Source organism: Harpia harpyja, chromosome 2, assembly GCF_026419915.1.
Source record: "Harpia harpyja isolate bHarHar1 chromosome 2, bHarHar1 primary haplotype, whole genome shotgun sequence".
Lineage (NCBI taxonomy): Eukaryota > Metazoa > Chordata > Aves > Accipitriformes > Accipitridae > Harpia > Harpia harpyja.
The window spans coordinates 4,528,431-4,599,996 of NC_068941.1; the positions used below are offsets into that span (position 1 = coordinate 4,528,431).

The 71,566-nt window shown below is 42.3% G+C and overlaps 1 protein-coding gene across 3 annotated transcripts; it reads left to right on the forward strand.

Annotated features, from left to right (window-relative positions):
• Positions 1-6,407: 6,407 nt before the first annotated feature.
• UGT8 (UDP glycosyltransferase 8) lies at positions 6,408-56,140 on the forward strand. 3 transcript variants are annotated; one of them, XM_052813935.1, is made up of 6 exons: positions 6,408-6,500; positions 26,922-27,745; positions 47,545-47,687; positions 50,318-50,394; positions 51,875-52,094; positions 53,756-56,140. In XM_052813935.1, exons 2-6 carry the CDS (start codon positions 26,924-26,926, stop codon positions 54,117-54,119), a joined length of 1,626 nt encoding a protein of 541 aa, XP_052669895.1. In that variant the 5' UTR covers positions 6,408-6,500; positions 26,922-26,923; the 3' UTR covers positions 54,120-56,140. The 3 variants fall into 3 exon arrangements, with proteins under 3 accessions (XP_052669895.1, XP_052669889.1, XP_052669904.1); XM_052813929.1 differs by having other exon boundaries at positions 6,442-6,943; XM_052813944.1 differs by lacking the exon at positions 6,408-6,500 and adding an exon at positions 7,366-7,480.
• Positions 56,141-71,566: the final 15,426 nt, after the last annotated feature.

Genomic DNA, 71,566 nt, shown 5'->3' on the forward strand with positions numbered 1-71,566 from the left:
TGAAAAAGCAACTTGCATTGGTTGGGTATAAAATTAGTACTAGCTCCAAGCTTTGCTAAGTATTTAAAAGATCTTTCTTTTTTCCTTCTAAAAGGAGACTTTATTGTAGTAGCATTCTGTAATTGCTTCCTCATGTCTAACAAACTACACAGATTAAGCAGTCCCCATCAGGTAATAGACTTTGAGTACCTTTTGATAGTTCAAAATGACAAAAGACTATTGCCAACATCTGCTACATGTTGTCTTCCTCAAGCTTAGAGAGATAAAATTGTAGCCCTTATTTTCTTTTAAGAGGGATAAGGATGGCTATAAATGGCATTATTTGCATGTGGTTTAGAAACCTGCAAAATACCCAATTACATTGAACCTTCGTCTGAATGACACCAATGGCTTTTCAATTTTCAGCTCTAGTTTCAACTCCCAAAGAATTAAAGAAAACATCATAACTGAAAAGAGAAGTTTACGGATAGAAACAATAATAATAAATAAAACCTTGTGCATGATTTTTCATGTGCAGATTTTTTAATATTAACTAATTTCTTCTGAAATTGAGTTTAAAACAAACAATTTTGTCAAAATGGGAACACAAAGATCTATCTTGCTATTTCTATGTTTCTTTTAAAAAGCACGATCAGGAAGTGGTTATTACACAATTCAAGAAACGACTGAGTGTGCAATGTCATAATAGTAGTATTAGAATATGGCAACAATACAGAGAGTTGCACAGGTTTTGAACTGAATTTAGTGAATCAGAGCTAAACATAAAACAAACAAGTGAACAAAAGTCACCAGAATAGGTAACAAACAAAACACTGCTCGATCAACAAATATCTACACCACACCTAGCACTTCTCACCCGCTTACTACATGTCAACCTAACATCTATACTACCTTAAGATTTTAAAATGCTCAGACATAAACATAGCTTAATCTTCCAGAACCAAATTTTGTAAAAACACAGTCACCTCCATTTACTAACAAGAAGAAAACCAAAAAGAGTCTTTAGTTTTCCAACTACAATTTCATATACAAAACTGTGTTTAAATCAGTACAAAACTAACAAACCCCAACTCATTTCACAAGTTTGTATGCTCTCTAGTTGAGAGTTCTCAACACAAAAAATACCACATGGGTGAACAAGGCTCCTCTAGGCCACTGTGGAATTTCTGACAGGGGGAAAAGAAACTACCCTTCAGAAACAGCACAACCACTTCCTATAATTAATTCCTCTATTACTACCCCAGGATGTTCACTTACTGTATTTGGACAGTTACAGGGTAAACCCCTTCCTTCAGTGATTGTTTATAGACTTAGAGCCCATGAAGCCACTTATTCCCTTTCGGAACCTGCTGAAACAACCAACCTCCATAACTTCCTGTGGTAATGAAAAAAAAACCAAGGCCAGCCACTTTTCCAGAAGAGGTTCCTTTCATTTCTTAATCTGTTTTGATACTTGCTGCAGTTAGCGTCACCTGGTTCTTGGATTACAGGATCTAGTGAATAACAGCTGTGTAACTATCGTCTCTACTCCTTTCACAGTTTTGCAAATCTTGACCATACCCTCCCTTAGCTTTTTCCTTTCCACACAGCTGCTTTAGTCTCTACTCATAGGGCAGCTGCTCAATCTCCTTAAACACTTTAAGCACTTCTCCCTGTACCTTCTCTAAACACAGTATGTCCTTTATAACAAAGCACGGTGAAGTGGGATTAATGGTTTTAACACTTTTCTACATTAAAGTGTTCCGACCCTGTGGTCAACAAACACTCAGGACAAAAACCTCCTCAGAAAATTACAGTCCTGCCAGACAAGGAATAATAAGTGATGAGATGTCACTTGAATTTGTTCATAAATGATTCCTTCTTCCTTTGTTAAAATTTCTGCTCAAGGCTGTAGAACATTATGTTTTGTAAACATGCAGGCTGCACTGAGCCAACAACTGCAGGTGAATCACAGGTTTCTCCTATAAGAGAAAAACTGATTGAGATGCCTCAAGTTCTGCTGCTACCCAAATATATATCAGTTAATTAGAAATTACCATTTCACACTTACAAGATCGACAAAACATACTGCGATCACACAGTAATATTCTGTTGGGAACCACCATTCATAACTGTAATATACACTTATGAGAGTCACCTATACAGGTAGAATAAATGTCACTTTTGTGTTAGTGTCAATTACGTGAGATGATAAGGCCAACAGTTGCCTACAGCAAAGGCAGACTTTTGTACACCTTTACTGTGTTTATGGGGATCTGTGAACAAGGTCACAAGACGTAGCAAGCAGATCTAGAAGAAATAGTTGTCTAGTAACACTGCAGTTAAATTAGGTAATACACATTTCAGATTATTATTTCCATCTGGCAAATTGGTAAGGCAATAAACCTAAAAACCTTATTTAAATAAATTAGTTTGGCTGCTTGTGATCTCATACCAATTAAGCAAAATTAGCTAACGCTATCTTAGATGAGTTACAAGGAAGGTTATACTTCTACTTTGCTCTGTCGAAACTCTTGAAGTATGTGCATGTGTAGTCAAAACAATCACAGCACTAGGAAAAAAAAACCCCACTTAAAGACCTGTATGTGAATCACCATGATCCAGAAATCTACTGAAGAAATTACTCTCTCTTTTGCCACCAAACCAGTGCAAATCAGGAGAAAAGCACAAAAGACATAATCTTCAATTTAACTTACGTACATTGTGCAGTCCAATTAACCAGATTTGAAGAAACAGAAATCTGGAATTAACACTGTAATATTTCTTTATGAGTACGATAAAAACTCTAGTGGGAAGAAAATGCAACAGGAAACTGCTCTGCAGCTGCTGCACTCTTGCCTTCACCCAACAGAATCAAATTCTAAATCTCTCAAAGAAACATTTCATGTCAAGATGTATTTCTTGTTCCTCACTTAGTAAAAATAACTTTGATGACATTGGTGTCTGACTTAAAAGCAAATGAAATAAATTCCTCTCTTGAAAAATAGTATGAAGGTGTTCCTTTGCACAACAATAGAAGGTTATTCAAAAACACTTCTGAAGTGTTTATTAGCCCTGTAAAACTTTAATGAAAGTTAAAAATGCTTCATATTTATAGCACTTTGTGACTTTTCATTGTTTTATTTGACTCTGATTTCCTTATCACAATTTGGAGTTCCAAGATTCCAAAATTTTGCAACACAGAATTTCCGTGTTACGTTCTGGAATTTACTGGAGAACAAAAATTTCATGTTGCAGTATGGGGCTGTACACCTTATATACCTTACATTTATAATAACAGCTTAATTAATACCTTATATTTACTGTCTCTGCAGCTGGGTTGCTATAAGTATGCAGCAAGTAACAAATACAACAAACAGTTATGCACAGAAACCCCCAAATACTTTGCATTATGCACGCTTTTTATTCTGAAAACAATCTACACTTCACTTGCATCTCTAATCATAAAAGAAGTATATGAACATCACTATATTGTTTATCAAAATAACAAGTCAGGCAATAAAAGATTGGGGCTATCATGTACAAGACACCAATATTCCAGAGGAAAATACTACTTTATCTGCCAAGACCCCATAATTTGAGTCTCCGGGAGTGCCCAGTATTTCCAAGAGATATTAAACTGTGACAAGATGAAACTTGGTATTACATATTAATAATTGTATCACACAAGTTACTAATTCTGGTTTCAATGACTTTGGAAAATTATTGTCATATGGAACTTTAGAAGGTTTCACCCCAAAGTGCACGGTATCTCCGTACTTAAAACATACACTGAAGGCAAGAGTATCAACATTTAGTACATGCGGAGTCTTCTATACCAGGAAAGCATTGAAAAGAGATCCAACTACAGTCACTATTTGAAGCTGCTTTTCCTGGACTAGTCAAAGAAAAAAAATTCATTACAGGGTTAGCTGCCTAAAAAACAGTAAACTGAGATTATCCTGAGTGTTCAGGTTTGAAGATACACTTCCAATCCAAAAGTCAGTCTCTCTGAGAGGAGGTGCTATTGCAACACAAGGTACCATATATTTCAGTGCTTCCCTCAAATGAAAAAAGATCATCTTTGAAAGAAATACTAAACTATATGCATATCTGGAGTTTGAAATAAAAACAATTTTGCTTTGCAATAGCATGTAACCATAACAGGCAAAGACAGGACAAGCCCATGTACTTGGAGTTGAAATACTTGCACCAAAGTAAGATCACTACGTCACGTTACAATAAACGTACAATACTATGAGGAAATCATTAATGCTGAACACATTAATTTTTGATAAAATGTTTTATCTGACCTATGCTAGTCTGCTGAAGATAGGAAACTGGGAAGGCAGAACATTGATACAATCAAGCAACTCTGACTTGCTGACAGGAAAGGTAGAAGGTGCGTGGATGAATAAAAAAGCTCCTAGAAGTAACATTCTCTCCTCAATTAGTATTAAATAGTATGCAGTAATTAAATTCAAAATACTGCCATCACTGTGATACATTTTTAGTACAACATTCCATGACAAGACCCTTAATATTTTTACAAGGTCAGGTAAGTAATTTTAATCAAATTCCGCAGGTAATTGCACCACCTGCTACTTTTCAGCATTGCTACTTCCACGGCAAGAACAGCTTTATTAAAGCTGCTACTCAAGAAACAAAAAGAATACTGATAAACGTGCAGGAGATACTAACATATCTCAGGGAAGTCTGAACAAAATTTACACTTGGTTCAAGTCTAGACTTAAGACCACTGTTAACCTAAGAATGGTTCTGTGTTATCTGGATTTTACCAAATCAGTTACCACTGGAATAAGAAGGTAGTTTAGATATGCAGAGGAGCTGAATTTATTCAACTATTACCTATTGTCTTCAACGGGCATTACAGTTTGAAATTTATTTTGCCTGGAAGCAACCAAAACTTTCAACATGATAGTGGTTCCGTATGCTTGATTCTCGGACATTTAACTTCAAAACCTCATTTTTAGAAGCTCAGAACTTACCTCAAAGCCAAAGGCCACTACTAGCTTGCAGGATTTGAGCATCACCCGCTAAGGCCTAACAGCTGATTTAATGTTAACTAGATGTCAAATGGAACACAAGATTTGAGAAACTGTAATAATTTGTTTTATAGGTGAGAAACAGAAGAGCTTTTAACAGGCTCTATAATTATTATCATGAGAAGTTCTATGCCCCAAATAAACTGGATTAATTTGAATGAAAGTAAAGTTTCATTTTCTTTTGCAAGGCATCTTTACTAGAGTGGAGGTAAATATGGTCAAAGTTTATGGTCAGTTTTCTTATCAGGCATTTCATTACTTATCATTCAAATTTCATTAACTTTCTTGCTTTGTCTGATGAAAGTTAAACCTTCACTTTTATTAAAGGAGTAACTTGATTTGTCAAATCAGAAAGACTGTCTGAAACTTTTTTTCCTTTAAAGTTCATTGCAAACATTTCAATGAAAGATGCATTTACCTTGGTGGGTCCATAAAACACTTTTGTACTTACAACTCAAAGCAAGCAGGAGAAAAGTGTGGATTTTGAAAAGTATGTGCCAGGAGGGTGACAAATCTTGCTCTTTGAAAGAACTTTGTTGTCTGGCAGCCGTGAAATTACACCTTTATTATATAATAAGTGAATAACATAAAAACAAACCCAACACACCCCGCACCCCCCCCACCCCCGGAAAAAAAACCAACCAAACAAAAAACCCTAATTGGAGAATTACCATTAGTACTTAAACTTTGTCAAGTGAGGGCTTAGAAGGCTATCGGCAGGTCTTTCCTAGGATGATGGTGAGCAGGAGGTAACAGAAGCTTCATCCTCCCTTTTAGTCAGTCTTTCCCAAGCAGGGACCAAACCAGCAGGGAGTTGAGCACCCTTTCCTGCAGAAAGAGGAAATAAAGGACCCTGTATCACTTCAGGAGCCAGGATCGGTTAGGCAGCTGCCCTTAGCTCTAATGAAGGGGGTGTGGGGTGGGGGCAAAAATGGCTCAGGAGTTTTTGAGCGCTTGTGTGTTTCGTTTTTAACCAAAGCCAGCTGGCAACGAAAAAGGAGGACCGACGTTAAAGCACGGGTTCGTCGAAATACCCCTCAGGGTTTCGACAGGTAGAGATTAAGATCCCCACAGGGGTGCCGGCTTGTGCCCCGTAAATCCCCCGCGCTTCGCAGCGCGCCCTTCAACGCGTGAACGGCAGCCTGCTCGGCTGTCAGCGAGCGTAAGGGGAGCCCGCGAAGCTCCGAGGAAACAGGACAGCGGTGGGGCCCACCTCGGCCGCCCCGGGGGAGGCAGGGCCTTCCTGCCGCCGCGGGCGGGCCCGGCGGTGCCTCCCGCGGCCTCGCCGCCGCCGCGCCCGGACTGATTGGCGGATGGGCGGCCCCGGTCCCACCCGCCAGAGGCGGGCACAGGGGACCTGCCCCGCCGGGAGCTTCCCCGCTGTCCTGGGAGCCGGGGCAGTTGCATGGGGCGGGGATCCGGACGCCTGCTCTCCGCGCCGGCGAGGGGGAAGGGGTGAGGGGAGCCGGTGCCAGCATCTCCGCGGGGGTCGACGGCAGCGCCCGGTGTATGCGTCCGGCGGGCGGTGGGTTGCCGGGGCGGCAGCGCGGCGGAGCGGAGCGAGGGCAGAGGAAAGTGATGAGAAGTTGAGGGAGGACGGAGCGAGGGTGCCCTCTCCTCTTCTCGGCCCGCGCCGCAGGGGGCAGCCCAGCCCCGCTAGCAGGTGCAGCAGAGCCTGGGCGGAGGGGACAGGCGGGCCTGGCGCTCCCGGCGCCGCAGCGGAGGGGCTCCGGCGGGAGCAGGGCCTGAGGCCGGGCCGGACGGAGCCGCGCAGCCCCCGCGCCCGCTCGACTAAAGAAAAAAGAGCGGCTAAGCGGAGCTCCGAGCCGCGGCTCGCTCCGGTCTTCGGCTCGTTACCAGAAGCAGCGACGCGGAGAAACGGCCCTGAAGGGAGAGCGGTGAGGGAGCTCGGCAATACCCCCCGGGGGGGGCAGCGGGAGGGGGGTCGGGGAGGAGGGCGAGGCGGTCCCGGCTCCGGCGTCCCCCTCTGAGGCGGCGACGCGGGCGGGGGGCGGAGGGTCCCTGCCCGGGCGCCACCGGCGGCGAGGTGGGCGAGGAGGAGGGAGGCTCTCGTTTCACCTTGCCGTTTTTTTTTTTTTCGTTTCCCTCCCCTTAGTCCTGCGTTCTTGCCTTCTTCCTTCCCTCCATCCGGTAACGCAAGGGAAAGCCCCTGGGCGCCTTGCATCGCCCCGCGGCGGAGGGTCTGGAGGGGAAGAGAGCGCGATGGCGGGGGGAGCCGCGGGCTGACTGGAAAGAAACCGCAGGGGAACGGGAGGCCGTGGCGATGCGGTGTCCCTGAGCAAGGGGAGCGGCGCGGAGGGGACGGTGTGACCTGGGAGCGGGGGCGGGAGGAGCGCCGTGTCCTTGCGGGGGTGCTGAGGGGCGTCATTTGTGGGCGAAAAAAGGGACACCTCCCTACCCGCCCTTACCCTGAGGTGAGCTCGGGCTGCTGCTGTGGGGAGAGGGGGGGTGTTGAGGGCGGCAGGGAGCGCGACCGTCCCCGAGGAGAGGGTTTTTGCGCGCCGGGCACGGCACCTGTGTGGCACGGCCTCTCCGGCCGGTCGGCCTCCCTCCCTCCGGCTCCGCCGCAGCGGTGAGTGCGGGGAGAGGCGGCGGGAGGGTGCCGGCTCACCCGGCAGGTGCCCGCGCTGCGCCTTGAGGAAGTTGAGCGGTGTGAGGGACGAGGAGGAGGGGGCCGGGGCCGCAGCGCTGCCGACGCTGAGGCGAACACTTACTCGCGCTGTTCCTCAGCGGAGGGGCAGGCGCTCCGGGGAAGTTGTGAGGATGAAGTAAAGCTGCGACAGTACGTGACGGGGGGGGGGGGGGTGCCCGCGGCGGGGCGCGCGCCTCGACCGTTGGCGGCGACCGTTGGCGCGGCCGCCGCGCGCGTTACCTGGTGATCGACAGCCGGTGTGTGTGTGGGGGGGGCGGGCGGGAAGGCGCTGCCGCAGGTCCCGGCGACGGAGGATGGAGGGGGGGTCCCGCTGTGTTTCGGACACCGACTTTGGCTCAGTTCAGCCATGCGTTTGGCTTTGCCCCATCTACGGTAACTAATTGGAGCGGTTACCGGGCCGTCGGCGTGGCCGTGAGGGGCTGTCACCTCAACCGTCCCGAAGTTACGTAAGTCGGGCAGCCACGCTTGCTCGTGGGTGCCAAGTGGATGTTTTACTGCCCCGCTGCAAACTTGAAGACGTAATGTGAGGGACCTCGGTGTGAGTATTCGGCCTGGGATGCGTCTCCGGCGTGAACGTTAACCGAGTTTTGATCAAAACCGCTTTGCCTTTGAAGGAAGAACGTTGCATAATTGCTGCTGTGCCTCCCCTGTGGTTTAAAAAGAAGGAAAACGGTTAAGCATAAACTTTTAAGGGAATATGTCAATAAAGTTGTGGTATTTAAAGAGATACTAAATGGTATCTTGTCTTTTATGACTTGTTTACATATGCGTTTTAGTGGTGACTATGGAACAATGGGAAATCATTAAAAAATACGCAGCCCGTTTTGCATGCTCAGCAGAGTTGCCTGGGGATGAACAGCAGCGGGTAACTTTAATAGTAGAGATCCTTGAAGGTCTCCCCCCGACCCAAAGCAAACACCTTGAAAGTAGTATTTTTGCTTTTCATGCTGTGACTAGGTGACTTAGTTTTAGGAATAATTCATGTGATATCACTTGTTTCGAGGCACTTATTCTAAAAGTTGCCTTGGTTACATTTCCTATCCAAAGCTGCCTGCCTGCTTTTCCAAGCAATTATCACACAAGGTCACTTACATATTTTAGCTGAGCTGGTTTTATAGCACCAACACAACATAGTATGCAATTAACCTTTACTTCACATTTCCTTGTTTTTCTTCTTTTGTTTCGGTCATTGATCAGGCTGAACACTGGATACTGCAGTGGCTGTTTTTTCAAAACTACTAACCAGTTCATGTTAGTCTTACACTCTTTCAGGTGGCTTTCATGCTATTGTGAAAATACTTTTGTTGAAATACAAGGAAACGAGTACTTGGCCTGAAGTGCTTGCATATTATGTTTGATTTTGCACAACATTTTCCATCAACAGAAGGTCTTTGCAGGAAGCAAGAGAAAAAAATGGTTTACTTGTCATATGTGTCTCTTGACTATATAGACTCTAAGGTGAGAATCATGTTAGAGTACTTGGTAAGCTCCCCTTACATTTTATACTCTTATAGTGCTCTAAGCAGTTGGGTGGTTCTGAAGCAGGAGTTGGATGGAGAAACCTATGGGACTAACTAGGGCTTGAGGAGAGGGCATCTGAGACAATCCCTGTGTCCTCATTCTGCGCAGGGTGGTGTCACCTGAGCTCTCCGAGTCCTCTCCTCGCCTGTGTGAGTGGAGTGGAGGGCAGTTGACTCTTAAGGAAGTGGTAACGAAGCAGCGTATTGGTTTTTATATGCTGGTGGCAACTTCAACTTAGCGAAAGGCTACTAGCTGTTGTAGTTCATTGGCAGTCATTTCAGCTACAGTTTGGGTTTGGCCTGCGATCAAGGCAGGACACTGTCATAAGTCCAGATTGGTACCCTGTGATAAACTTGGCTATTTTACTTATTGTTTAGAGAAATTGAAGGTAGTTAGAACTACCATGTTCATGAAATTTCAATGCCATGTTTATCATATCTAAAACACTTCGGAGGTGGTTATCCAAATCAATCCTTTGGAATGACAACTGTGTTAGTTGGTTCACGTGGAGGAATTGTATTGGGTTAGTGACTGAATGCCGGGGGTGCTATGGATCATGACAACGCGGTCCAATCAGTTTGTGGGGAAAAAAAAAAAAAAAAGAACCTGCCATAATTCTCTGCTGTATACAGTTTGCTACAGGTTGACTTGGTTGATTTCGAGCAATATGTTTTATTTCCAGGACTGGAAAAAAATCAAATTTATCAAAGTTTCCTCTGTGTGGTAGGTGTGTTACTACATGTGCAGACATTGGGTGAGAAGGTACTGCGGTAAGCCTTGTCATCCGTAAAACAGTGCCACTGAGTGTAGCTTCGTGTATGTCCTTTTCTGTACCTGTTGAGACTTGTACAGAGGATGTGTTTTGCTGCAACATTCCTCCTACCACTTCAAAAATGTTCTGCACTTAATTGTACTAATAACTGTAACAACAATGCCTATCCTATTATTTCTGATTTTAACTGCTGAGTATTTTATTGCCCACGCCTACTTACCTTTATGTTTTCCACTTTGGGCTCTTTAAAGTGCTTCCTTCCACATCACTGTTTTAGTCAGGTTGCTTCCTTTAGAATAGTGCCAAGAACTCCTCTCAGTTTACTAGTACCATCTTGATTGAGTCCCTTGCCAGTTACTTACTAGAAAAATCACGCTACAATATTAAAAGCTATTGAGATGTTTGTTGTAAGATCATATTCAGGAGTATTCAAGAGATGCTCACTAAATGAAATACCTTTTCTCTCCAGATCCTAACTTTTAAAAGAAATGCTTTTATTTCTGTTTTAGTATTATAGAGTGATATTTAAGAAGAGAATAGGATCGTGTTTGAGAAGTGCTGATGCATTAGAAGTGTTTGAAATCATTCACTTTCTTTTGTTGGGATTTTTATTCTTAAAAAAATTTTCAGCATGGTTTTACCTTTTTTTTGTTGTTGTTGCTTTAGAAAGTATCTTTGGACTGAGAACTGACATTCTGGTACACCTCAAAGTATTTGTGAATAGGCATTGTAGTGGGCTCTCCTCCCTGTTTTCCAGGAAGTAAAATACACAAGAACTGTTTAATATAATTCTCTGTCCTGAAATGTGTGGTGTTTTTTCCATTTTTTTCCCCAGGACAACTGTGCTTGGATTGAATTTCCAAGTTTTGTGACATAAGGTTTCTTGAACCCTTTGACAAAATATTTCTGGTGTTTTATGACACTTGGGATGTATACATCTTAAATGTTCGGGGTGTGAGGTCCTGTTAACACTCCTTGTAGGGAAGAAGTCCTTAAATTGTCTGTAGCTTTGTAAAGAAAACCTCTTAGGAATTGACTACCACTATTTTTTCATTGCAAGTCCATTAAAATACTTTTCTTCATAATGTTGTATCATCTAATCAGAGAAATTTTTCAGCTCTCCTTTTGCTGTTAGATAATTGCACCATGCTATTTTTGAATTATTTTTTTATTTTGCTAATTACATGAAAGATTTTGTGCCGCAGTTCTTGACTTGGGGCCAGTGTGTTGCAGTAGCAGTGAGTCCTTTCTTTTGGAAGCCTCTGAAATTTTTGGTTTTTAACATAGAGTTTTGTGTGTGTTATTAATTCCTAAATATGGGAAGAGTTGACAACACTACCTGTGGTTTTATGGAATAACTTAATTGTTTAGCTGTTAGAAGCAGTCCACCTACTTGACTATACCTGGGACTAAGGGACACTTACTGTATCCTTGCTAAGTCTCGAGCTCTTTGATCAGTAGATCGTTTTGTAGAAAAAGAATAGCTACTAGGCCAGTTCAAAAAGGTGTTTTTAATATGCGAAGAAGTGATGGTAAATGGAAAAAATAGCAGCAAACTTTGGATTTTTACAAACTGTAAACGTAACAGTTATGATTTAAGGGGTGTGAAAGACAACGTAGATAACTTTTCTAAATGATACAGTTCAGAGTTGCAAAAAGTAGTTATAATCTGATTTGTTATGACAGTTTCTCTTAAGTAGCACAGTTGTCAGGCACATAATTTTACTTGTATAGGGGAACAAGTATAGCTTTCTTCTTTGTTCTATGCTGTTCTTTCCTCCTATGAATGGATGGTTCAGCTTCCTGAGAAATAAGTGACTTAAGACAATTTTCCCTTCTTACTCAATAACTGAAGGGAGAGTTAATGGGAAATCTTGGGTGAGCTTCAGATTCTGAACCAAGTTAGAAATGAGCCTTGATGCCCTGGTGAAACATGATGCTTTTTAAAAAATCAAACCAAAAAATTATGAAGGCTGTCTCTCAGTGTATTTAAGGGGAGGTAGCAGTGTGAACATAAAAGGTGGAGGACTTCGAGTTCCTTAAACTAACACACTGTCTTCCATCAGAGAAATTGTTTTTATCCATACATTAACACCAGTCTTTAAAAAGTTATTTCATACATTTGTTACACATGAGGATTGAGTGCATAGCTGTAGCACAACCTTCGGACATCAAATTCTGAAATTAAAGGCCTCAATTGTGAAGATTTTTGATTAAAATGCAGTTACGTATGCTGAATTCGATGGTTTTTCTCTGCCCTGCCCCCAAGTTGGAAGTTATTTGACTTAAGTCAAACAAATAAGGCTTTGTAATTTAATGCCAAGAACACCAATTCATAAAATAAAGGTATTTAAAAAAGAATTGTAAAAACTCCCAACTAAAGTAAAGTACTAGTGTTTTAAAAAAAAAAAAAAAGACCAGTACTCATGTGTTGTTACTTACTTGCCATTAACTTCCTTTTCAGGACATCATTGTCCTCCCAATTTAATGTTTAAAACGAGAAATTTTCAAATTCAGAGAAAAGTCAGGTATTTCCTAGCTTACAGTATGAATGGGATCAGAGAGGCATATCTCTCTGGATTAAATCTGGGTTAGGAACAGGAATTTTGGCCAGAATACTACTTTAAACATGAGCATAATATAAATGATGTGTAGATGCAAAGCTCGCTTTCGAGGTGAAGTGGGATGTATGACTGAGGAGCCCGCTGCAGCTGTCAAACCCAGCAGCATAGCGAGATGCGCTTTCTGCAACATGCAGTGCCTGGAGGGAGAATCTACTTTTCTGAATGCAGTTGTACGTCTCTCCTCTCAGCTACACCTGTGCTTGAACTGATAGAGGATGCAGATTTAGTTACTAATTTGAATCTCTTTTGTTTCATGGAGAATAATGTTCTCCTTCTCTCCCCCCACCACAGTCTGATTAAATATTTTTGTCTAAGATGAAACATGGGAAATAGACATAGCAGTAAGAATGCAAACATAGGAGATGTTGTGCCAAACGCGTAAACGTTTCGTACTGCTGGAAATTCTATAATGAAATCTTCTTTCAAGTGAGCACTTAATTTGGTTTCTCCCTTCTCACTCACTTTAAAAGCTGTTACTGAGCTGTGGTAGTAGTTTACATTGCATATGTTTCAGATTAATAAGACTTAGTGCTTTTTAAACAAGATAGTTGTTAGAGAATGTAGATGCTGTATGCAAGTAGTTAAGTGTTTATTTTGTAAGTTTGCTTGGGGAAGCCAGTTCTGCCAATTTATCATAATGCAAACAGGTGCTGAAAAGTACTGGGTTTTTTTTGTTTTTTTTTAATAGCATGGATGTGCTGAGACGTTAAACTTGGACCTTGGTAGCAGTATCTTTCTCAAGCATTCTTGACTAGAAGGTTGCTGCCAGTGAAGAGCTTGCAGATGAGCTTTGGCATTGGCAGTACTCAGTATGTGCTGCAGGCAGCACTGCCTCTGCAGGAATTACCCTTGGGGGGAAAGGAAGGGTTAACCAGCTCTGGTGCCTACAGAGTCAGTAGGTGAGAAATGTTGGCTAGAAGGCCCTCTGGAAGGTCTTGTACAAATTTTCACTCAATACAGAATTGTCAGCAAACATAAGATCAGGTCAGCCATGGCTTTTTTTCTTCCGAGTCCTGAATACCTGCAAGGTTGGAGGTGCCTCATCCTCTCTGGTAACCTTTTCCAGCAGCCCAGCACTCTTCCAAAGGAAAAGATTTTTCTAGTGCCAGTCTGAACTTTCTAAGCTGCAATTACTGTTCCCTCCAGTAATGGCAAACTGATAGCTAAGGAATTTGGCTATGAAGCTAAATGGGAAGATCTGACAAGGTGGATTGGCTAAGCTGGAAACGAATGTGTACTCTGATCGCTCCCATTTTTTTTTTGAAAACTGTTGTTTCTATCAGGTTGTTGCCTGGTTGCCAAATCAGGCTTGTGTCTGTTCCTGATGGTCCTCGGGCACCATCTGAAATTGTGTTAATAGCTTGTAGACCATAGGTAGTGCTGGCTGCAAATGTTCTTGCGGTGTAAGATGTAGGTCAGTTTTTCATCAGGGAGGCCTGCCGTGCTGGTACCCTCTGAAGTGAGCTACAGGCTGTGGGAATCTTGCTGCTGCTCCATACCTTGCTGGCAAAAAGATCTCAAGCTCTTCTGCTTTCTTCTAGGGTTCTCTTCCACTAAAGCCTCTTATGCCTGAGTGAGCTTGGAGGAGACTGTCACAGTCGTCTAAATAAAACTTGTGCACCAGTGTACTATAAATACTGAGAAAGATTTGCTGGAGATTTAGACCCTTGCTTAAGCCTTGCTGGTCCTTGAAAGAATGTTATTTCCTGTCCCTGGCCTCAAAGAAACTGAACTTTGAGAGGGGTGTGTTGATATGTACGGTGTTTGGTCCCTGGGCACAGAAGTCTCTCCTAAGAAATCGAGCATAAAATGCTTGTGGGAAGGTTTGTTTACACACATTTGTCTTCACAGCACTCTAAAGTGGAAAATTTCAGGTGTTTTTTAGTAACATGAATAGATAGGCCAGTCTAGTGTTTGGGGTATCCATTGCTTGTGGGGGCTGAAAGTCTATAAATGTGAGCTGTTGGTGTAAATCCTGTGACGACTTGCGTGGAAACTCGCCCGAGAACAGCTGATGACTATCCGAATTTTTCTTTCAAAGTTGAGAATCTTGTAAAATAGATCAGAGTCTGGTGTACAGTGTGTCAAATTTAAGAGTGTAATCTAAAGCTGCCATGTTTCTTTAACCTTTCATAGTGATGAATCTTCAGTTACTCCGCTTTGTGATACTTTGGTAGTTGTTTTGCTTATTTATCAATTAGCTTTATCTTCGTGAAAGTACACTCAAGAAGATTGGAGTATCCTAAAATTAATTTAATCTCAGACTACACTTTTTATTAAACAATCAATCTTGCATTAAACTATTTACTAGTAAAATAACTTGATAGCCTATAGCAGGGCTGTAGTTAGGAGAACATGTTTCTGTTATAAACACCCATCAGATATTTGTTTCTATATAGTGATAGTGTTCAAAAAGTCTTAGTTACTTTTCAGAAGTGGAGGAACATCTTCTCATCTCCCAGAAAGTGCAATTTCAGGGAGTAGGAACAGACACGTGTGCATGTAGAAGCACTTGATGCACATCTGGGTGGTTTGTTGTTGATTTGTTTTGGTTTTACACCCAGATCATCCTCTGCGAATCTTAGTCTTAGAGCTGTCAATCATCTTTGTCTTGACCCTCCGCAACCTTTGGATCTATGTTTCCTTTTTTTCCTTTGTAAATTAACAGGTTGTACTTAAGTCTGATTGTCTTTGAACATCTACAAACCTTATCTTTAGACCCTTTCCTTTCTGAAGTTATAATCCAGTCTTAGTCAACTACTGATACTAGAAATTGGCAGGAAGTTTCTGTCTATTTAAAAATCTTTATACAGCTACTGCAGAAAAACCTGAGTATTTTCTTACCCCTTACTGGAGTGTAGTCTGCACCTTTTAGAAGGTGCCTGAGTTGATTTCTGTCCCCTGTCACTCTGGCAAGTGATGCGGTCTTGCTCTTAAAATCAGAGTCTGAGGATTAAACTACATAGAGAGAAAAACAGTTACATACAGTACTTTTATCCTTATTCTAACAACTGAATTCTCCTAGGAGGTGGTTCAAAGCAGACACTATAAAAGACAAATCTGAAAGCAAAAGACAATAATTTGCTTTAAAAAACCCTACCCGTAAATTTCAAAACAGAACCTAATGATGAACAGACTGAACAAGCTGAATGTTGTCAGAGTGTGTGTTGTTGCTGCATACAGTCTTGAGCAATTAAATTATTTTAGTTGAGCTGAATAAGAGCAAAACATTATTAAATCAAGTATTTTAACTTTGATTAAAGTTCTATTTCCCACTGCAGAGACAAACCTGCTATAGTTTCCTTTGTGATTCTGTTTGTATGGCTTATTAAAATGTAGTTATTTGCTATAGGATGAAGTCAGATACTGAACAAAGAAATTCATTCAGTGCTTCTAGGTGTCATGTGATGGCGTGACCAGGGAGAGCTTGTACCAAGCTGAAGCTAGCTGTAGTGAAAAATGAAGCATCCCCCCAAACAATTATTTAAGTTAAAATACAATCCCAGTAAAATGTGTTTAAGTTAAAACCTAATGTTTCAGATCCTGAGACTCGTTCATGATGCAAAATTCATGCTTGCGTGATGGTAGCATGTAACTATAGGCTGTGTTTGTTGCACCAACAGATTAAGCTTACTACGGAGTTGTGCTCTGCAATTTCTTCCAGCCGCTTCTTTGGAGAGTCATTTTAATCCAAGGAGACTCTCTCACTGATTAAAGTGTTTAAAATTAGGCAGAGTTGGGTTTTTAATTTTTTCCTTCTTTCTTTCTCTCTTTGATACTTCATTCAGCCAGTATTTCAACCTGTCTTTTGATGCCAGTGTTAAAGAGAAGGCTTCTTGGGCAGCTTTGACCCCTCTGGAGAGGCATCTTTGTCTCCATCAGCTGCTGTGGCACTCATGGCCCCCGCTTTCTGCAGGTGGAAGGTTTTCTTCTTTTCTTTTTGCAGTTATTCCTGTAGCTCTTGACTGTGCGGCAGGAAACATGTTGCGGTAAGTTACTGTGTTACTGGGCTCTTCTGGGCAGCGCAGTGTCACACAGCAGGAGCAGGGCCAGCAGTTTGTGAGCCAGTAAATAATGTCTTAAACAGCACTGGTGTCTCTGTGAAGTGTGGAGTAACCTGTTGACTTCTCTGTGTTAATACCCGCACCCCTTGATGTCACAACATGATTTCAGGTTGTTTGCTTTCTGGTGCAAAATGGTTGCAGCGAGTTGAGAAACATTGCTTTCCGATGTCAGTACTTGGAGGAAAGGTCTCCAGAAGTTGAGGGGACTCTGTCAAGGGACTTGTATGTTGGTGCCAAAATACTGCGCCTTCTGTGAATTCACAGTAGCTGTGAGGAAGATGTATAATTTGTCAGAAAACATTTTCATGTTGTTTTGGATGAACTAGACAAATCTCTCCACGGGGAATATACGTCTCTCTCTTTCAAATAGATGGCTTTTTTGCTATATGTAGTCAGCATTTATCTTTCCAAGGTGCTGGGGGTGGAGTAACCACAGGCAGCAAGGAAAAGACCTGCATAATAGAGAGCGCCAATGCGGAGAAATCCGAGTCGCTTGCGCACGGATTCAGGTGCCATTCGGTTGAAGGTGCGTAGGTTTTGGAGCAGGCTTTTCGTTTCTCAGGTTTCTGCACTGTGCTTCCTGAGGTCCAGGAGGGCATGTCAGCTCAGTTGCAACACCACGTGTGGATGTGGTCGGCTTTGGTCTGGCGCAGGGCCCGAAGTAATAAGCACAGCCTGACCCGAGCTGTCCTACTGATGTGTCTCTGCACCGTCTTCCCCCCTGCTCCCAGTTCTGGGGATACAGTGCAGCTGCCGAGGTGCTGCGGCCAGGAGCCTCTTCTGGTCTTGCTGTACTGCTTTGGACCGAGGCCAGCAGCTTTAAGGATGGGGCTTTTTTGTTCGTGCAGCACTTATAGGCCTGGCTAAGCCTTACAGAAGAATTTGCAATAGCGCTCAGTTGTAATAAAACATTGACAGGTGGACTAGTACCTGCAAATGCCAACCCCCACTACATAAGGTGAAAGACTTACAGAGTACAAGGATCTTAAAGTACCCTGTTTGAATTGCCCAGTGCACAGCAGGACAGAAAAGAACTTGCTCTTCTTGCTCTTTTTACTTTCATGTGCGTTATTAAAATATATTATTGAGGTATTTTGAATTGTTTTAACTAGCGTATCTGGTAGGTCTGTGAACATTAGTGTTTCATAGGGTGTAAAATCTTTATGAAACTCACTTTCATGCAGTTAGTTGGACTGAATCTTGAAAATGGATACTGGTACGATAGTGACATTCAATAAAGTACATATTTTTAACTGTATACTGTTTGCTCAGTTCTAGTGCGTAGAGTGTTAAGAAATGTTAAGTCGTATGAAGGGGAATGTGCCTTTGCCCTGTTGTAACATACTTCATGTTATGAAAACAATTAATTAGACTTCAAACCTTTACTCTCAGGTAAATCTCTTCTTGACTGATGCTGTCAATACTGCAGTATTATAATCCTAAAGTATGCAGGCCTTGCGATGGCTTGTAAGTGACTTCGTTTAAAAGATTGCATGTATTGCTGTTAATAACTTTAGAAATTTTGTCTAAGTTTAGAATCTATTCATAGAATAATAGAGATAATCTTTGTAAATATTTAATCTGTTTCACTATGATCAATCTTTTCAGAAGTTTAGGATTGTTTTCCGTAACTATGAAGACTCATTTAAAGCCGTTCTTTTCAGAAAGCCAGTGGCAAAGTGCTACCAAGAATGTTCTACCTCGGTCACTTGCTAGAAGTTCATCTTAATAGGACATTACACCTTGCATAAGAGTTCTATTCCCGTGTGACTTCTTAAAGATCTATCTGCTGGCATGTCCATTGAAAGTATTTTGGGTACTAACTGTAAAACCTTATTTTGAAAGAGAAGTACCTCTTCTCTTCTACTGTGCTCCCTTTTGAGCGAGGATTTTAAAAATCTGTTTTCCACAACTCTCGAGTTCAAAAGCTTAGGTAAAATCTTTCAGTTTTTGATAAAAACTGTTTACACAGATAAGTTGTTACTGGAAGGGGTTTAATAAATTGCCTATCTTTTTGACTCCCTCTTAATAACTCCTTTGCTGTTTGCATAACCGACACAGTAAGTCTCTGACAGATGATGACAGCGACATCGTAATGCCTATAAATCTTCCTCTCTCTTTTATCTGTAGATGTGACATTCTTGTACTCATTGAAATGCTTCAGTCATTGGATAGAGGGATATAGTTGTTCAAGAAACTGTACAAAGTAAATGCAAAAGTCTGCCCTTGTTTGTGCGCACTGATTTCTTACTAATTTTTTCCGCTAATTTCTTAATTTATTCATTTGGTCGAAATAGGAGCCTGTAGTTACAAGCCAAATCTTACCACTTACCTAAAACCTTGCAACACAAAATAACAATCATAGCATGCACTAACTCAGCAATTAGTAACAAGATGTGTGATAGGAAAAACTTAAGAATATAAATGCAAATGTGCAATACCTGTTACCAGAGTCTACCAGAGTCCTAAGTAGTGTAATGGTTTGCTGCTCTGACGCTCTGTGCATTTACACATTTCAGATACTTTCGTCTGTTTTACAGCACATGGGTTGCATAATAGCAACTGCTTCCTAATCTTAAACTGCAGTTTGCTGCCTGAAGTCAGTTTATTATGGGCCTGATTTGCTTTAATGCTCCTAAAGGATTATGGAGTGGTATTTCCTATTATCTACAGAATGTGTACAGTACAGGAAGCAGTATTATAGGTTAAGAACATATTTTACAATTGCAAGCTTAAAGGGTTTAGGAATCAAGTTGTACTTTTCGCTTGAAGAACATGGTCTTTCTTACTGTCATCTGTTATGCCACGAATTAAAATCTTCCTCTGTGATAATTTGATCATCTTCTGAGATTTGCTGTTATACATAATTTGGTCAGTGCATTCTCTCACATGGGTAGCATTTCCTTACTCTGGTGCTTGGCAAAAAAGTATTGATGTGGGCTGGTATTAAAGAAAATGTTTTGAGGGGGACTTGGAAAATTATTTGTATTGTTTCAAGAGATGTCTTGGAGGATAATGTGAATAGAAAGACAGACCTCTTCTTTTCTCTGTTCGCTCTTCCCAATTTTGAATCAATGCACTGCATTCATGCTTGTGTCTTATGTATAAGTTTTTGTCTTTCATATCAGCTTGCTTGCATGTGGCCGATACAGCTAAGATTTGGTTTGGGTACATGTATTTTTATCACTGAATCATCTTGTAAGCAGTGTTAGAGAACCTTTTGTTTGTCTTCGAATATTTTCTTCCTCTTTCAGCTTTATTCATAACTGTAAGTGCTTTTGTTAGTTGTTCTTGCTATGTTAGGCTTGATAAAATGCTTTGCTTACAGGGCCTTTGGTCATGCAACTAGCAGGGCTTGGTTCTGTATTTAACTGACATGTTTACAAGCCTGTGAAGGTTGGATACCATGCTGTATCTATAAAATTGTTTTTAATAACAGCTAAAGCAAACAGATTTGCACATAAAACAAGTTTAATGTCAATGGGATCTTGAGTAGGCACGGCAGAACGGGAGCTTCAGTAAATCGAGTAACACAGGTAATGCATCAGGTAACAAGCCAAGATCCATGCTCATTTCTTTCTCCTCTTTTATGCTTCCTTTTTATTAAAAGTGGTAGTAAACCGTAGCTAGTAGCTGCTTATGTGCTTTTCAGAGGGAGTTTGTAGTGCTCTCAGAAGCCGGTTGTCTTTCAGTCACAAGTTAGCGTTTTTTTTGCCATACTTTTGACCACACGTCTCTTCTTACAGCTACAATACATACTATCTTAAAAGAAATAAACACACTATAGAGGTTTACCTGTGGTAAATGCTGCTGTTGGACATGGTAAGGTGGGTTGGCTGCTGAGGTGACCCTGCACTGCTTATGGTTCTGAGTTTTGAGCTTGGCCGGAGGTATGAGCAGGTGGAGTAACTGATGTCAAGTTGGTGAAAGAAAAGCAACCGGCTCTGCAGCAGCCTGGCCTGGAGCCCACTGTGGGCAGTTGTGGTATGTAACTGATAACTGGTCAAGATCCACTCTCCCTATGTGGAAACCACATCAGATTTGCAACTTCTAATAAGAAGTTTAGTTGCTCATAAAATAATACTTTTTTTTTTTTGTCCAAAAAAGTTTTCTGTTTTTCTGCCTTTTGTTCCAATTGGCTCAGATCACTAATGTGAAATTTTGGAGAGTTTACAGCTCTAAAAGCAGGGTTTGTATTCTCCCTTCTAAAATACTGAGTTTTGTGTAATGAACTGATAGTGAAGAGAGAGTACAATTCCGTGAGCAAGATCAAGTAATAAATCTATACGTTACCAGAACTCTGCTGGCAGTTTGCAGTACACACGGTTTGCTGAAATGCATACAAATCTCAAATTTCCCCCCTTTTTAATAATTACACTCCTGTGATGCACATCATTAGCTTTCTGTTTGGGCATAGTCATTTCGGTGCTAATTAGCCTCCACACTTGGGTTTGCAGAGGTGGATGTCGAGTTGGTAAGCCTGCTTCTTTTAATGTGTACTGGTGTCTGTTAAATTGTAGTGAGTAATTTGAGCTCTTTGGGTAAGGCGAGAGTGATCAGCAGCTAGAAAGATTGTTCCTTTACTGTCAGTACAGCGCTGCTGTTTAGTATGAAGGACACCTTTCTACGCAGAGGTCCCTGTCTTCTGACCAAACCGCCCAGGTAAACTCAACAAACCTTAGCAAATCCAAAGAAGGGCTGAAAGGAAGGGAAGAACTTGAAAAAGCTAATAGCATCACTGAACTCAATCTCTGTAAAACTTCATTTGCTGCTTTAGAAGTCAGGAGCGTTATGTGTTACTAGTGAATAAAAAGGACTCTATATTGTTACAGTATGTGTAAGTGCACAAGAAGTGTTTACTTTTTTGGGTGGTGATAAGTATTCGTGCAGTTTGAATTCAAGCTGTGCTGCATATGGAGGTGCTTGAGAGTCTCTTTTGCTTCTAGATCTCACTATAATGGAGGAAGACACTGACAATGGTATTGCTGGCTTGAAAATGGTTTTTTTTGTGAGATTCAGAAATAGCAGGTAGGCAGCCAGTGGTGTAAAGCAGAAAAAAACCCCAAACATGTCTAACTTTTAATTACAGAGTGATTAGCAGATTATTAAGGACTGGCAGTAAACCTAATCTTCAGTGTGTATTCCAGTACTGTAATTGACTGTTAAATAAATTACTAATTGGAATTATTTTAAAACCATTTTTAAGATTGAAATATAACTACAGTATTAGTTCACTTTTATAATATGAATTTAAACATTAAGACTTTTTCATATAATCTATATGAAAGTAAACATCGTTCAGTTTCTTTCCACATTGCCTAATTTTCAAGTATCAGGCCTTTGTGAACAATGGGGGGGAAGGATCCTTCCCTTTATTTTTTTTTCTCTGAAAGTCACCAATCTCTGTATAGTCACACTTCTTGTTCTAGATCCTGCTTGGTCTTTCTGGGTGAATGGAAAAATACTTCTTTAAAAAAAAAAAAAAATCAGGATTTAGAACTGTTTTGGTCAGCTGAAAACATCCCTCCAGCAGTCTTCTGTGGATGTGCTTGGTTTTCTGTAACCCACTTTAAAGCTCGTACTTTCTCTTTCATTTGAAAAAAATGTGTAGGTCATTAACTTTACTAGAAGCTGTTGGAATAGGTTTAATGTTTAACCTCTTGGCATTTCTTTAATATTTAACTTTTTCTTGCTGCACTGGAATAGGTGATCTCTTTACAGTTGGCAGTTGGTTTTACTCATATAAAGCCACTCTGCATCTCTTTTTTTTTCCTCCATTCCATTGCTTTTAGGGCTTTTTGGCTGAAAGTAGTAATGGCTTCAATTCAGTGATAATTTTGTGGGGTGTTGTTTGGTTGGTTGGTTTTGGTTTTATCAAATTTTACATATGCCAGCTCAGACACCAAAACCGTCTTATTTAATGGAGGCAAATCCTAAGCAGAAGGACTTAAGCTAGAGGTAGAAAAATGGTTTTATATTGTTAACTCTCTTGGAGAAACACATCATCTTTTGGCTTTGGCTTTTCTTTCCTCTTTTCTGTCAGGACACTTGACAATTCTTTTTCATGCTCCTGGTATTTGGCGACAGAAAGCAGTTGCATTGGGAGTTCACTGCTGGAGTATGACTGGAAGTTAGTGGGAAGGGTCCCTGTGCTCTGGTTTTGATTAACTGCCTTCTAGCTGAGCACCACCTCTTAATTTTCCTGACTTCTGTAAAGCCCCCTCTGCCTAGGCGCTGCTTACTGCTTTTGGAGATGAGCTGAATCAGAAATACCCATTGAAATAGGCAAGTCTCTGCAGCTCTCCCTGTCTCGGTGGAAATACCTGATGTGCTGGAGGAGCTCATTGCTGAGGATGGGCAGAGTGAAGGGATGTCGGGGACTGAGCCTGGAGCTGAGCTTGCGTACTTGCGTGTTATTGCCCTGCTGATGGCACTGAGCACCTACCTCTTCCCCTCTCCGAGTCTGCCAAATGGGAATTAGGCTTGTGATTAATTGGCTTATAAAGTGCTGTTACATATTGCCCTCGTTCCTGCTAAATACAAACTTTCCAAGCTTCATTGTCAGTGAGGCTTCATCCTGCAGGTGCCTGCCAGAAGCTCAATATGAGGTCAATGCCTTTTTTCCCAGTAAAAATGTGACTTAATTGGCATTTCTCTAATAGCATCATGTGTTTAATATCTCTATGGCTTGGCAGGTCCTGTACATATATTTTCCTGTCCCTGTGGAAGACGCTTGCATTGAAAAGGGGAGTTGCATAACACGTTTTTGAGAAGTGATTATTTTTTTATCAGTTCTGAAGATACTGCAAACTACAGTCTCCTGGGGAAGCATATTGTGTTATCTCTTGATGCTGGTACACCTCAAGAGGAGGAAAAAAAAAAAGTTTGGTAAATTGCTTGCAGTTGTATTGACAGATTTTCATGTTAGGCAGGTAGTGCTTTATAGTACCTTCACAAAGAGTAAAATGTCCAATGCGATTCCCATTTAAAATGTTGCTGCTCAGTGAGGGTGGGGATGGGAAGCGGTGGGGCGGTACCATCAGCATCCCAGGGAAGTACGGCTGTAGTTCTCATGGCTTTTGGTGGCATGGGCGTAACCCCGGCTGTGGAAAATACGCCTTAGGGCTAAGGATTGTATGTGCTGTGCTCTGGGCCTGTATTGGATCAGAAGATCAAAGTACAGCTGGCATGCCTGCATCTGGCAACCTGTTGGATCATGACTAGCCCTTAGGCTCCTGGTACCTTTGATTTATACTGCCGATAGAAATGTTAACTGTTTCTGAGTTTCCCAATCCTACACCTCCATTCATGGTTTTGTAATATCGCTGTTGTTGACAGGAGCAGTAACTGAATACCGTGGGAATGCTTATAGCATGGGGAGATGTAATCAATAATGGGTTTTTTCCAAGTTTGATTAATTGTTTTTCTTGGATATTTCATTGACAAACCATTATTTACTTATTTTTTGAAACCACACTTACCTAACGAGTGTTATCCTCCAGCGGGGCCCTGTTGGAAGATAGCTGAGCACGGCTTATTGGTACCAATATCGAACGCTATGCCAAGCCTGCGTACTTCTGCATTTGCACAACCCTCTGCTGTGGCTTGGAACCTGCGAGTTTTACAGGCGAGAGCCAAGTGGGATGGGGAGCGGGGCTTGGTGCTGGCACGTCCTTCGAACTGGAGCTTCTGGGAGCGCAGCTGACCTCTGTGGGATGCTGCGGTTTTCTAGAAAGCCTCCAGTGAAAGCAAAGGCCTAAACTAAAAAGGCAATTTAATAGCTTAAACTCTCTGGCAGGTCAGGCCTTCGTGCTGGGAGGTAAGCTGTTTCTCATGTAGTAAGAATGCTTTTTCCAACTTTATTGGGGAGTGAATAGGATTGCTGTTTAGTTCGATTTAACTACTACTGTTTGCCAAGGAGGAGATGTTTTAGTGTGATCTCCAACACCCTAATGGAAGCAGCTTAGAAACCAATTTGATCCCTCCTGAAGTCAATGACAGTGGTGCAGTTTAGTGAAGATCTCATATGCTACTGGTAATATCTGCAGCAAGTAATTTCCTCCTGCTTCCCCTGAAGTGTTATCTCTGTAAAATTGAGCTTTGTGCCTAGAAACAGTGAAGCCGCCAAGTACTTCCCAGAATGCTCCGTCAGCCTGTGAATGCGGTGGTGGTTGTGCGGAGATCTCAATAAATTCTCTGTGTTTCAGTTCCTCGCTACTTGCCCACGGATACCATAAGGTTTTGCTGTGCATCTTTGTGCTGTGGGCTTTGTCTTAGGAAAGAAAAAAAAAAAAACCCACACCAAAAAAACCGCATCTGCCCAAATGAACGTTTTTGTGCATTTATATGTGTGTGTACACAAGCTACTGCTGGTGATAATTAATTTGAAATTGGTAGAGTTTTCTAAGTGATGGTTGGTAGTCTTCTAGGCAGTGGCTAACACTTTTTGAAGGCAAGTGTGGAGGAGGCTTCAAATCCAGTAAGAAAACTTTTCACGTGAGAAACTTGATTTAAATAGTCAATGTACCTTGTGGTGGTTTTCCAACTTTACTTGGGCTTGGTGCATGCTTATAATGTTTCAAAGTCAAGCCATTTGCAGAAGCTGGAGTAGGACAAAATTGGGGCATCTTTCAGAAAGCTCAATATTATATAGTAGCAATACGAATGTGAGATGCTCTGTTGGTGAGCTGGTAACCCACATAACATTTAAAAAACAAGTGTCTAAAGAAAGTCCTGAGCAATCTGTTGTAGGAGGGTTATAAGACTACACCGTAAGGAGGTAACTGAGTAGCAGTGTTACCTGTTTCTGTTGTGCTTATTTATAAAGGACACTGCAACAGACTTGGGTTTCCACATGGATTGGTTTGGCACAAGGAAAGAGCAGATTGTTTGGTTTGGCTTGCACTTGTTTCTCTGTCCTAGAAGGGTTAAAGTGACTGAGGAGCTTTCTGACATTCCCTCTCCGTGCTGCTAATGCGCTTTGCTTTCATCTGGTGCATACAGTGTTTTATAGGCTTTTTCACCAAAACATGGGGGGAAAAAGTATTTTCCCTTTCCCTGGCAGCCTGCTACTGTCAGGAATTGTGTGTGTTTAGGACAGCAGTGGGGTTTTCAGCATAGGTTAGAGTTTGTGCTTGAGTGCGTGCTCAAGTGCTGATTTAAGTAGGTTCAGAATCAAGTACTTCTAGAAGTGCTTCAGTGGAAGTTGTGATGTTCATGTATGTAGTACAAACTGCCATTATTTCACTTGTTCTCATACACAAAGTGTAATTTTTGAAAGCTCATAGTTAAGTTGGTTCTTATTAGATGCTAGCATCTTCCTGCCAGATTTTGACTTTCCACTACCATGAGTCTGATAAGTGTTGACACTAAAGAAAATCATTGCATGAATTTGCATGTCCTTTTAGGAGAAAAAAAAAAAAAAATCTTCTCTATTCCCATCGGCTTATAGGAAAACAAAACAGTACAAAATGTTATCCTTAAATCAGGATAGAGAGTTGCAATTTGAAGGAGGACAGCTTGAAAGCTTTGAGTGACTATCAGACAAGACTCAAACTACAGAATTAAAATGGACATATTAGAAGTTCCAGTTGAGGGGGCAAGACTGAATTGTATTTATAAGAGTCATCTTATATCCTATGCACTGAAAATCACCAGTGCATCCTTTGGGTCTCGTGTGAATAAATAGAGGGTTTTAGCCTTTGGGTCTTTGAATGTAGCATCTTTCTTATTCACTTAATATATGACAGTGACAATAAGCAGATGTGCTTTTAAAGATAATCCCAAATGTAGCAGGATCTTGCTTTCAGAGCTGACTTCAAGATCTTAACAGCTGTTGGATGGCATATATAATTTGGAAGCGGTGCACGTGGTATCTTCGTGGATTGTCTCAACCAACCTGATTGTCCCGGCTGGTTTTCCTGCCATTTAATGCGGGTGCCATATCAGTATCTGTGTTGGAAGAAGTCTCTTTGTCTGCCCTTAATGCTGGATGAAAAGAGAGGGAAGGGGAAAAGGCAGATCTTGCTGGAAACTGAGCACTACCAAATGCACTCTGAAGCGGAGTGGCTTTCTTGTTTCCTGTCACCACTGCAAAGACGTCTTTGAAATAGGAGATGTGATTACCTTTCATAGGACAGCCGCGTAATAACTTCTTTTAAAGTCCCAGGTAGCATACAAACCTGTTTTCTGTTGATGTAATGCTTCTATTTCTCATTTCAGCTATGAAGCCGTACGCTCCAGCTTTCATTCTCCTGTGGAGTGCTGTCGGGATAGCGAGGGCTGCCAAAATCGTTGTTGTGCCGCCAATTATGTTTGAAAGCCATCTTTATATTTTCAAGACTCTGGCCTCAGCCTTGCATGACCAAGGTCACCAGACAGTGTTTCTCCTCTCTGAGGGCAGAGAGATTCCTCCATCTAATCACTATAGACTTCAGCGCTACCCAGGGATCTTTAACAGCAGCACCTCAGATGATTTTCTCCAGTGCAAGATGAGGAGTATCTTCTCGGGGAGACTGACAGCCCTCGAACTGTTCGATATCCTGGACCACTATTCCAAGAACTGCGACATGATCGTTGGCAACCAAAACCTCATGCGTGCCCTGAAACAGGAAAAATTTGACCTGCTCCTGGTAGATCCCAATGAGATGTGTGGATTTGTTATAGCTCATCTTTTAGGGGTTAAATATGCTGTCTTTTCCACTGGCCTCTGGTATCCAGCAGAAGTAGGTGCTCCAGCTCCCCTGTCTTACGTTCCAGAATTTAACTCGCTGCTCACAGATCACATGAACCTATTTGAGAGGATTAAAAATACTGTTGTTTATCTTATTTCAAGATTTGGAGTCAGTTTTTTGGTTCTGCCAAAATATGAAAGGATAATGCAGAAATACAAGGTTCTGCCAGAACGGTCCATGTATGACTTGGTTCATGGATCCAGCCTGTGGATGCTTTGTACTGATGTAGCGCTGGAGTTTCCAAGACCTACGCTACCCAATGTTGTTTATGTGGGAGGAATCCTAACCAAACCGGCCAGCCCTCTGCCAGAAGTAAGGTTTGCTGAGCTTTACAGTAACTTCTGTGGTATCTGATTGACCTTGTATGATAAGTGGTAGTTTTTAAGCAGTGAATTTCAGATGGGATCTAGTGTCTTTTGTTGTTGCTTGGTGAAATACACCATTGCGGTTGCTCAAAGTAGCTTGGGGTGGTGGTGGGGGGAACTGTCAGACACAAACTCATCAAAATGAGTCTTTTGTGGTTGCAGGAAGTATTTTGCTTTTGTCTAAGGTGCTTAATGGTACAGTAGAGGAAAAAACAGTGCACGCTATCTTGGAAATTACATCTGTAGCTTCTAACCAGGTCTGGGTTAAATTGGGAAGGAGGGAGAATGGATGAATACTGCTTACACTTAAAGAAGCCCGCTGATAGGTTATACTATCTAATTTCATGGTATTAGTGTTTTTATGGAGAGTTTGCTTCCCTTGGTTTGATGGTAAAAACATCTTTAAAACTGGGTTTATATAAGCATAAAGAAACTGTGTATAGGCCAAGAAATGGAACTGATGTGAGCTGACATAAATGGCACCACTACTGTACTCGGATATAAATTTTTACTGTACACTTACTGGCCATCAGGTACTGAACTTCAGACTGAAATAGTGATAGTGACTGGACTGGTTCCAGAAATCCTGGCTGCACAGATTAATAATTAAATTTGATTACTTCAGTGCACCATGTGATCTTTGACACCTGATACCCAAGAATGCCTCTGTTTAGCAACATAATGGTGAGCGACAGACAGAACAAAATTTCACAGAGAACCATGTCATTTACACTTCCATTCGTGTATACATAAACAAATAGATCTTGAATTGGAGATGATTATTAATGGACACTTCTGGCTGGGTGATAAATAGGTAGGTACACCTGCAGTGTTCAACAATTTGCTTCTAAAAATGTCTTGTTCAGCCTTTGCTTATTGCTGCCAGGCCCGCTTTTCATCTGTTTTAGCCTGAAAATTGGTTGTGGAAGGCTGGTTTTTTTTTTGTTTTGTTTTTGTTTTTGTTTTTCATTCTTTGCAGTGTTGGTAGTGTCTTGACTTAGCAGTACCTTTTTTCACCAACTCAGAAAACATCAGGCAGTTCCCTGATTTGGGCTGCTGATGTGGAGCACTGAGGCAATTCCTTCATCTTTTTTTCCTCCCCTGTTCAACTCTAAATGCATCTGAGCCGAATGAGAGCAGGCATTTGCATCGCGCTCTGAACACTCTAGTGGTTATATCCCAACGTACATTGTTGTCTGTTGTCCCAGGTGCCATCAGAGATGACCATAACAGTGCTGTTTCTAACTGGTTCTTCCTGTGTGTACATTGATGTGTTTGTGTTTAGAAAGTGTCAGACTGAGCAGGCATCCCCAGAAAGCAGTCTAAAGGTAGCCCTGTGCTAGCTAAACAAAGTTCAGCTCTATTCTCTGAAAGAAAACCTTGCTGGCTGGGTTGAGTTTCAGCTCTTCATTTTCCAAACCGATATTTTATCGTTCTGTAAGAAGAAAAATGTCTTTGTTGCATGATAAATTTGGGCACTACGTTAACATTGTCTACTTTTTGTCTCAGTAGATTGGTCTTTAGGGTAAAAAAAATTAACTGTCCTCAAAAGCGGATACTTTCTTTGCTATAAAACGGAGTGGAAGAAAATGAAAGGAGCAGTTTCCTTTCAGTGTTTTGCTATAGGGATGCGTGTGTGTATAGATATAGAGATTTATGTATTTGTACACACATAAAAATATGTATCTGGAGCCTTTTGAGAATATATTTCTGTGTACTTCTGAAATTTACTCTGGAACCACAGATGTTAATCTGTTGCAGTATCTTATGATGCAAGAAGGTGGAACAGAAAGTAAAACATTTAATACAACCAGACTGACAGTGACCTTGAAATAGACCTGTGGGTAGAGTACATGCTGAAAAATACTTATTACAGTGGTGGGGAAAAAAACCCCCCTGTAATTATTTGTGAACTGAGATATTATTTACCTTCTCTTCAGTTTTATCGGGCAATTCATTCTTACAATGTTCTAAGCACAGGATTTGATTGAAAGCAAGAGAGACAAAGTGAGTGTGTTCATCTTTTATCGTATAATTTGTCCATGCCTAAACTGTTATGCGTAATCCACTGTGGTATGTATTGTAGGTAAATTATTGGGCAATCAGTTTGTTTTTACTGAACAGTTAGATAAATTCATAACTGTCGCTTTATTCTGGCAGATTAAAATTGGATAGCTAGTGCTGCCACTGTTTTTAGCTATTGCTGCATCTCTAAGGCAGGAGCCTTTGCTAATTTATTTTCTGCAGCTTTTAGCCTGGTGCATTAAGGTAAGCCAGAAGCAGAGCTGGTTCACGTTTCTGTGCTGGGCTGGAAATGGTGATGCTTCAGGAACTGTCTCGTAAATGAAAGCGATGTTCCTGGCCAGAGATGATCATCAAAAGAGAGGGGTGTGTGGCTGGACATAATGGCTTTAGCAGGCAAATTTAAGCTGCTATTACAAGCCATTTAGGTATCTTACATTCTCCAAAACTGCTTATAAGTAGCCTATCCACATTTTCTGGTAGAGTAGTGTTAGGAAAAAGATCTGTGTTGTTTTTTCGAGTCAAAAATACCTGCTCAACACAAAATACTAAGCACCTCAGCAGTGGCACTGCTGCCTCGTCAACAGAGAGTGTGTTATTTTTTGGGGGGGTGAAAAAGGAAAAAAGTGGTTTGTTTAACCAAATCAGAATTCCTACACATAACTGAAAACCTCTAGTTTTCTGCTAATAAGTAACGCCTTAAAAAGATAAGGCAGAGAGTAGCAATTAATCAAAGAGGAGACAAAGGTGAAGGCCTTTTAAACTATTATGGGATGGCTGTTGTTTAATTCTAGGGGATGTGGTAGCTCTGTTTTGTGGTTGCTCAGAGTCTGCAACTGTGTTTTCCTTAAGCTTTCTTTAAAGAAAAGTTAGAAAAACATGGCTTTAAAGGCAGCATGTAGTAGGGGGTGCTGAATGTCCGTGTCCTGTAACAGCGAGTGTGTGAGGGGAAAACCAAACCTGACTCTTGCTTTGCTCTGTCCCTGTCCCATCTGCCTGAATATTTTGGTTCAGGGCAATGGAAGGGTTCTGTAAATCCCCCAGTCATCCCCACTTACTGCCTGCACGTTCCCTTTGTAGAGTATTTTGGCGCAGGTAAACTAGATTTATTTGGGAGGATGTTAAGCTGGAAGCTTTATTTCACCTGCGAACCAAATGCTTGCTGGTGTCTGATAGGAGACATGAGGGTCTCTGTAGCAGGGTTTGGCCTTTCGGATGGCTTGAAGCGACGTGCTTTGCGGGGGGATGCTCAGATCAGGGACCACAGTAGATGCAGCCAGAGCCAAGCTGCTGGAGCGTGCAGAGCGTGTATGCAGAGCCTCTGCTGTGCTGGCACGGTGCGCAGGTCAGGGCAGGCTGCAGTCCCTGCAGGGACCGTATGTTAGCTGCGCATCTCACACCTCACCAGTGAAGGGAACTGGTCTTACTGGGGTGTATCCTTACTGCTCCACACAGGCCAGCGGTAGCCGATTGTGCCGTTAGCCGGCGTGACGGGCCAGATTTTTAACTGCTGCTGAGCTCTATAGCCATGACGGCCACAGCGTGCGGTGGTACCCGGCTGTGGTATGCAAACTGCAAACCGTGTCTTCGGCTTGCAGCCTGCCCGGACGCCTCGGGAAACCTTCGCCGATCCTCCTTTTTTGCCTCTCCCTCTAAGGCAGCACCCCGACGTCGGTCTGCGCTTGGCGCAGCGTCCCTCGGCGCGGTCGCAGCCTGCCAAGGAGTGGGAGCCAAGAGGCAGCGAGGAGAGCAGCGGGTCCTTTGGAGGTCATCGGCTCTGCCCGGCTCCCTGCGGAGCCTTGCGGCACGGCGCAGTGCGGGCAGCCGGCAGCTTTCTCCTCGGCGTGGCAGGGTTAGTCTTGCCCTTTACAGAGAGGCGGTGCGTCTGTCGGTCAGCGACTGAAATTCCCCGCTGATGGCACGTTGGCTCTTCGGACGCCCGCTGCAGGCGGACGAAGCTGAGCGAAACTCGTGTCGCTCTGTTTCGGGAGGGCCGGTCGTTGCTTCGCAAAGCTGGGTGTAGGCGATAGGCACCGCACGGTTAGTCGTCTTCTCTGGTAGCTAGCGTGCTGTTTTCACGGGTTAAAGTGCGTGGATTTAGAAGGTGCTTCTTGCATAGTGTGCTCTGTAAAAGGCAAGGAGGTGGTTAATGTGGCTGCACCCATTACCGAGTAAAATCTTACATGCATGTGGGAAAGAGTCCAGGATTTGTATGGTTAACTTCAAAAAGAGTGTATTTTGAATTGCATAGAGGACAGCACGAGCACAATTAGCCTTAAAAGATCAAACGCTAGGGACAGACCAAGTATCAAGTCTTGAAGGTCATTGCTGACTTAAACTATTAAGTGTATGGTGTTAGCTGGCAGTATTTTACAGATAACTGGCCGTGGCCGTTAGGAAAGTGAAAGGCTCCTCTGCCTCTTTCTTATTACACTTCTCCAGAGGGGTCTTGCACAGCCGAATGAAGCTGGCTTTTTAAAGTAACACACGTTTTAAGAAACAACGGGGAAACCTCTGCTATGGCATTTATATCTTGTGACTAGGTTGATACACAGCTAGGCATTAATCGGCCTGATAAGATACGTCCTTGAATCAGGGTGGAAACCCGACGGGTGCTACAAGCAGCCGCCTCGGGAAATACCTGGTGCCTGGTGAGGAGGGGACAGAGCACACTGGAAATGAGCAGGTGTCCTCGCTGCGGGAAAAGCAGCTGAACAGTGTTCCAAAAGGACTCCTTTCCATCAGCTAGTTAATGGTGTAGGTGCATTTGGATATAGGTTGGATCCTGCAGTTTGGATACAGTTGTACTTGAGACAATCTGTGTCAGTGTTTACAAAAAAAACCCAATCACAAACTAAAATGATGCATACCCTGTAGTTTTTAAGTTGAGCTGCTGCTTTTTCACATCAGCACAGTTTTTAAAGTTTTATAACTACCTCTCTGTAACAGTATGGTTTTTTTCAATGCTGATCTTGTGGCGGTACTTTGGACTGAATGCCATTTGTCATTGATAGGAAAAGAGAAACAAATGAGAGTTTGTGTTTTTTTTAATTCTTCCGTACCTGAGTAAACTAAATTTGTGCTACAAAGGAGGGTGTTCATGTTTCAGAATTAGAAGCTGTCCTTCAGCCTTTGCTGTCAACAAATAGTAATTACGGTAACTTACTCCTCCCTGTCGATGTCTTATCTAATCTTACTATATAGATCTAGATCTATGTAACAAATTGGTGGCTTTGAAATACTTCACTAAAAAGTTTGGGTTTTTTTTCTGGAGTCTTGCTGACAGTTGTATGTTTACTAGGTGTGTGTTAGCTGATACTGGTATTTATCTTTAAAATTAGGTGGAAGAATAAAGAGATGTTTTACTCCTTAGATCAGATTTTTCTCCTTTGTTCAAATTCAAGGACACCGTCTATAAGCTCTTGCAGACTGTAGCAGTAGATTTTTGCGCATGGTGTAGCACTATCATTTTCCTTTTTTTTTTTTTTTTTTTTTAAAGTCTGGGGAATAGTTCTTACAGCTACTTTTGACAGTAAATTTCTGGTGATGTGAAGCAGTTCTAGAGCTGTTTTAGAATGCATGTGATTGTCAGCTGGGGAGGCAAAAAGTCTTTTGAGGAAGACAGATTATCGGGCACTGTGTAAATTCTGTGCTGAACCATACGGTCATGTATTTCAGCTCTGAAATAGATTTCCACCTAAAGTCCCGTCCCCCCGTCCTCCCCGTCCCCCCCCAACAACTGATCGTTTGCTACACAAGTGAGCGTTGCCTGAGCTCTTCAGGTACCCACAGTCATAAAACTGCCGTAGTCTCCAGTCTCAGATGCTCTGGTGTGGCTAGGTTGACGCACCACGTCTATTCCTGCTATACTGCTGCATTTTAAATTCGGGAAGATACGTGACTCAGCATCTACCTGTGTAGCGTGAGACACAGGGAGAAGGATGTAGGGCTGATTTCAGAAGTCAGTTAAGTATCTCCAGTAAAACTTGTTCAGGAAGGCAGGTCCTCCAAGTACACATGCCAAATGTAAGCTGGCATCCAGTGATGTGATGAGCGAACACCAAACCTCTTCAGCAAGCCTGTGCTGTCCATCAAAAAGCAAGTTTACTTGGTTCATGGATTGTAGTATGAGGTGGTTATTTCTTCAGCCCAAATGATTGTGTGTATTGGGAGTGGAAAACGCAAGGTTTGGACCTTGGATATTGCATAGGTCAAATTATTAAAGTTGAAAGCAACAGAAGTTACTTTACTGTATTTCTTTACCAAAAAAAAAAAAAAAATCGAACAGGCTAATATAAGCTACTATTATAAACAGGTTTTTGGTTTTAAATATTCTAATTCATCATTTTTTTATTGGAATGCACAAATCAACAAGATTTATTCACTTTGGTAATGTGCAGTGCTTTAACTGTGAGTGTTACTTGCAAGTTTTTAAGACTGACCTGTATGTAGGACAAATAATGACCTGGTGTTTTTTCTATGGTCTACTTCTGAAATACTGTAATTTCTAGTATTATGTAGAGAAACAGAAGATAGGAACTTATTTCTAAAAGCATACCTTTTCCTGCAGTATTTGGAACGTGCTTGAGTTCAAACACCATGTTTGTATAATTTGTGAAATTGGGATGTGTTCAAAGCTGACATTTAAGAGCAGCAAGCCTAATTATTAATATTACTGACTTTAAAAAAATAATCTTTGTAATCAAGCCAACTTTTCTTTTCAGATGTCCTAGTTGCTTAAAGGTTATTTAAGTGAAGTAGATAACTCGTGTTTGGGCATTTATATATCCTATGGCTGGGTTAGTGTTAGACAGCACTTGTCATTTGGGGTGGTGAGGTGTCTACAGCAGGAACCTCCAGGAGAGGTGGGAGGCTTCTGAGGAAGAACCGAACGTGACGGATAGGGAGGAGAAGGGACGGTCTCACGCCTGGCTCCCTGCCCCGCTGTTAGTGGCTGAGAGTAGGTGGTACGTAACCTCTTCCGTGGTGTGGCTTCAAGCACCTCTTACCTGACCTTTTGAAGAGTGCTGGGAAAATCAGTAATGTATCTTCAGCTTCCCTGCCTAAAGAAAGCATCTGTCTTCCAAATAATGCCATTCTCACCAAAAGATTGCCTTCAAGGGAATCATAGTTTCAGGGAGTCAATTCACATTTGGCTGAAACCTGGTGTACAGTAATTTTTTCAATGCCTAGGCTCAGTGGGTATCCTTTACGGATGACCTGAAGTAAAGTAGTCTTTGATATTCTGACTGAGCAATCTTGACAGCGTGCTTGTTGTGGGTCACAACAGCACCTTGAACAGAAGTTTCATTACTAACAAAGTTGCCCTAATGTGTTGGTTTATTTTTTTGTTTGCCTTTTTTTTTAAACTGAGTAGAATTATTTTTTTTACACCTCTGCAATTGAGTATTAACCTTCACCTGCTGTTTTGCTGCTGGTTGTAGCTCCATTGCACCTCCCCGAGTTTTCCCAGGCTGTGTTGTAGCCTGCCTGGAGGATGCTGCAGGGCAGCGTGCTGTGCCGGGGTCCGATAACCCTGGTCTGGGGAGGTGGAGGCAGGAACCTGGCGGCTGCTGCGGGGATTCATCCTGCATAGTGCTGGGCTGCCTGCCCTGGCAGCCCTGCCTGCATCCAGACCCGGCGGGAGTAAGAGGTGAAAACTGGGAATTGCTCAGCGAGTGCCGGTGTTGGTGCTTGGTCCCTCTTCATGCTTTTTGCGCAAAGGTGAGGGGGGACACACGTAGATGGGACCCTCCTAAGAGTTTCTGAGTGCAATTCTGGTCACCCTGACCAAGTGGAGGAGCAGAAGAGGAGATCAGGGAGGTCTTACTGAAGGATGTGAGATCTTAGAACTTAAACACAGGCTCAGAAGCCAGCTGATCTTAAGCTTGTTAAAGTAGGGGTGATGACTGATGGCCTGTTTAAAATATATAAATATTACATAAAAATATATGTATATTATGTGTGTGTATACATACACGCACACATATATATGCCTGCGTGTATATATATTTATAAATATTAAAAAAGAGAGGTGAGAGGAGGTGAGATCCAGGGAGAAAGCAAGCTGTTTCATCTGAAGAGGAGATGAAGAAGAACTTGCCATTATTAAATCAAAGCTGCAGGTTAGAATTATATCTCCTGCCATCCACAGAGCACAGGTGTCGTACTGGAGCAATGAAAGACAAAATTTTCCACCTAAATTAGTTTATAATGTGAATTTGTGGATGGGGCTCTATGTCAATATCTGTAGTGCAGAGGTCTGGATTTAAAATTCAGCTTCTTTTCAAGTTTCTCCTTACTGTATTTGCTGCAATTTAGATTGACCCAATGTTCTATGGATATAGAGTAAGTAAAAACAGCATCCATACTTAAAACCATCTTTTCTTAACTCTTACTTGTACAGCTTTTCTGCCACATATGCAGGTACTGAAACTGTAGGAGGATTGGCAAAACCTTGGTTTGCATTTACATTTAATAATCATAAACTTTTCTGTGTATGCTTGCAAGTTATACGGCAGGGCTTCATGCTTAGGTAAATGAACTCTTTTTGGTGCTTACTTTGACAGAATGTTGCCTCTGGGGTAATGTCAACAAGGTTTTTAATTTGAATCCTGGATTTGAGGATACCACTGCTGCACCTGCTACTCTGTGCAGTGATTTTAATAACCTCTCTTGAAGGGCAGGCTTCTTATTTTCAACTACCTTCCATTCATTTGAAAGGCAAGGTTCCTTTCCCAGGGTGTTTGCCAAAGGTCCAGTGAGTAATGGATTTTTGACGGAGTGTTGCATCAGGGAAGTACTTGCGCGGCAGTTTTCTGGTTGACCTCTAGTTTTAGGTAGCCCATGTTCTCAGAGGCTTCATTGGATACGCCTGTAACTCTAGAGAGGGCTGAGATAGGGGAGCAAAGACAAAGGCTTGCAGTACTGTATTTCTTGCCTGCGTTTTTGAGTCTGAATTTCATTCCTCTTTAAAGTTAAATGGACTTAAACGTTCTGTCAGTATTAGATGTTAAATGGGAAAAGGCAGTAGAGGTCAAGGACAAGAAAATGCAACATTTTAGACATTTAAAGCTTCATAAGGCTTTAAAGACTTCTTCCCCCCCCCCTTGTGCATTTGATAAGCCAAATATGCAGTGTATATATACCAAATAATTAGTGAGAAACATACAAATGAAAAAGTCTGTATTTCAACAGGGCTGAATCTGTGCCTAATATTATTGAAGAAGCACTTTATCAACAGCATTGTTCGATTAATATGTGACAACAGTGCACTTAGTAGTGCTTGGGGTCGTAGAGAAAGCGGTTCAGATCTTACAGCTTGTTTCCCAGCTGAGAGTGTTAGCATGGCTTTACCCAGCAAGAAAATGGAGAGATTTAAGTCTAATGCCATAATCTGAGTATGCTTTTTTTAATGTCTACAAAGTATTGTTTTTGGAATTATCTTACTCTATGCTAATATGAACTACAAAATATGGAAGAACAAAGTGAATGTTAACTGCATGGACTTTGTATGGTAGATCTTATTGAGACTTTACAAATATCCTGCCTTTTCTGTTTCATTTTTAGAAGTTTCGGTTTGACTTCAGACAGCAGAATAAATGGAGAGGGGGAGAGACCAGAAAAAAATACGTTTAGTTAAAAGTTCGCAACAGAGAGGAGGTTGGTGGCCGACAGCAACTTGTACCCGAGGAAAAAGAACGATTAATTTGCAGTTAATCCAGAGGGAAATGGTGGGGTGGGGAAGGATCTTGTCCTGGCTGGGAACAGCGAGGCTGCTGTTAATTGAACTGACCGAACCCGATGATGCGAAAAGGAACAAACCCTGATAAAATGGGACGAGCACGTTTGCCTCATGGCCATCGCTTTTAAAAGGCAGCAATTTGGTTAGTGGAAAAATAACCTTCAGAGCATGACATACCCACTAGCCGATGCGGAGATGTTCGGCTGAGCCAGCAGAAGGCAGCTGGATGTGTTGAGTCAGGGAGGTGCGAGCCATCCTCTGCTCAGTGCAGACCGCTGTGGCGTCCCTTGTCCTTTGCCCGTTAGAGCAAATAAAATTCCTCTCTATTTTTGGTTGTAAACTGATGTACAAATTCATGGCAAGCAAATACAAACAGCATACTTTGCCTAATGTGATGGGGTTTCTCTGGGTTTGCTGTAGACCATGTTATTTTATAACTTTTGGATTATATGATAGGACCCCATTTCTTCAGTGATAGTAAAGGTTGTATAATGGCATCTATATGACCTTTAACCACCTGTGCTGAAACCTTTTTTAGTACAATTTGAAATGAGGTTAAAAATGTGTTAATATAGTATTTAAATATTTCACGAGAGAAGTGCTATTCAGAAGATACCAGAAAAGTTAGGACACTAATAAAAATGGTCTGTGTACCTTTCTGTTTATTTATCAGTGAGTATCTCCTTTCTAAAGATCACTTCATGTGGCTTCTTATTTATTTATTTTGAAATAGATCTGGTTTTGTCTACTCTAAGCAGCATTTTGTAGTAGAAGTTGCATAGTATGCCTGTGCTCTCCATTGGGGAATGGTGGTTTGCAACCATATTCAAAGAACAGGCATTTGTGCTATTACACATTTGAATCGAGCAGCTGAACAGGGAAAGCTTGGGATATTAAACCCGGTTATGTTTGTATTTGTGTACTTTGTTTATCTGAAACAAAGCTCAGTATTAGGCACCACTGGTTACTGCCAGCTGGGTCCCCACTCTATAGTCACAGCTGTGCATTTAGCATCTAAGCCTGCTAAGAATAGCTAATTAGAAAATCAAACAGAACAAAGCTCACACAGTAGGGTTGGCACAATAACATTCCTGTCTGAGAATGGTAAAAAGATTTATTTTATTTTATTTTATTTTTTTTATTCCTCCCCCTGCCCCCTCATGCCTATAGTACAGCATAGATCAGTAAGTGCTTATTCTCCCTATGCCAGCACAGGGAGAATCTCAGTAAAAGACCAGTACATACTCAAAAACCTTTGCTCTTCAGTAATGTAGCATTGCACAGCAATCATTACTCTTAGGCAGCCAAACTCGGGGAAGAGAACAAGGCAAGGTCGTAGCGTCTGCTCCTGTGCAAAGCTCTGACTGCAATAAGTATTACTGATGTTGAAAAAGGAGAAGCTTGCTTAGGCAGCCTATGAACGGTGTATATAACAAACTGGAGAGAGCGTTTTCAAAGCAAGCATGCAACTTCTGAGAGGGGCGAAATGGCCAGAAGGCCAGTGTGCTGCCATCTGAAAGCTCCCTGCCTAGGGAAGGAAGGGAATGGTAGCTGTCTGACCGCCTTTGCCTAGTCTGTGCAAGTGCCATACCTCTCTGTGAGACCTGCAAGTGTGTTTAATTATCACTTATTATAAGGGTTTAGAAAGCACATCTGATCTGGAATATGAAAATGAATCGGTACCTCCTTTGGGACTCTGTGCTAGGATCAGTCAACATAAGTGAAACTAGATATTTGAATGAACAGGTAGGGAGCTTCAAAAGCAAGTTTATCATTTCAGTCTCTTACTCTTCTACTGTTTTGCCCAAAGAACATGCATTTGCACAGAAGTTAACATGAAAACAGGCAGAGGCCTGATGGGGTTTGGCACAGTGTTGTAATTGGGGCTCCCTTAAGCATTTCGCACCTTAGCATGCATTGATTACTTTTTTTAATACCACTTAAGTGAAAATGGTAATTAATTAATGTACATATTAGAAGATATTTTGTTGGGGATGTATATAAGGCTATAATTGGATGAAAACCAAAATTCAGTTAGAAAATGCAGTTCATAGTTCAGAAACAGAACATGTGCTATAGCAGGCTTGACAGGCTTTTTGTCTTTCACATGGGCTAGCCTCATCTGAGGTCGTAGTGTGCCTGGTGAGGAGATGGGGGCAGGTAGGAAGAGGTGTGATGTGTCTAGCTGTAGGTGCTCAGATTTATCATTTGGATGAGCCTCTCCACTGACTGTGAGATAGCCTGGAAAAAACAGCCTCCCTCACTCAAGTCATTTTTGCAAATACCTTGCCAATCCCAGACTTTTCAGCTATGTTTAAGTGTCTTAAAATTTCTGGAAAATCCCGGTATGCACCTGTGTATCCAGCTGAATACTTCATTAATGTCAGCTTGTTTTCAGTGTGAAGTCACAAAGAAGAATAATTACATTTTTAATGCTTCTTCAGCTACAGGTTATGTGAGTGCCTGATCTAAGTTTTTTCAGAAATTCTATCAAAATTTTGCTTTCAAGTTCATCAAGGTTTGGGGGGTTATAATTGTTTGAGGTTTGATTCCTAGTTTGGACGGGGAAAGCAGGTCTGTTTCGAAGCTGCTGGTCAGTCTGTCAAGTTTGCAGGGTAGCCTCAGCGAAGCAATGTTGTCTGCTGGCAATGCTAGGACTTCAAGTAATTGAGGCAAGAGTTTTTCTTTCTACACCACAAAACCTGAAAATACTTATATTTGGGAAATAAAAAGTCATCAGGTACTCTGTTACAGTCAGTGAAAGAGATAGCCATTTAAAGCAGTGCTTGTCTTTATGGGGTATACGTAAAGTTTGAATTAACTGCAGAAGTCAAAGGTGTTTCCTTCTCACTTCTGTGTTCAGTTGAAGTTGGAAGAAGAGTTTGAGGAAGGCTGAATAATGCAGCTTGTTATGTAATAGCCTCCCTCTCCAGACCTTTACTGCAGGTTTAGACCTCAAAAGTTGTAATTTCAAATATTAAGTATCCTTTACTTACATTAAAAAAAATCGCACTGAATTTGCAGCAAACCTGAACGTCATTTAAACTGGGCAAAAGGAGGTTGCTTTCCTGCTGCAAGCAAGGAGCTGTAAAATGTTGCCCGAACAGGGAACGCCGCTTTTAATGAAGGCAGCTCTAATGACTCATCCTGACTCAGTGCGTTTTCATACGGTGCATAATTAGATCGGGAAGACAGAATGTGCTGGAGGTCAAAAGTGTAAGTGGATTTAAGAAAAAGAAAGGGGTGAATTCATAGGTGGTGAGCCCAGGTGTCTGTGAAACTTTTTAGCTTAGAGTGTTGAAGTGGTGGTTTCATTGAGACTGGTACTTGGGGTGTTAGGGCTAGTATGGCCTTAATGAATGGAAAGGTAGGAAGGTGACTGAAGGCTATAGTGGCTAGATATGCTGAAATCGTAGGCAAACAAAATTGTCCTGTGGCATCAATGTGTTCTCTTCCATGATTCAGGTTTTGCGAGAATCGCTCAAAGCTTGTATTTTGCACCGCTCGTCCTGCACCACAGTAGCCACGGTGCACTTGCTAAAGTTAACGTTAGGAATGTATATGCGCAAATTAAGTGACATATATAGCCATAGTAATAATGCTGATGAAGTATTTAGTCTCTTTCATGTGCCAAGGTCATAGCCTGCTTTTTGTCTACTGTGAGTATCACTTCTATACCTTGTATACCACATAAAGAATAGGGAAAGTACAAGAAAATACCGAGCCTTTGTGCCATGGCCCAGCTAATTGTACCAGGATGTTTAGATCTATTTTGCAACCAAGGACCTATGAACGCCACTCACTTGGATTCAGATCTTCAGTTTAGAAAGTCTGTACTAAAAAGCTGTCAGGAGAAATAATTACAAGGCGTTAAAGGAACCTGAGAATAATGAATTCCTCCAGATCACGAACTTGGGGAGCTCTACAAGGAAGCAGCATAAGTCCTCTGTTATTCATTTCCTGATTTTTACCCAACTGTTGCATTTTTAGCAATGCTTAGTGATCCTGTTTAATTAAGGCCGTGTTATGCCAGGAATTACACAGACGTATGCAAGGAGAACCCTTGTCCTGACAAGTCAGTAGTTCATTTTCTGCAGCCCATGCGCGGTACTGATCTCCAGCACCCCTCTGGGGAAGCAGATTGGAATGGGGCTGCAGATCAGAAGGCAGGCAGGCAATTCCTCTTACTGCCAGCACAATGTAAGGCTTAAGTAAAATTAGGACAGATTCGAGTGGGGGGAAAAAAAAGAACCTTTCAGTTGATGTCAAAATACGACAAGCTGAGTTGAAACTCTTCTGCATCTTTTCGAGGTTGGCACAGGACAGTTTTGACCCTGACTGTGTGTGAAATCAAAATCATATTCTTCCTAATTTAGCATCCTGAAAGAAACCCCGAGGACAATTTCAAGTTCCTTTGCTTCTGATGTGGGTTGACCAGGCATCATCCAGCTCTGGTCTGGAAGCCCATAGTAGCCATGTAGGCTTTTTTTTTGTCTGAGCTAAGTCCCTGCCTATTGCACTTGTGTTAATTGTTACTTACCTGCTGGATCAGAGTTGATTTGCACCTGACCAACTCAGAGCATGGCAAACCTCATTTCACTTGTCTTTTCCTTGTGTGGACCTGTCTGTAGGGGAAGCATGCCTGATTTTTGAAGTTAAAATCTTCCTATGCAAACTTCTGCTGCTTGGATTCCAGTTTGAGAGCTTGCGAGCACGCATTTGTATGTTGCCACACTTAGGAAGTGGGTCAGGAGAGGGAGCACTCGGATAATAAACTTCAGTTTACACAAAATAAAACAGTTTGTATTCCATTGATCTTTATTTTTTTATGTAATCCCATTTAATATGGCAAACAAATTCCATCATTTGAGCCTGATGGCAGGATCTTGTCTTGCCTGTCAAGATTTTAAGTTCCCCTTTGTACATGTTATGTTCCACTGAAGCAGTGGGGATTACCTTCAAAGGGAAGGGTTACAAAGGTTTGGCTGTGAAATCAGCCATAATAACACGAAGCAGGTTGCTTTGCTGTTGCACAATAATAAAATGCAAAAGCCTGTTTGTAGGGTGACTCTAATTCCAGAGTACACAGTGCAGTTCCTTTTTTTTTTCTCCTCTACATAAAATTCTAAGTACTTAATAGCTATTTGTTGTTATACATGGGGTTTTTTGGATGCTATTTTAGAAATTCCATTATAAGGAAATATTTTATACCTCCTCTGTGTTTACATAATGACATATAATTCTTATTATGTGAATAGATCACAGAGTTGTGAAGTCTCGCGGAATTTCTAATTAAGCACAGAGGAGCAGTAGCCTTGGGAGCTGTTCCTCAGCTAGAGCAGACTGATCTCTAGCAGCAGAAACCACGTGTCTGACCAAGCATAAGTAGTCCCAGGTAGGGCTTCCCAATGCTGAAGTGAGAAGTATTTGAGCAGTAGTGCCAGCTATCCTGTTTTTGTCCTTATTAAAAAACAAACATGCCTCCAGCTGGACTTTATGCCACTGATCACAACCGTTTGGGCCCTGCGGTTTAGCCCATTTTCAGTGCCACCTCACTGTCCATTTGTGTAGCCAGTACCTCATCAGTTCGTCTGTGAGGCTGCGGTGGGAGGCAGTGCTGAAAGCCTTACTCAGGTCAGGTTAAGTAACATCCACTGCTCTCACCTCATTCACTGAGCCATTTTTTTCACTGTAGAAGGCTATCAGGTTGATCAAGCTGATTTTCCCTCCATAAATCCATGCTGACTGCTCCATTCATGTTGTCCTTAATATGTTTGGAAATGACCTCTAGGATTATTTGTTCCATCACCTTCCAGGGATCAAGGTGAGGCTGAGCAGCCCATTCCGTGGATCCTCCTTCATGAAAATGCAAGTGACACTTGCTTCCCCCCCCCCCAGTCCACAGGATTCTCCTCCAATTACCCTGACCTTTCAAAGGTAATCAAGAGTGGCCTTGCAGTGACATGGGCCAGCTCCCGGTTGCCTACTGGCACTTCTGGGTGCATCCTATCAGGTCCCATATACTTGTGTATGTCCAGTTTGTTTAGAAGTAGTCTAGCCTGATCTTCCACTGAGGGTATGTCTTCCTTGTTCCAGACTTTCCCTCTGGTTTGAGGGACCTGGGATTGCTGAAGGCCAGTCTTACCAGTAAAGGCTGAGATGAAGAAAGCATGAAGTACCTCAGCCTTTACCATTTTTTGTCACCGGGTCCCTTGTCCCATTCAGTAGTGGGCCCATGCTTCCCCTGGTCTTCCTTCTGCTGCTCCATGTACCTTGCTGCCCTTCATGTCCCTCACCAGATTCAGCTGCAAGTGGACTTTGGCTCTCCAAACTAGATCCCTGCAAGCTCAGGCAGTGCCTGTATATTCCCCCCAGGCCACCCGTCCCTGTTTCTACCTCATGTATGCTGCCTTTTTACATCTGAGTCTTGCCAGGAGTCCTTTGTTCATCCTCCTGCCGCCTTTGCTTAACATCCTGCTCATCAGCATGGACTGTGCTTGAGCTTGGAGGAGGTGATGCTTGAATATCAACGAGCTTTCCTGAACCCCTCTTCTCTCCAGGGCTGTATCCCATGGGATTCTTCTAAGCAGGTCTCTGAAGAGGCCAGAGTTGGTTCTCTTGAAATCCAGGAGATGCTGCTGTTGTCTTGTTCTCTCAGTATCCTGAAGTCCTCCATCTCGTGGTCGCTGCAGCCAAGGCTGCCCCCGACCTTTGCATCCCAGACAAGGTCTTCCTTGCTTGTATGTATGAGGTCCAGCAGAGTGTCTCCTCTTGCTGGCTTCTTGAGCACCTGTGTTGTGGAGTTGTCATCAAGAAGGCACTCCAGAAACCTCCAGGTTTCTGCCCTTCCAGCAGGTATCAGGGTGGGTGAGTGCCCTATGAAGACCAGAGCCTGTGAATGTTGGGCTTCTTCAGTTGTTGGAAGAAAACCACCTTGTAACAGGTGACTTCAGCTCTCAGAATATAACATGGTCGAATGTCACAATTGGGCAGAGAGCTGTTTTTTGCAGCGTGGTACTTGATTGCTTTTCAGAATGGTTTGTCCTAGAGCCCACAAAAGGTTATTTTCTGTTTAGCTTTAAGCAACAGATAGGAAATAGTTCAAGGTGTAACTAGTTGAACCACTGAGTTAGAGTGACTAGAATTATAGAATCATGGAATCGTTTGGGTTGGAAGGGACCTTAAATATCACCTAGTTCCAACCGCCCTGCCAGGGACACCTTCCGCTCGACCAGGTTGCTCAAAGCCCCATCCAACCTGACCTTGAACACTTCCAGGGATGGGGCATCCGCAACCTCTCTGGGCAACCTGTCCCAGTGCCTCACCACCCTCACAGTGAAGAACTTCTTCCTTACATCCAATCTAAATCTACCGTCTTTCGGTTTAAAGCCATTACCCCTTGTCCTATCACTACATGCCCTTGTAAAAAGTCCCTCTCCAGCTTTCTTGTAGGCCCCCTTTAAGTACTGGCAGGCTGCTCTAAGGTCTCCCCGGAGCCTTCTCTCCTCCAGGCTGAACAACCCCAACTCTCTCAGCCTGTCTTCATAGGAGAGGTGCTCCAGCCCTCTCATCATCTGTACTCGTTCCAACAGGTCCATGTCTTTCCTGTGCTGAGGACCCCAGAGCTGAATGCAGTACTGCAGGTGGGGTCTCACGAGAGCGGAGGAGAGGGGGAGGATCACCTCCCTCGACCTGCTGGTCACGCTGCTTTGGATGCAGCCCAGGATACGGTTGGCTTTCTGGGCTGGAAGCACACATTGCCGTGTCATGTTGAGCTTCTCGTCAACCCACACCCCCAAGTCCTTCTCCGCAGGGCTGCTCTCAATCCATTCTCTGCCCAGCCTGTATTTGTGCATTTGCATTTGCAAATTTGTGCATATGGATTTGCAGCATGCCTTAGGTCCTTAAGTAAAATTCAAGGACAAACTTCAAATAAATCACAAAACCACTTGGAAATTTTCGTGTCAGAAGTTCAGCCTGTAATAAATGATTCAGCTCCGAGGCAGGTCACAGACACTTCCCCTTCTTTCCCTTCTTCCCTCTCTCCACAGATGTAGAAAAAAAATGAAGGAGAAAGTGCACTGGAAAAGGATGAAGAAAAATGAAAAACTGTGGATTCTAGAGAAAATGGAAATTCCTTTTTCACTGCATAGCAGAGACTAGTGTACAACCCCCAGTGTAATGTGCAGGTCTTCATTATGCCTGCTGGTTTTTGTGGTAGCTTTTGTGCTCAGATACGATAGCACAGCATTACTCTATTACTGTCTGGCCTGCTATTTATTGCCAGGACAAGAGGTGCATTGTGAACAGGGCTCTTAATTTTCTTTTTACTCATTTCCTATTGCTGTACTAGTATTGAGCAGGCTTACGCTTAAATTTGGTGAGACCAGAATTAAACCATATCCTGGGAAGTACAGGATACTCTTCAGCAGACTGACATATCTGTATGTCAGTGGTATAATTTTTTAGTTCCCACTGCCAACAATTGCATTGGAAAAAACAGAATTTAAATCTGTGTTTCCAAAGGGTATACCAAGGTTTTTGCTTTTTTCCCCTCATTTTCTTTCCCCCTTAAGCTAAATGATACCGTTCCTGTGCCTGGGACTTGTTTAGGTGGCAGCTCTGCGCTCTCTCGTATGCTAGGATGGTTTTTCCTCCGACCCTGCAGAGCCCTGCTGTCCTGGTGGCGGTCCGCAGTGGTGTGTGCTGGCTTGCCTTGTCGCCAGTGACACAAACCCTGTTTCCACCAAGTCCGCCCTGGCCTTCGGATGCTGTGGTCTCCTTTGCGACGTAACTGCGACTTGCCCAAAGCATCAGCTGTGAAGGAATGACCTGTGTCTGGACCCAAGGCACTGCGGCGTTCAGTGCAACGAAACCTTGGACCAGCCGTGGTTGCGCGTAGGGTGCACCCACCGGTGACCACGTGTGGGCTGAGCATCTCTTGGTGCGAGCCCCAAAGCCCTGTGCAGCAGAAAGCAAGGGGCTTGACCCCGCTGCAGAAGAAGCATCGCAGAGTGCCCTGATGTAAAATCTGCTGCCTCTGAACTTGAATTTCATGGCGTGGCTGTCAGGTTTCCACCAGGAGAGTGATGCTGGTTCTGCTTTCGGAGCACTTCTGAGCGGTGCGGTGCTGCAGACCTCTGCCTGCGGCATTGTTGCCTTCCTTGCCTAAGTTGAAGCAGCCCTTGAATCGAGAGGGTCAGCCAAAATGGCTTTGCAAGAGACTCAATTTCAGAATAACCACAGGAGGAGGATGAGCTTAGGGATGTAAAGGGCTTTGGCCTTTGTTACACTTGTGTATATTTAATGTAATACTGGTAATGTGCCGTGGAAGAGGTACACAGTTAGGTCTAAGTAAGCTAAAGTATATAGGTCCAAGAAAGAGGCATGTCCACCCTTACTTGCCATACAGATGCAGTACTGTTCCTTGCTTCTTGAAATATTGGAGCAGTGGAAACTGAAGGTGTTTTTTGAAGCTCTGGCTTATTTCAAGTTGTGTTTATTCTTTTCATATAAATGAAAGAAAACCAAGCCTTTTGAAGTACTGTCACTATTTTTAAGGCTAGAAATCACATGGTCAAGTCCCAGACTTCATTCATGCATTTCCTGTGCTGTACTTCCTGGCTGAAACTATGAGGTAGATCTATTTATACTTTGCTGACTTAAAATGTCATGTGTTAACTTGTGAATGTGTGTCAACTGATCAGTTAAGAAAGGACAAATTATCTCATGAAACCAGTTGTTAATACGGAAACTAAAACAAACCAGGAAGAATTTTGCTGTTCGTGTCCTGTACCGTGGATTCTGAATCATCGTGTCGTTGTGCTCGGTGATTTCTGAAATGTGTATGACTTTTGAAAGTTGGTTTGTGAAGTAACGTAGGAACCAACAACTGTTCTTGCTAAGCAATGCTTATTTAATCTGTTTCTGTGGTTTACTTGTGCGTCTACAGTGCTCAGTATAAATTTTCACTTCAACAGGATCTCCAAACGTGGGTGAATGGTGCTAATGAAAATGGCTTTGTCCTCGTCTCATTTGGAGCTGGAGTGAAATACCTGTCAGAAGATATAGCAAATAAGTTGGCACATGCTCTGGCAAGACTGCCTCAGAGAGTTATTTGGAGGTAAGTGCAATGATAGATGTACTTGGGGTGATTTGAAGCATGCTTATTTCCTATTGTGCCATCTTGATCTAGAGTTGCAGAAGCTGAAATTGAGACAGTCTGGGTGGCACAGAGGACCTGACTCTTTTGAAAGCTCTCTTTGTGGAAATGTTGCAGTCCCCTGGTAATAAGGAGGAACAATGATTTTGTGGCAGAATAAGGCATAGGTGATACTTGTATGCTGAGTTTATATCCTGGAAGGATTGCGGACAGTGAAAAGAGAGTCTGAGGTTATGACATTTGTGACATACTGTCATCATTTCTGATAAAGAAGCCACCCTAGGGAGCAAGAATGACATTCTGCTGATTTAATCGTAGCTGTTCTTTCTTCTTTCTCTTATTTTTCCTTGCTTTTTGGGGCCCCTTCTCCTCTTTTATCTGTAAACACAGACTTTCATAATTGCTCTTCTCACTTGTCTTTTTCTGTGAGAGTTTGGAGGAAGAAGAATCTGCAGGAGTAAAAATCAGTAATACGTTTTCTCAGCTCTAAAAACATTTTGAGTGGTGCTCTCAACTTACTGTAAAAATCCAAGAACTGTTTAGTCAGCTCTGCTTCACGTGGAGCGTCGCTCTGGAATATAATTGAGAGGAGTTCATGTGAACCATCGGTTTCCAAATAATCGGCATCTTACAATTCGTGACTGCTGTCCTTGCTGCACTTTTGGAGTTGTATTAGAGGTCTATTTAGCGGCCTGTTCCCCGCCATGTCTAAGGGACCGTTTTCGCTGCTGTGTGTAGTTGAAATAGTGAACCCCACTAATGAACAGGAAAATGGAAATTTTTCAGGCTATGGCACAGAACTTTTGGTAGTTGTAGTAAAGATCTCATCAGTTTTTGTTTGGGGTAGAGCGACCATATTTGTTCCTTATGAAACCTGCAACACTGCTTGGCTTGTAACTAATGATTAGTCCCAGTTGATCTTACTGCTTTTCTTTTGTTTTATCGTTTTGTCATGTTTTCCCTGGAATGTTTTTCTGTAGGAATTATCCACTTTCTGTAGATAATAAATCAATTTTAATGGGTTTTTCTTGGGGGTAGCTTTTTTTAATGCAAAAGCAACAATTTCAGTTGAAGCCTTCTGTTAAAATTTTTCATTTTCCTCGCTAGTATTTCCTTAACAATGCTTTTTTGGTATGTTTGTTGTTTTGTTCTGTTTTTGTTATCTGCATTCTGTTACCTGTTGAATATCTTTTTGGATAAGGGAACCCACCTGCTGTTTCTTTCCATCGTGATTTGTGGAATGGGAAGATGTCCCTGGGACTAGGTGTAAGACATGGTCTTTGGGAGAGCTGAGCAAGTGGCATTCAGTCACCCCGGTGGGAATTTGAGATCCATAATTAAGTACCTAAACAGGAAATTATGACTCCAACTTTAATATGTTTTGGGGTTTTTTTTCCCTCTTCTTCAGATCATTGACCTATGGCCTGTGTTGGACACAGGTAGTTTTTATACTAGATATTTCTGAAAATGAGAAAGGTAGTACTACTTGGCAGTCTTATGCCACGATGCCAAATCAAGCAAATCTTTGTAGTTCTTTATACGCTTCTGATTATGGAGTATTAGTTAGAGCCAAAACCAGTTAACATAGTTGATTTGCTTTTATATAACTTAGCGTAAATAATGTAGGCTTTTCTCAACAGAATGTACAAGCCAGTCATAAAGATGTGTGACTTGCTTAATTGGGAATATGTAGGTGATTCTTGATGAAGTTACAGTTCTAATGCTCTCTAATAACCAGAATATTTTTAAGTTGTTTGATGGAGCTCTCACAAAAGAGCTCTATCCTCTAGTAGTCACTGGTAATTTTTTCCCCACTTTCTTTTCTGTCTAGAATGTATTTAACTTTCTATATAAACTGTATGTAACATTAATATGTAAATCAGTTTGTATTTTGAGCCTGTGTTTTATGGGCTAAACTTTTCTAGCAACCTCAGGTGAGCAAGACGTTGCCATTGTGTTTCAGGCAGTTGAGCAAGTAAGAAAAATACACTTGTCTCGCAGTCTGATCCCCAACTTTTCATGAATAGTTTCTTGCCTCATTAGCTGAGCTGTCAGCCTTTCTCTTCCTGGTATTAGTAACTCCCTTTAAAATAACACGGTGTTGATTATCAAGAGCTACAGGAAATTGGCCAACTGAAAGGGAACGCCTCGTGTTGATGGTAGGGATTATTGTCTGTGTGCTGGTGGGATGTTCTCGGTGGAGTTACTTATCTAGTACCAGTCAGAGTTTTCAGTAAAGCAATGGACTAAGAACCATAGAGAGGTTGTAAAACCTCCTGCCAATCACAGTGGCAAGAATTACGTGTGCTTTGAGAAGGAACTACGTTGCCATTATGTTAGTAGAAAACACTGCATTTCAAGCCAGATTGCAAGAAAACTGAATGATGATAACGTGAAGTTGGAAGTTATTAGCTATTTACAGCATTTTGGTTGAGCCCATTTTGTTTTCTTGTAACAGTGAGTAAACAGTATCCTCATGTAACTGGAAATCTGCTTAGGGCTCATGCATCATTTGGTTCGATTCTCTGGTTTGAGTTTATTGATTTTGGAGGTCTTGATAACTCAGCTTCCATTTGATTTTATTGTTTTAGGTTTTCAGGAAACAAACCAAGGAACTTGGGCAACAATACAAAGCTTATAGAATGGCTACCACAAAATGACCTCCTTGGTGAGTATCTATTTTGATCATATATTGCTTATTCTCACTTGAGTTCAGGTTGCTCTTCTGACAATATTCTACCAAATTAGCAGTCGTTATAAAGCTAGGATAATTTCTGTAATGGAAGTCATAGAACAGGAATGTAGAATTAGTCAGAATTTCAAGATGATGAAATCAAGCACCTTTCTGATGTTAATTATCTTTCCCTGGTACCTCCCATTTTTTTTCCCTAAGTTAATAGGGTGGAAGGACATAGTTATTCCAAAGACTATCTGGCCTAATAAATGGGAGAATTTTCTGACAAGCGTCTTCTATACCATGGAAGCTATGCAGTTTGAGAAAATTATTGAAGATAAATAAATAGGAATTTTCTTGAATCTGCTGTTTGAGGGAACTGATGACTGTAACTGTTAATTTCTCTGTTATGAAAAAGCATGGTAGGGTGTTCACTGGTCTCTTCATGGAAGAGTCATAATACTGAGCATACAAAATTGGTTCACATTGCATCAAAACAAATCTTACTGATCTGCACATACTGCTCTGTGTGTGTGTGTGTATATATATACACACACACACATGTTTGTTCATTTTTCTCTGAAGAAGACTCTAACAGACCTTGGGCACATGTTGCAAGCTGATATAACCTTTCTGTTTAACTGACTTGAGGTACTCCAGGTTCTCAGGTGCAGAGATGAAACTTGATATTCTTCCATCTTTTGGTAAAGACTATGTTAGAGTCTGTGTATTTATTTTTTTTCCCTTCTTTCCCTGTCGAAGGGTAGCTGAATACGTTGCAGATCTGAGGGGCCACAGAATATTTATGGTTGTCTCTGGGCTATCTGGATGTTTGTGTGTTTGTAAAACAGCTCCAGTGCTACGATGGGCGCTGATGAATGCGTTAGGCATGCGTGTGTGTCTGTGTGTGCATGTCAGCTGGAGTATTTATCATAACGTAGTGATTAGGCAAATGACTTTTAAAGCAGGTAGATTTGTTTTGGTTACTGAATTGCTCTGAGGCAGTATCATTTTTCCATTACATAAGGTTGTTACCATTATTGTCAGATCTTGCTAGCCTGAAGTAAGGCATGTGAAGCTTTAGAGAGAATGTCACATCAGTCGTCCTTCCATTAAGTAGCTTGTATTTCATATGAATAATGAGGAAAAACGCTTTCTCTCTGGCTCATTTGTACTGCTAAACTGGTTGTAGTCACCACCTGCAGCTACTCGGGAGTAAACGACAGTAGTTCCTACATTATAATTTTACACAACTCGTATACGTGAGAATTTTCTTCGTATTGGCCATTCCTGCTCTCTTGGTGTGTAAGGTTTAAGGAGGAGAACTTCAGAACAGGTTGCATCCGTTTTTGCCGTCCTGAATTGCAGCCACAGAAACATGGTGACAAATGTGTTGTACCCAGTTGCTTCAGTAACTTTAGATTAAGGAGATGTAAATGGTTTTTTTTAATCTTCATGCCTCTTCTGTTTTCAGGTCACCGTAACATTAAAGCTTTTCTCAGTCATGGAGGTTTGAACAGCATTTTTGAAACCATGTACCATGGGGTCCCGGTGGTGGGGATTCCCCTCTTTGGAGACCATTACGATACTATGACTCGTGTGCAGGCCAAAGGCATGGGAATATTGTTGAACTGGAAGACCATCACTGAGAGCGAATTGTATGAAGCCCTAGTAAAAGTTATTAATGATCCCAGGTATGGAATGAGCGACAGTTTCTTGCTTTTATTTTAAGTTATTGTTATGGGTTAAATAAGCATATACAGAACCTTTGTGCAAGGGAAGAAAATGCATGTCGGGATTGATTTGTGTGTACAGTTGGGGCAAGTCTTTGGATGGTTGTCCCATTTCACAAGATTACTCAATCGATCAGGTTTCTGCGTAGGCACTAAGCACTCGATTGTCTCATTTGCTTTTTGTGACAGTTGCAGTATGCAGGGCAGAAAGGTTATAGAAACAAACCTGTCCTGGCGTATTCCTTGTTGCAGCCCAACGTCTCTTTGTGCATGTCTTGATTACTCCATATTTAGCAGTCTGTCTGTTGTGCTGCCTAAGGGGCCTGGAGCAAAATACACCTGTACGATTGTAGGGTGGCATATTTGGATCGTACCTAAAAACATGGAGGTATTAAAAAAGAGTGACTCTTTTCTAAAGTTCCATGATTTGATTTAAAAAAAACCAAAAAACCCAAACCAAAATACTCTTTTCCTGTTCTGGCCAGTAATACCTCTCTTAAGGTCAGGAAGGTCGTTTGCGTTTGTTGCAGTGACAATATTCTAACAAATTAATTATGAATATGAGGACTCCGGTCTGTTTGTTGTAAATTTTTTTTTGTTACTCAGGTGGAATAAGTAAAAGCCCCTGAACTGGGTTTCATAACTCTTTCTAATTCCAGCAAACGAGTTTGCTCAGGGATATTAAAGTCTGAGGAGAGTCTCTTCACCAGTTTGTTCTGAACTTTTCTGTTTTAAACATCTGTGATGTTCAGACCATCTCCGGATCAGAAATAATGACATGTTAGCTGGTGGTTTATTGTATCGGGCTAACCGTAGTTTTGGAGTACAGTGCCAACAGTGCTTCTTGCTTTCACGAGAGCAAAGTCGCTAAGCGTTGCTTACCTTGGGAAAGGAGAAACCTGTAAGGAGCGAGCAGCAGAACCGCAGCAAAGGGCAATGTCACTAAAGAGATCTCGATAACACCAGTTGCATCATCTTTCCCTTGTGCAATTATCCTTAGTGTAAAGACAAGTCCTGCATAAATAACCTGTCGACCCTGCAGCTGCGGTGAGGGGGAGAAACGGAATTTGACATGATCAACTGCTGGGGTTGGCCTGTTGAGGGAAAAAAAAAAAGTTTCAGGCTGAACTCTGGACCCAAGCAGAAATAGTCTATTGTGCAGTCAATGGGTTTCTTGCTTTGTTCTGTGTTTTCTTCAGTAATTCAGTTGCACAATAACATAAATGAGTGGTGTGTTAGACAGGGTATGTTGCCAGTTTACAGTGGGAAGGGCAAATCTGTCTCACTGGATAGGATTCATTTTGGATTAGATAAGATTCCCCTCTGGCAGCAGGTCAGCTTGGCTCTTCATCGCTTTGCTGGAGGGTGGATTTCTGCCTTTAGTCACACACAGGTCTGCTCTTCTAGTCATTCTTCATCAATGAGCTGTAAGGACTGATTTAAAGACAGATTATCTGCCAAGCCTAGCCCTCTGTATGCTGGTGGTTACAAGAGTCCTGCGGTAATACGCTGTTTGATCTGAAGAGGCTTAAGTATATTAACGTGTTTGCAGGCTTGCATTGCTCAGAGCGCTGATGACGATTTTTCCTTTCTTCCCTTTTCTTTCTTTTTCTTCCCCGCAGCTACCGACAGCGGGCCCAGAGGCTGTCTGAGATTCACAAAGACCAACCCGGTCATCCTGTTAACCGGACTGTATACTGGATTAATTACATCCTCCGTCACAATGGAGCCCAACATCTACGTGCTGCTGTTTACAGCATCTCTTTATATCAGTATTTCTTACTGGATATTGCCTTTGTTGTACTAGTGGGTGCTGCCTTACTTTATTATATTTTGGCCAGGATAACAAAATTTATCCACAAACAAAGCAAACATCTTTGGTCAAATGACGAACATAGCGCTGTTAATGGACATTACCAGAATGGGATACCGAATGGCAAGTATAGAAGAAATGGCCACATTAAGCATGAAAAAAAGGTGAAATGAGCCAACCGCCCCATGTAAAGTAGTAATGAATCAGATCAGTAATCGACTTTTATCGCTGTAACTTAGTCTAACAAATACTTAAAACCTCAATAAGCAGTTCTAACACTCCCCTACAGTATGTAATATTATGTGACAAAATTCTACGGAACTAAGAAAAGTCTTTTAAAAAAAAAAAAAAAAAAAAGGCAAGCACAACCTAAAATGGAAAATATTTTATTCTTAATACTGATGCAGAGAGGTTATTTTGGCACTGAAGTTTTTAGAAGCCTTAATTCTCTAAAGTTATACAATGACCGTATTTATGAATTTTCAATTTTTAAAAGCTAAATGTGTATGTCCCAAATGAGGAGAGGTTTCTTTTTATTTGCAGAGGTTTTTTTCTTTTATTTTTTTATTATTTTAATATATCCATCTTTTAGCTGAGAGAACTTTAGTGCTAGTTCTGTGTTTCCTTTGTTGAGGGTTCAACATGTTGTGTAAGAATGCTGTTCAAAAAAAAAAATTTTTCCCAGTCTTTGTGCAAGAAATAGCAAGTTGAGGACTGGGAACACAGACATTAAAAAAAATGCACACCAAAAAAAACCCCAAACCAAAAAAAAAACTTAAAATGAGCACTGAAGAAAAATGACAAAAATATTTACTCATTCTACTGATAAGCTGCATGACTTTTCTGCTCACTACCAGTACTTTGGAGAAAAAGGTCTTGAGCAAGTATACAATATGTCCTAGTTTTTAATTTATACAACATTTTATTTGTTGCCTTTCTCTGCATATATAATTTATGCCATGAAAATATTAGGGAGTTTATTTCAGTTTAAAATATGGCTGTGTGGGAAGTAGATTTGCATAATTAAGAAAAATAAATGAAACAAACAACAACAACGAAAAAGAAAATCTAGCCCTGTGCTCAGTGCAGAAGGTTTTGTAATGGCCCAGAGCTGTGCAGAATCAAACCACTATTTGGGGTTTGTTTAAAAAAAAAAACAAACCAACAAACAACAGACACCCCCCCCCCCCCCCGCCCCCCAAGTTGAATGTCTTTCCTATTAATTCTCATTATTATTAAGTTCTTTATAAATTGCAATGTTGTAGATGTTCTCTTTCAGTGGTTGTATCTGGAAAAAATATTACCTTCTATTAGTCTGGGCCACGCAATCCATGTTTCACATAGTTGCCAATACGAATTTTCCGATGCGGGACGGGAGGCTGCTCTCCCGGTGGGTGACCAGCCTTCCTTCTGAGGTCTGACGGGACGCGTGGGGTGAAGCCTGGCCACCCGCGAGCGCAAGGGTTTGCAGAGGTGGTCGTCTCCCCCTTCCCCTGCTATGGCCCCTCCTTGCAACAATCTCTTTCAATCATTGTCACCGACATGGGACGCTGGCGGTGGTGTGCACCGAGGGTGGGGACGCAGGGCGCTGGGCATAAAAATCATAACTGCCCTGCTGAACCAAAGTTGGCAACTATGAGTTTATTTCCATGTCATTCTGTTTACTTGGAATTTGCACTACACATGTTGTGAGTGTATGCTTTATTTATTTGTAGTTTGAAATCCCATGCCTGAAAGAGAAAGAAAAGAAACCCAGTTACCTAGTGTTGTTCACTAACATGGGAAGAGTTGTGATGATTACGGGATGCTGAGATCATCTTCATACACAGTGATGCAATATTTCACTATCATTCCATCAGGAGCCTCTATCCTATAGCAATAAATAACAGTACAGATATGTTTCTAATATACAGTACAGCTACTTGTACTGCTTTCTGAATACTTGAAGAAAATGGTATTATAAATAAGCCTATTAGCTATACCTTTTTACAATCTTGCAGTTTGCGGCAACTAAAGGAGCACACAGAGGCGATGAATGGTGGGATGGTAATAAGACTTCGAGTGTATGAATGACTTGGTTTAAATGGCTTTTTTGGCATTGAAGAAGGTACAAAAGCACTGACCGGATGATTAAGCATAATTTAATCTCCACTGTGATAAAACTTAAGCAATAAACATGGATTTAATAGAGAAATTCCGTTGTTGGAAGTATATTTTTGTTCAAATGAATGCTGTTTATTTTAAAGTACCCGGTGTGTGTGAGTGTATATAAATGTGGATGCTTACTAGGATACACAAATTCTTTCTTCTCAGTATGTACCGTGAGGCGTGGTACGTGTTTGAAATCAAAAACGATTATATTTTGTGAATGTAGATGTATTTCCTGTAGGAGTGTTGAATTAATTGAAAGACGGAATGCTTAACCAGACTTCTTTTTTAAGGCAGTTTAAATTTTTTAAAGTTTATATGAACATTCCTGGTAAAGTGTGGGTTTTTTTCTGTACGTGTTAATTTATACCCATTTCCTAGAATGCAGAACTGAAAGATTTTTCACAGTGAGGTGAGGTGATTGATTTCTGAGTAGTCTCTGTAGATATAAACATGTTGCAATTCAGTTGCAAAAAGAGGACGTGACTCCATTATTAATTGTGTTACCATATTTCTAGATGGGTCTGATCCACCTCATCTATAGAAATACCTGTTGTGTTCAAAGTTACTTTCTTGTAAGTTCAAATATGATCTGATATTGTAGTTAGTTTTCCACTTCAGCCCCCTGCAGTAATAGAGGCACCTGTATTAGACTAAGTGGGTGGATAATGGTGTGGGGGGAGCATTTCCACAAAACGTGTCTGACAGGAGGAGAGTAAAACTGGTGCAAAATTAGCCACTTCTTAGCTGTTCCTGGGGCAGGTGTGCAGAAGTCCGTAGGCAGCACAGCATGGCTGTGTAACCTGCAGCCCTCACGCAGCTTTCTAAATGGGCTTCTGTGCTCTCCCAAATATCTGTGTATAAAAAGAAAGGTAGTTGGAGCAACCGAGATAAAATACTCTTTGGGCAAAACTAGCAGACAAGAAATGGCCACAGTAAGAAGTACAGAAGACGTGTGCCACTTGCATAAAGGTTTTCAAAGAAGCTTGAGACACTTGGGCACTCGCCATAGGTTTTGGTGTTCTGCTTTCTGATTTCCTTTGAATAGCTCAACGATTCAGGAAGAAAGCAGCCGTAAAAACAAGACAGTTTAATTATCACCTACAGAACTAGGTTCTGGAGATGGTTATCAAGTATTCAGGGTTTAAGGACATGAATGAATATGCTAGCAGTTTCTTCTTATTCCCCAGATCACTTGCAAAATCAGGTTTTTAATACTATTCTGTGTTAATCTTTCTGATATTCTTGAAAGATACCACTTTTTGTGAGGTTGATTATGTTCTGATTTTATTCTATGGCATGGTAAGTATGCAGTATTTGCTGTAGTTAGTCTGATCTGTACACCTGTAGTGAAGAGGCACAACTGAAATAGTAGTGTATGCATGCATACATTTAAGCAAAATTTTTGCCCTGTTATTTCCAGGGTGCTGAATTTTTCCCCTTAATTTGTGTGGTTACCTACAAGCGGGTTTATTTGTATATGAAATCTAATACATGTGCGCATCTGTATTAGAAGGTGGCCATTTGATTCCTTTTGAAGCTGAACCATGCTTCATTTGCTTTGGTGGTTTTTCAGAAGGCATCAGCACTTGTAATAAACTTTGGGGGTTTTTTGGTGTCTTCACAAATGACTCCTATCTTCCTTGCTGTACAGCACTAGAGATGACTAGTGGCCAACAAATACGAGAAGCGTGATTCTTCTTTCAAGTGACATAATTTTCAACATAAAGATATTGTAATTTTTCCTGCAATGAGATCATATAACTTCTTTGAGATGTGTTTCTATTTTGGGGGGTGGGGGGAATGTGTGTTTAAAGATGCATATAGCAAATCCAGTGTTATACAAGAAATTGCCCATGTTGTTTTAGCTTGTGTATTGGGATAAATGCATATGCTTGCAAAAAGCGGGCTGTAGTGCTATCAAATACTTTCATTTGTGGTTCTCTGGGATGGTAATACTCTCTGATTTCCAAGAAAGAAGGCAACACCTGTAATAAGAAGGTTCAATTACATAAATGTGAGAGAAGAGCCTCTAAAGTCATGTTACTGCTCTTTGTATTAAAGGTCTAGGTATGTTACAGAACAAAGGTGAAAGCTACCCTATTGCACTTGGGTTTTGAAGAGCAGTGTTTGGGGTTTTTTTAACAGTTCACAAGTAGGGTGAAGGATTAGGATGACGATCTTGTGAGGGGGAGGAGAAGTAGGAGGAGGAATTTTCGTCAGAGAAATTTCATGTTTGCCTTCTGTGAATTGTTTTATTACAGAACTGTAAAGAAAACCAAATAATACATTTATTTTTTTTTATTCTGGTCCAGCAGCACTGGTGGGAGAGAGGTAGCTATATTCAGGAAGACCATAACTCCTTCCTTTCATTTGGATAATTACAACATTTTACAACAACAACTGCCCCCCCCCCCCCCTGCACCCCACCCCGGGGTATATTTTGGTACATATTCCAAATCTGCACTGTGGGTAACAATGGGAAAACTTCCCTCTTTGCCATAGCAAGCAAATGTTTCCTGTGTTTCAAGATGAAAAATCTAGCAGCGATTGGTGTTGATGCTCAGCCAGCACTGAAATCAGCCAGATTGTTGAAGGAATGTTAAAAAGGCATGTTTAAAAATACATGTGTAACTCCAGACTGCATACGGAATCACGATACCAAGGCTGAGGTTTTACTCACCTATTTGATCAGTACCATTTATTCTGCATTGAACAGAGAAGGCAGTCTTAAAACAAACTGGATTAATCTTCTGAGACAGCCTTCTGCTGTTGTTTGGTAAATACTGCAGACCAATTGGGGCTTACTTATCCTAATGAAAATTATACCTTTCAGTGGTATAAAACTGATTTATCTAGGGGTGTGGGTGTGTTTGCCCTTCTAAACAAAAAACAATGGATGCTAAATTTTCAATGTAAACAGAAATCGGAGCATGTCATACATCTCGGTCTTCTCAGTTATTCTGTAATGAAACAAAAATTGGTTAGAAAAGATTGTATTTCACATGTGTTGAGGGGACGGAAGCTTAAACAATAGTTAGGGAAATTTCAGGAAGTGTTTGCTGGAAGTTACTCTTGTCTTCATGTGCTCCTTGTGGCTAAGAGGGAACATTAGGTTTATATTATTTAGGTATTATATAGGAGTTAGAAAAATGGAGAGACATGGAATACCAAACTTCCTTGGGATGTCATTGTGAGCCATTTCAGGAATTGCTCCTTAGAAGAAGTGTTGTACGTTTCAGCATGAATTGGGGAAATTTGCATTGAAGGGTCTCTTGATTAAAGTGTGTCAGCTTCGTGTTTGAACCACAAACAGCAGCTTTCAATGAGATTAGAAGCGCTGTCACGAAGTACTGGTCTGTGAAAAATACAGGCAAAAGCATCACCTTAACAAACAGAGCATAGTTGCACTGCATGGAGCATTAATTGGCTTTTTAATGTTAGTATAATTATATGTTAATGAAATAATTGTATGTCTAGGTGTAAGAACTGAGGCTGGTGAGGAGTGATTACTAAAGCAAGAAACAACATAGACTGTAACTTCTTGCAGATGAGCGTGAAGATTTTTGGCGGTCAAATAGTCTAATGCACACACAGTGGTATTTTTAAACCAGATATTTTTCACTCGTCTACCCAGGTCCTCAGGGCCCTCTTCTCTATAATACACGGTTTGTGATGCCGTAGTCAACTTGTCGTAAAATGAGCGTTCGTGTAGTGTCTTCATCTCGCTGTTAAGATTTGTCTGATTCTTTCACTGAAGATGTCCTGCCGTCTATTGAGTCTGCTGCCTAACTGCCACCTTAATTTTTATGATGCACCTCAAACTTTACATTGGGTATCTCTCATTTATACAGGATATTATCGGTCACCATTCAGCAGTCGAAGGTGCTGACTAACTGTTCGGTCCTTGCTCCCAGTACAACGCCTTCTCAGCATATTGCAGAAACAACTAAAAAAAAATCTCTTATCAAAGTTCTGCCACCTTCAGGGCATTTCTCTAGATCAGACTTTGAGACCTTTCACTTTTACAGTACTTGATAGAGAAGAAATAATTTTGGATGCTGGTGTATAAGAAGGTTTTCGCTTAAGGGTACTCACACCAATTAACACATGCAGATGCTTGATCATCTGCTTTGGCAAACTTAGATTCTCTTGCAGATACACAGTTTAAACTGGCTTTATTATGTTGCTGCTTGTAGTTTTCTGTGAATATTCCTAAAACAGTTTTAAATGGCAAGATATCTGTATAGGCAAACCCTCGGGAGCGAATGTCCCAGCTTCACTGCAGTTGTAGTTGCAGGCGTGGGATTCCTGTTGCCTTTCTTTTCTGGATGGGGAGACAGAATGCTGTCAAAATTCATTATAAATTAAGATAATCTCAAAATAAATCTGCATGTAGACATTTTTATTCCAGATTAAGAGACTGGAATACATCTCACAATTGGTACATTTCTGTAGCAATAGTGATGCCACAGGAGATGGAGAGGGAGTTACGCTGGCGTGCATCCATTCATCTTGTTTTGCTTGTGATTTGATTACTGCATGACAAAACCAAATTTTAGTAGAGTTTTATATAATGCATTATCTGAATTCCATGGAAATAAACATTTTTACTACATTCCTGCATATTTAAGAATCACCTAGGACAAACTGAAGGTCAGAATTATAATTTATTACCTATGTTTCTAGTCTTTGTTATGAAAAAATAAAATCTTGTTGGTCTCGTAGAACTGGGAGGTTACTTATAAGGACTGAGAGGTAATGTAGCTAAATACACAGGTATAGACAGTTTCCTCCTTCACAGAGAAATCTTTCACCATGGAAAACAAATTGGTGAAACTGAGATTAGGAAACCATGGAGGGGTGAGCGTGAAAATGAAGTGTTTCTTTTGAAATTGGGAAGAATTCCTTGTCTCACTTTGCCTGACACAGCGTTGCACTGACTGGGCTGTGCAGTGTAATAATTAACTCGGGAGAGATATAAGCAGCGTTTTATGTGTTTATCTATGCTGGTGTTACAAGAAAATGCAGAATTGCATCACTTGTTCAAAACCAGAAGGGGCAAAGGTGATGTAGGAACTGCTGACCCCGCTCGGTACCTTGGGCACGAAGGTGAAGTAGGAGAGAGGAAACTTTAAGTGGTTGGTTTGAGATGAGCTGCAAGCAGTTGGTATAAAAATATTCACCATCCTCTTGGATGTCTTTAATGCATGCATCAGCCCAGTGCTCAGGGATAACCCAGCGCAAGTAAACTGATGAGAAGCTTCTCCAATTCCTTGGGTTTTGGCCACTCTCAACAGATAAAATGGACAAAAGATAGTTCCAGAAATGGACAAGGAGAGGAATGGTAATTGTTCGGCCTGAGGGAAAACAAGAGGGAGAAAAAAAAAGATGTGTGTTGCACCAGCACGAGGCTGGAGGAACGACTGCCTCAATGGAACTGTAACACGATAAACCTGATGTAATGAAAGAATTGAAAATAATAGTACGTGAAAGCAAAATTGAACTCGCCCACGTGCCTTTCCCGATGAAAAGGAACTCACAAGAAAATTAAAGAGCAGCACATTTAAAACCGATTCATTAAAATATGGTATTGCATAATATGCAATTAATCTGAGCTGTTGCCATGTGGCCAGTTCTGGAGCCCTCGGCACAGGAAGGACCTGGACCTGGTGGAGTGGGTCCGGAGGAGGCCACAAAAATGATGAGAGGGCTGGAGCACCTCTCCTATGAGGAAAGGCTGAGAAAGTTGGGGTTGTTCAGCCTGGAGAAGAGAAGGCTCCAGGGAGACCTTAGAGCAGCCTGCCAGAACCTAAAGGGGGTTTATAAGAAATACAGGGACAGACTTTTTAGCAGGGCTTGTAGCAATAGGACAAGGGGTAACGGTTTTAAACTAAAAGAGGGTAGATTCAGACTAGATGCAAGGAAGACATTTTTTACAATGAGGGTGGTGAAACACCGGCACCAGTTGCCCAGAGAGGTGGTCGATGCCCCATCCCTGGAACCATTCCAGGTCAGGTTGGACAGGGCAACCAGATCTAGTGGAAGATGTCCCTGCTCACTGCAGGGGGGTTGGACTAGGTGACCTTTAACAGTCCCTTCCAACCCAAACTGTTCTGTGATTTTATAATTTAATACAAGGCTTCAGCAATAATCAAGAATCACAGAACAGTTTGGGTCGGAAAGGGCAACGCTTTTTTGTTGTAGGTGCCCAAATGTTGCAGATATGTGATGAATATGTAAGATTCTATTCTGGCTGAGGCTAAAAGGTTGCAGACCTTCCTACCTGCTCAAGACGCGAGAAAAGAAATAGCTAACCAGAACTGAGAAGCAAGTTTCCCCTTTGTTAATGCAAAGCTTTGGCCTTTTCCCTGGTATCTCAGGTACTGCTTGCTTGGAGACAAATTGCTAGGCTTGGTATTTAAGTTTCAGTTAAGGGCTGAATCTGCAGTGGTATTGTATCGGGCTTTAAAGGTCATTAATCAGATTTTGCATGGCAAGTTTTGACTAAGTATTAAACCCCTGTAAAGTGAGGGAAGAGGTGCTAGATCTCCACTTTGGATGGTTCAGTAATTTTTTTTTCTGTTGTTTGTACTTCTCATAGGGTGGCGAAGGCTTATACGGTCATTTTCAAAGGTCATTGTGGAAAGATGCACTGAATTCCTCTGGCAGCTTCATAGGAAGAAAATGTTCTCACTCGAAACACAAACAACTTGTTTACTTCTTCAAACTAAGAAGATATGTGATAATCTCACATACAGGCTTTGAATAAATTCCCTTCTTTGACTCCTGTGAGATTTAGAGCTAGAAAAAGATTTTTCAGCTCCTGGAGACACCCACTGAGAAAACTCTTCATAAAGACAGCAAATATATCTAGAAAGAATAGAGTTCTATAAGGAATTAAAGCACTTGCCTAGATTTATAAGAGGTTCTTCTCTGTTGTGCCTTATTTTCTAGTCTTAGCCTTTATGCCTCTTTTTCTATATGTTTCTGTATCTTCCCTTTTTAGTGCAGCAACCTTTCCCACTGTGTAGTGAAACTGTATACTTTTTGTGCATATCAGGTGTTGATTTGCCACTTTGCCAAAGCCTCTTGGCATTTTCGAGGTCCTCGTGGTCCTGCTTTCCTGGATAACGCTCCTGGTGGTCCCATAACTATGCCAGAAGCTGTTCCCAATAGCTCCATGCCAGTTCGGCTTGTCTGGAAAGCTTAGGTAGCTCCTATGTACCCCTTACATCCCGGCTGCGCTCTCTTGGCTTTCTGGTGGAGGGGGACTGTTGCCCCAGGGAACGTTTCCAAGCTCACATCTAAGACCCTAAATTTGGTCATTTGGTTTCGTTGCAGGTAACACCTTTCAACGCTGCGAGCCTCACCTGTAAGCTTACTGGTGAAAGAAATGTTTATTTTGCCTTTCCTTTCTGTTGTTTTTGGCTCTGCAGCTTCTGTCTGACAGTCCAGAAGAAGGTGCGATGTTGGCTCTTTTGGCAGCACTGAAAAAAGCGTGACAACAAGGAGGAGACGCATGAATTAAAAACTTGCATTACTGGAAAAAGAAAGACAAATGTTACGGGTTTTTTATTAGATAAAATCATATGGAATTTGTAGTCTGATTGATCGCAGGGTACAGCAAAGGCAACCATTGTATTTTTTCCTGGATCTCATCACTCGTTACTTAGGTGCAAGAGCTTTTTATGTTCCTTTTTAAGGGCTCCTTGCCGCTGGCCACTCATTCTGCCACGAACTGCAGCTCGCTGCCTCCTCACTTGTGCAGACGCATCTTTTTTGTGGAGCTGCACCGTAAACAAAACCAGTGAGAAGATCCAGGTTGAAAATAACCCTGTGGAAATAAAACCTAGGTCATTCCCTGTTTGTTTGTTTTGTTTCTTTTTCAGAGCAGCCTTACAAAAGCAAATGGAGCAATGAAGAAAGCAATGGGTAAGGAATGGCATGTAATGAGGGGCAGGGACCATGTCACTCCATGCTTTTGCCGAAAAGGCAAATGAATCCACACCTGTGTGTGGCACTTAGGATTCCTGAAAGACTCATCAGCTTCCTTAATTTTTTTTTATTTTATTTTTCTAAGTATGTAGTTAGTGGACGTAAAGGGAAGAGCACTTGAAGCCAACAACAGGAAACATTCCAGCCTATCCGTGGGACCACTGATGGATTGCTGTAGAAAGTTTTTTAAGTAGTGAAGAAAAAAAGCTTTTAGTTAAGAAGGTTAATGTAACATTATGGATAAGACAACTTTCTTTAAGTCATAAACAAATTGTCATCACTGATCAGATCGTATAAAAGCGACTTGCTTTAGGACAGGTTATTGCCAGACCTGTGACCAACTTCTTTGCCACTAGCTTCTTTTGTCATTACCTAATCCTCAGGAAATATCCCGTTCTTGGCTTACAGGGTCCTGAGAAAATCTGGGGAGTCTCTGTGCAGGTGAGAGACCAAGACTCTTCTTCCTCCTCCATATGCTGGGGTCCTTTGGATGGGGAAGGGCCACAGGCAGCTCCTGCCGGCATCCCTTGGGATCCCCTGGCCTCTTGTGACCATCTTAGATCACACCAAAGGAGTCGGGCTGATGCCTTCTGCTTTTGTGGGTGTATTTTGGCAGAGCTGGGTGACTCCAGGGTGAGAAGCAGGTATTTAGCCGTGGCTGGTGCTGCTTCCCTGCTTGCTTTTCATCATAGTGCCCAGTCGGACCGGGATGGCCGTACGTCAACGTTTTGCGAGTGAGTAGGTCAAGTGAGCAATTGTTCTTCTCAACTGTTGATCAACCTTCTCCCTGGCTTATTCCATCTGTTGTTTTATGGGGAAAAAGGGGAAGAACGGACAACCCAGGGCCATTCCTGTGCTGGTAACGTCAGCAACAGCTGCTGGAAGGTAGCTCTGGGGGGACAGTCCAGTCTCACCACACTGGGCTTGGCCAGCAGCCCCTCCTCAGAAACACTGCTCTTTCATCAGCCTGCAGACCAAAAGCCCCTCATGAGGGAAATGGACCCAAGGGTTGTAATTCGGGGGCGGGGGGAATGATCCACCCGGATCCTGATCATAGTTCATCCTCTCCAGCTTCGCCCATCAGGAAACTTATCTGGGTGGATGTAACCTGTGTAACTTGCTGTTCTGGAAGCTGTTTTGAAGGGGCTTCAGAGCTGGGGGAGCTGGGACAGGGGAGCGGTGCTGGCAGGAGGCAGCTGAGGCTCCCTGGCAAGCATGTCCTCTCAGGAGTAAGAGGTAAGGCAGAGACTTACTGCTGGATCTTCTTCTGGAGGGAAACCTGTCTCTCTCCTTTGGGTACAGACCCAAACAATTTCACCAGATCGGTTCTTACGGACAGCTTCTGGGCAGTCCTGCTTTCCTGGGTGTGGGGGGAAAGGTCTAAGCTGTTGGGAAAGTTTGATGCTTCTAGTTGTGTCATGTAAGCCAACCCATGTCCAGCTGTGTGGCTTCCCATGTTGAGGGCACACCTTGATTTATATGCAATGCTGCTGTTGCTGTAAGAAAGAAAAGCAGAAATAGTTCTTGAGGGGTGAGGGAGGAAAAGCAAGTGTGTTGCCACCTTCTCTGTTCTCTGTTTCTCCATTATATGGTGTGAGGAGCATGTCCGTGAAAGCTCGCGGGACTTCAAGTCTAGGGCTGTCCTGCCATGGCACTGGGTGTCTTTCTAATCTGTCTGCCTCATGCTCCACCTATGTCCTTGAGCCCTTTTTCAGATCTTTGTCCTCCCAAAAAAGTGCACCCCGTGGCCCTCCTCTGGCCAAGGATGCAATCCTCAGCAGTGCGCAGGATTTTTCCCATTCTGCTCCAGGACAGAAGGGATATTTCCACTACGCACTGGTTGATCTTGGGTGATGTTATGTTCTGTGGAGGGGGTCCTCATGGATCCCCCTCATGTCCTCCCCTCTGTCACCCGCATCACTCCCTTGTGCTCTTGGCTGTGATCAAATATTGCCACAGATGTTCCTGACTGTCATTTTTGAGCTATTTAGTGAGTTTTAGACCTGTACCGTTCTGTGCAACATCTTTTTTTTAATGTATGTATCTGCAACTTACCAGTTTGATGTCTCACCTCTATTAAAATGTGATCTTTCTCTGCAATGGGAATTTCTGGGAATTAGCAGCTTATTCGTTTCCTTATGTTGCAAAGAAATATGCTAACGATACCGCTACATTGCGCCGTCTTTCCCCCAGTGTCATTAGCAGCCAGGTCTCCTGTCGAGGGTGATGCAGGAGATTGCGGGTGCCATGTGCCATGCAGGAGCCCTCGAGGATGGGGTGCTGGGACAGCCATGCTGCAGATGCCTGCTGGGAGGAGACACCCATTTTCTCGTACCGATGGTTGGGAACATTGGCTAAATCCCAGGACGGGAGTGGGGAATAAAGGAGCGGTGAGTGTGGGTGGCATGTGAGCATGACCAGAGACTGCCCAGCTGTTCAGGTCAAGTTAAAAAGAAAATACCATCGTTCAGGTTGAGGGGCTTCAGGAGAGTACTTATTTGTTTAAGCAACATAATTTCTGCCACTCTCTTTTAAGATTCGTTTCCCAAGCCTCTAGTCCTCTGACTGTAAACTATCCATTTCACCTGCACTCTAGGCCGAGTTACCTGAATCACCATGATCTTCGTAAAAAGAAGGCAAAGTTGTAGGTCCACCTTCAATGTCCATTGGAGATCTGGGTGTCAAGAGATAGGTCTTCAAGCCTCCCATACCTGTGTGGTTCAGAAATTTCTCAGTACAGAACAATTAGATCTCAGGCTGGGAGATCTGCAAGAACACTGTGTCCAGTCCCTGCCAGTACAGGACCAAAACCAGGTATGTTGTGTGTTGTCTTTGAGAGATTATTATCCATTTCAAGAGACCAGTCATGCAAAACGAACCAGTATACTTGTTATTTACATTTTTTTTGTGTGTGTCAGCCCTATTCAATTCAGTTGAGCCAAATACCAATATTCCTACAAATACTGAAGCACTGCTGCCCTCTCCCTCTCCTCGCTGCCTTTATTTGTGTTTTCCTCCTCATGCTTGGCCTCACTCCGTAAGAAATCTGGAGACACAACGACCTCCCAGAAAAGTCCCTGCTCAACGGGAGTTCACCTCTACCTCCCCAGCACCAACGCCGTGAAATGCCGATGTGGAAAAAAGCACGCAGTTTCGTGTGTGGGAAAGGGGGGAAGAGGGTGCTGCTTTCATCTGTTAGGTTGTGAAATGAGGTGTTGAGTACTGGGTACGCCTTTTGTGCTGCTTGGGTTTTGTGGTTAGATTGCTACAGCGGACGCTTGGCTCTCTGCTTAACAAACTTAAGACCGGATCAGTAGCCGAGGAAGTGCTTGGCAAATATCCACCTCCCCAAGAAGGGCTCTTAACAGAGATGCACAAGATAAAATCTTTGGATTTGCTGGATTTACAGGAGGAAGGAGCCGTCAGGAAACGAGCCCTGAAATCCTCATAAAACAGAGGTGGAGGGGGCTGTGTGGTCCAGGGGTGATGGCTAGGGAGTTATGGTATCTAGGGTATTTATGTGAGTTGAGGTTGCCGAGGTCTCAAGAAAGCTCTTCTGCAGAGGTCAGATGGGCTGCAAGATAGTCGCTTTTAAGGCTGAAGAGGTCACGCCTGACCAGCCATTTGGGGTCAAGGTTGCCTTGTTTCGCACAAGTGCTGCGTGTCGCCCGCATGGCGTTTGAATGCTGCTCTTTGCTCTAGGCATTGCCAAAACTCTTGATCTTGGGGGGGCTGTTGACGACCACGGGTCCGTCCTGTCCCTCTGCGCAGCTCAGACAGGGCCGGGACAAGCCGCCGGAGAAGTTGGGCTATCCCCGGCCACGGGAGCACCCGAGGCGGGAGCTGGCTGGGAACTCGCAACCGAGCATTTTGTGAAAGGGAAAAAGTGAATTTGTTGAGGCTGAAGGTATCAATTTTGGGAAAGGAGAGGCCAATTCCCAGCTTGTTCAGTCAAAAGACAAAGGCTAGGAGGAGCTACGATTTTACAGCAGCATAACAGAGAAAAAGACTTGGGAAGCTATTTTAGCCAAAGAATGATGCTGAGGCAAAACCAGATGGGTAGAAGTTGGCCAGGAGAATATTTAGGTTGGTAATTTTCTAAGTTTATCATGCAGGACCAGAACAGTCTTTTAAATGGAGTTACAGGAGGAAAATGCTTCTTGGTTTCACCCTGGAGCTCAATAAACTTGCAGCCTGCACCTCCTGCCACAGACTTGGATGGAAAAACCCTTTCCACTTCTTGATTTCTAGGCATTTCTGGGTTTGGAAATATGTTGGCAAAAAGTTTGCAGTGCTGAAAGAGTCTGCTCTTTTATTTCTTAGCATAACCTTTGCTTCTCTCTGCTCTCTGTTTCAAAGGATAGCTTTCCTCAGAAATGCATGCTATTTTGCTTTAAAAAAGACACTTTGAAGTGCCTAAACCTAGACAAAACATGATCAGCCTAAGCCGGTGTTTTTCTTTGAACTCCCAGTTTATGGCATTTTTTTTTTTTTTAAATTTGTGTCCCTCATTAGAAATAAGCTTTTCTTGGTTTTGAGGGTGAGGAGGAACAACAAATGTAGGCAACCCTGCCCGTGTGCCTGCATCCTTGTGCATCTCCGCATCCGTGCATCCTGGTCCTCTCCACCAGCCTCTCCCCACGGTGGCTGGAGCTGCTCTTTTCAAGGGCTAGAAACACCAGCATCCCACGGGGGTCGTGGGGGGGGACAGGGTTCCCTCAGCAGGACTGCTTTCCCTGCAGGCAGCTTGTTAGAAACCCACTGCTTTTTTTTTCTCTCCACTTTTTTTTTTTTTTTTTTTTCTTTCCCATTTTCTCCCCATGCCGCTGGCCTTGGCCGGGGCTGCGCTGCCACCTGGTGTCGCGGCCGGGGGAGGGAACCGGCAAGAGGGGTGGGGGTGCTGGGAAAAGAAGTGCTTTTCTTCTGTTTCTTGGGGAGATAATACCTTAAAAAAACCCCAAACCAAAACCCCAAACCCCCCACCAACAAACAAATAACCCCCCCAAACCAAAACCAAACCAAAATTGAAGCAGGATGACATTGGTAGCATCTCCCAGAGAGGCGGACCTGCCTCATTTGGAGGAAGTTTTGATTAGAAGTTATTATGTATTCTTTACATTATTATTAGATAGTTCAGTTGGGATTTGAGCCCTTCTGCAGTATGCTATCCCTATTCCTTCCCCTTATCCCTTTCCCTTATCCCTTTCCCTTATCCCTTTCCCTTATCCCTTTCCCTTATCCCTTTCCCTTATCCCTTTCCCTATCCCTTTCCCTAATCCTTCCCCTTATCCCTTTCCTTTATCCCTTTCCTTTATCCCTTTCCCTTATCCCTTTCCCTTATCCCTATCCCTACCCTTATCCCCTTCCCTCCCCTCATCCCTATCCCTCCTGTTTGCTTAACGTCCCAAACTCTTTGCAAACCTCCCGGTTGCCTCCCTGCATCCCCCGGTTGGTGCCACCCCAGCTGCAGGCCAAGGCACTGCGGGTTTCGGGGGGGTCCCAACCCGGGGGCTATGTGGTGTCTGCTTCGGTTCCGCTGCCGGCAGATGAAATGCCCCTGCGGTCAGTGTAAGGGACGGTGCTTCGTCCTCCAACTTTGGGCCACTAATGCTTTCTAGAAAGTTGATACGCTTGTCAAATGTACATAACGTTAAGTACGGATAATGTGAATGATGCCTATAATTAATAAAGTGGAGCCCTCCATGTCCATGTGTTACCTGTCTACCACGGGATCACTGGCGTACAGGAGATTTGCTTTCTCGCTAATTTGACATGTTTACATCAACCGGGCTGTGCCAGTCTCTGAGGGCAGAATTAGGCCTTTGGTGTCAGAGGCAAAAAGCGTAGCCGTTAATATGCCTGACTTTGGAGTTGAAGGCTGGCGAGAGATAAAGATAATATTTAGTTTTCCTTAGCAGAATATGAAATTACTCTCTTTTATAAGAAATCTGCCTGGCAAATGCTAGCTGCTGGTTTTGGGTCTTGCTGGTTTCTGGGATGGTGCCACATCTTCAAAGAGTGAATGAGCATTTTCCCTCGTACAAAATCCTGGCAGAGCCTTGCTCCTGAGTAATTGATGCTCAGGGTGAATTTCCAGGACAGAGGGATGAATCACAACCGTCTTTCAGAAGCATAAACTAACAGGATCGCTCCTGTTTCCAGTCTGCTTCACCCTAAATAATCAGCCTGCATCAGCCCGCGGCACCGTGTGACAGCCACCGTTGACCTGCGATGTACCCAACTGCGGTTTTGAACGAGTGCTACTACTGCAGAAGTGGAATTTTGGGGACTAAATAACACTGACTCCGGCTCTGCAAAAATAAAAAGAAAGCAGTGCTCCGTCTTCCAGCCTTGTCCAGGCTTTTCTTCCCAGTGCACTGGGGATACGTTCAGAGATGCCGTTTTGCAAAAAGCCGGATAATACTGAGTGCCGTCTGTAACCGAATACAAGGTGGCAATTCAGTGAGATGTTTCTGTTGATGCCGTAAAACACAAAAGCACAATTCAAGTGGAGCAGCCGAACCTCAGGGATGAAATTGCAGCCCGTGCATTGTGCCGAGGATGGGGCCTTGTTTTGCTCATCTGCTGCAGCTCTGCAGCGTTTTCAATTTTAAATCTGAAGGAAAGAAAATCTGGATGTAGATGCAGCTGTGAAAGGAGTTACTGATGGCAATGAAATGTGATATAAAAATATAACTGGGTTGTGCAGGCAGAGATTTATTTTGGATGGGGGAATCAGGTCCATGCATGCAAGCACGGACCTAAGTTACCCATTTGTCTAATCTACCAGGGAAGTCAGCCTTAAGAAATAAGGGCGAGGTGCCGTGCTGTCTCCTTTAGCAGGGTCGATTTTAAGGTATGCAAGGTTGTGTCTTACCCGTTAATCATTCTGCATCCTCACTCTCAAAGAAGGTGTGCATGTTTTTAAACTGTATTGCTCCCCTCTTCTTTATTTTTCTTTATTTATTGAGGAATTCCTCACCTTCCCAGATGAGAAATGAGCACGTTTTCTCAATGTATTTTCCTTTGCTGTCAGATGCAAAAGTAGCGTAGATTGTATAATCAGGTCCTAAGTACTGAAGGACCATTGCCATTTCAAGACTTTAGTGTATTCCTTTCCTCTGTCCTTACTCAGGAAAGATGCAAATGAGTCATGGAGTGGAAGTCACTGAATATTGCAAATAATATTTTGCTCCTGACAAATTAACACGCTAACCTCCTCAAGGCAACTTTGAAGGTTGTTCAAAGCATTGGTGGCATTGTTGAATTGCTTTTCTATTACATTCATCTTCAACCCGAAAGGATTCTGCAGCAGTTTAAAAAAAAAAAGTGAGTTAATAGTTTAAAGGCTCAGGAGGAATTCTGCTCGACTGGACCTTGCTCATTACAAAGTACCTGGGAATGTTTTGTTTCATAGAGATGCCCTCTTAAAGAGCTGTTATTTCACAGCAAGACAAAACAGCTGCAATAGTTT

What these genes read in the sequence shown, in the direction of transcription:
- UGT8 (XM_052813935.1), top strand. Translation starts at nt 26,924, where the DNA reads ATGAAGCCGTACGCTCCAGCTTTCATTCTCCTGTGGAGTGCTGTCGGG. An exon ending in CCTCAGAGAGTTATTTGGAG is followed by an intron (nt 47,688 to 50,317) that starts GTAAGTGCAATG and finishes TTATTGTTTTAG; the next exon opens with GTTTTCAGGAAACAAACCAA. An exon ending in AAAGTTATTAATGATCCCAG is followed by an intron (nt 52,095 to 53,755) that starts GTATGGAATGAG and finishes TCTTCCCCGCAG; the next exon opens with CTACCGACAGCGGGCCCAGA.